Raw genomic sequence first — 71,012 nt, forward strand, 5'->3', positions numbered from 1 at the left:
ATTGCGAAGAGGTGGGTATCAAGCTGAACTTTGCATCGGTTGCACATCCTCAAACCAATGGGCAAGTCGAGAAAGCCAATGGCATCATCTCGCAATGGCATCAAGAAGCGCTTGTTAGGACCACTAGAAAAAGCTCGACATACCCGGCCCGAAGAACTACCAAGTGTGTTATGGAGCATCCGAACAACTCCAAATACAGCGACACAGAAACTCCATTTTTCTGGTACATGGAGCAGAAGCAGTATTGCCAATCGAGATAGAGCACAACTCTCCGCGTGTCGCGGAGTATGACGAAGAAACGTCGAGAAAAGCGCTAGAAGATGATGTGGACGCACTTGATGAAGCTCGAGATGAAGTATTGTCTCGAGTAACCAAATATCAACAGGACTTGAAGAATTACCATAGTCGACGATTGCGGCCAAGATCTTTTCGGGTGGGCGACCTAGTTCTTCGGCTCACGCAAAAAGTCATGAAAAACTCGAGTCACCATGGCTCGGCCCTTATATCGTCACGGAAGTAATCGGAGGAGGAGCATACAGGATAAAGGACAAAAAGACAGGGGTGGAGGAGCCAAACCCCCGGAACGTGGCACAACTCAGGGCGGTTCTACGCCTAGAGTCGAAATATAGTCCTTGTAAAACTTCAATGTATCGAAACGCCCGCGAGTTTTCGACGCACTCTTTTCCTTTTTCGGGGCACCGAGTGGGGCCGGAGAAGGTTTTTAATGAGGCGGGCTCGCGGTGCTGCAATATAATAAAGATAGTGGCTATATCACCTTTTTCTTTATCAACGTGACCAAAGTCATCGTTCCGACGAAATTCAATATAGTTCATCGATAAAAGAAGGGAAAAACCTTGCCTTGGTATTCAAATACCTCGTGAGTCAATAAAAATACAAAATAGTACTCAGTAAAAGCTCGGGGGCTCATATTTGCCTTCAATATATAAATGCCTTGGTCCACAACCTCGCAAATATACAAATATAGTAAAAGTCACCGAAACACTCGGGGGCTAGGCAAACATAGAAATATAATGGTTGCTTTACAATATAGTCATGGACTACAAAGAAGAAATTTCTACAAGAAGCAAATAACTAGTCTTGATTCAGTATGTCATCAAGAGTAACGCGGTTCTCTTCAGGAGCAGCACCAAGAAAGTCGGCATAATGGCCATCGGCAAAAAAGTCGGCATCCATCCGAAGAAGGTCCTCAATCATTTCTTCGGCTATAGGTGTAACCTTCGTGTTAATCCTATCAACACCAACTCTCCGACGTTTTACCTTTTGATGAACCCTCTCGACAACTTGGGCAAGGTCAAGCTTCGAGTGGCGGATCCGGAGCATGATAAGAGCAAATCCGGCACCCGCCTACTAGTTGTGCTTTGACAAAATCGTGGATACTTGCGAGCATCCTTGAACCTTTCCATCAATTCAGGAAGAGTTCTTGGTTGGACATTCCGAGGAAACATGGAGTTGTAAACCATGGATAAGGTTTTGGTACGTAAGTGAAGGAAATCACGGGTTTGAGAGGTACGATCCTGAAATGCGGTAATTTGGCGGGTCCTCTCCGGAGTGGCCCAAAACAAAGAACCATGGTCCAAGGAAAGATTGACAAGGAGGTTTGTCCTAGTGTTTACCCTCTCTTCCTCGGCAGCAGCATCAATAAAGGCACCTATCAACACAACGAAGGGACAACCTTTAGGAGACAATAGCATGAAGATGAAAGATATCACAAGACGAGACAAACATACCCGACATATCTGCACTGGCCTCATTCATTAACTCGAGCATGAAATTTTCTCGAGTGACCGCTTTTTCAGCTTCAGAAACAGCAATATCCTTAGCAACCACGGCTTCGCGGGCTTGCTGAAGGGCAACTTTTTCGGCTTCGAGATGATTTACGAGACCGCTCCATCATCACAAGTGTTTGCTTTTCGCATACTCGAAGTTGTTGTCGAAGATCATTCAATTCTTGCGACAAGGTATCATCGACAGTGCAGTATCCGTAACGGTTCTCTCCGCGGGGAAGAAGGCGAAGCATTGGAAGGAGTAGGAATTGGTGTATAGTTATCAAATATCAACTCGAAATTTAAAACAGAAGAACATCAAAAAACAGGCAAAGATAGAGTTCTTCATTAATCTCTTGGGAATAATTACAAGGGCACTACAGTGGAGCTAAGGAAATACGTGTCGCCAAAAGACTACTTTGGCGACAAGAGCAAAAGAAGCAAAAGAAAAACAGAGGCATGCAACTAGACCTCCGGCCTTGACGAACTAGGAGTCGACGTTGGCTTGATCCCGAGATACGCCAAGATTTTCTTCGTATTGGGCTTGGCCGCCTTCATCAGTGACTTCCACCTCGATCGCTCTATCTGATCGGTGTCGCCAACCTTCGTCCAGTCGAGAGTCTGCTGACTGTCAGCAACCAGAGCAACAGTATTTTCAACAGCCACCTTCATATTCTCATGGCGTATCTTCAGCCCAAGATCTTCTGATGTATTGAAAAGCTTGGCAAGGTCCAGGAAAGTCGAGGGTTCCTCTTTCTTCGGGAAGAAGTAGGGGAACAACGCCGACAAAGCTCCACTGGCATTGGCCACGCCTTCACGAATTTCGCGTCCATGGGACTCTAGAAGAGAAAGTGCGTCAAGAAGAGGGTCATTGACGAGGCTTCTCCGAGTCAAAATCTTGGTTGGTTTGGGCTGCCACATAAGAAAGAACACTAGTCAAAAACCAAGAAACAAGAAGTACAAACAAAATAGAAGGGACAAGTGATATTACTCACTGTACGTCGACTTTGCGAATTCAAACGCTTGATGATCCCTTGTTCTCGTGCAACCTCGTGCAGATTTTTGCTCGTGCAAGGCAGATTCAGCATCTTTGAGCCTTTGCTGCAATTCTTCGACACTAGCAGCCTTTGCTTTGGCTTCATCAGCTTCAGCTCGGCTTCGCTAGCGAGTAAGCTCAGCTTTCTTGCGAGCCGTTTCACTTTTCTCAAGATTCCGAGAAAGTGTCTCAAGCACGTTGGTTAGCCTCCGCAAGTTTTTCCGTTGAGATGTGGAAAAGAAAGATCAAAAACAGCCGACGAGCAGCATGAGTAAAAAGCGAGGAAAAAAGGGGCGAGTATCAAAGTCGTTACCTTCGGCTCTGCTGGCATACTCGCGGTACCCAATAAATTGGGACCCGATGCGGATAAGATCCTTGATCATAGGCTGTCAAAGAAGTAGAAAAGAAGGGGAAAAACTTCGGCATTACAAAAAGTAAGGCTCCATAAAAGCAAAAAAGAGTAAAGATGGATCTCGATAAACTTACATCATCCAAGAGCTGCGACGAAGAGCTGCCCAATTGAGGAGGAGGCTCAACGATTATTTCAACCCTTGCCCTTTTTGGCGAAGGGACAAGGGGGCTTGACGGTGGAGTAGTGGTGACGACGTTTTGTTGAGGAGTCGATGTTTCATCTCCTTCAACTAGCGTGTCTGAAACAAGTACATTACGTGACGTGCTTGTCCGAGGAGCCACGTCAGTAACTGGTACTTCTTCTTCCTCATCGCTAGTGAACAAAAAAGTCGACAGCATAAAAAGCAAGACAATATAAATATTTCGAGTACAAAAAAAGGGGGAGAGATAAAGTCGACTTACGAGCTGATGAGGGATTCAACATAAGGATCGTAAGCTGACCTCGGATGAGAAGGAACAACTTCTTCAGCTTTAGAAATGCCAGAATCCTCGGCATCAGTCCTTTTCCTTTTGTTCTTGGGAGAAACAGCAGGAGGAAGGGACTCAGTTGATTCACTGGCTTCAGATTCAATTTCTTGCCCATGGGAAGCCGCAGATTTGTGAGAACCCGCGACTTCACTTTCAGGAATAGAAGAGCCCTGAGTATCGTCGGCAACGATGGTCATTTCTTCGACCTCTCCACCCTCAGGAAGAGGAGGAAGGGAAGTTATACTAGGATGGTCCTGAAAAAATAGAAACCAAAGAAAACGTAAAGAGATGACAATACAATGAGATGCAGAAAAAAGGCGCAACAAGATAAAAATGCGGAAAGACAAAATACCTTGGGGAGTGGATTGGTGGAGCTGTATGGTTCTATGCGACAAGAAGAAGGAACTGGATCTTTGCCCAGGCGAGAAAGTCTTCGAACCAACTTCTCCAAGTCCTTGATGGAAAGGTCACCGGAGATTCTGTTGGCGTCATTTTCACCAGAGTACGTCCAAAGGGGATTTTTTCGAGCTCTGAAGAGGCTGCACTCTAATCCTAAGGAAGTAGGCAGTGATTTGAACACCAGATAGCTCCTTGCCTCGAGTATTTTGAAGCTGGCGAATGCGAGACATGAGCGCCTCTGTCGCCTTTTTCTCTTCCTCAGAAGCTTCGGCATCCCAAGAGCGACGGCGCTGAATTTTGGCATTCCCGTCGAAGGGAATTATGTTGTGCTCAACGGAGTTGGCGCTTTCTTCGTGAATGTAAAGCCACCTCTTGCGCCATCCTTGGACGGAATCAGGAAACTTGACGTCGAAATAATCGACATCACGTACGAACACAGATAACAACGCCACCTATGTTATAAGTGACGTTGTGGGAGCCATTGCGGCGGATGCGAAGATGCGTTTCCAAAGAGCCCAATTAGGAGCGACTCCAAGAAAGCATTCGCAAAGGGTGATAAAAATAGAAATGTGAAGGATGGAATTGGGGGTCGGATGATGCAATTGAATCCCATAAACGAAAAGAAGGCCGCGGAGGAAATCATGAATTGGAGGCGAAAGGCCGCGGATCAGATGGTCAACAAAACTAACCCGGTACTCCATCGGAGGATTGGGATAGCTTTCTTCGCTAGGAAAGCGGATGGCGTCCTCCTTCTTCATAAGGCCGAGCCTCTTCGGCATGTTGGTATCCTGGTTGGAGATTTTCGATCTCTCCCACTCAAGATCCTCAGCGGCCATCTTGGATTCCGGAGTGCTGTGGCGAGTTAGGCGCACGCGCGGTGGCATCAACGGCAATGGGTGGAGCGATGTATGCGAGTGCGGGAAAATCAGAGAAACTTGGGCGCAGAGGAAGTTTTGCGAAGAGGAACAGGTGAGCGGCGCAAGCAAGGGGATGAACGGAGGTTGAAGATAGGTTTATATAAGAATTAGGGGTCGCAGTGTACCGTTGGATGAGGAAATCGTGTGGTGAGAATGGATCTTCTAGGCGTTACCGTACGTGCGCCAGAAAAAGCGGAGGACGTGTGTCCCCCACTTGCACGATGTGCCAACGTGGTGGAAACGATGGACCCACAAAGCAGAAAAATCTCGACCATTGATACAGTTGAAGAAAATTTGACAAGGGAAAATACGTCGACAAGAAAAATAAAAGAAGAATGGCGACAGAGTTACGTTATTTGAATATTTCGGGAGCCTTTGGACGGAAACAAGTTTTTGCCCAAATGCTCGGGGGCTACTTTGGAAAAAAAGGAAAATTTCGAGTATGACAATATAGAAAATGTTGAGCCTACAGTCAAGCACAAGTTCTTGGCTGTAGCCTCGGGGGCTACTCCCATCAGGAGCGCTGTTCGCGCACCCGACAAATAAAAAAAAAATAGAGAAAAAAGAAAGAGAGAAGAAGAAGGAGGAAAGAATATCAGGAGATAATGGCAATATAGCGACAAGGTGGACTAAAATGTTGAGCCTACAACCAAGCACAAGTTCTTGGCTGTAGCCTCGGGGGCTACTCCCATCGGGAACGCCGTTCGCGTGCCCGATGAAATTAACAAAGGAAAAATAGAACAAGCAAGAGAGTATATTTCGAGTTATCGTTAAACTCTCCATATACTCCCATCGGGAAAGCAATATAAGTCATATTTGACTCGATAAAATGTGCCATTCCAACAGCCGGAAAAGCACTCGACAATATATTCTCAGAACGCCGAAGTTGCGATCAATTTCTGAATGCCGCAAAATTGCGAAGGTAAGACCCCGGACCTATTCTCGCCGGGCGTGGCATCGCCGAAGACCGCGCTCTGCTACTTTTATCCGTATCAACAGATACGAAGAAAAATCCTAACGGACGCGTTAGGTACTCGATAAATTTAACTGGGACTCGACAGAATGGTAAGACCTTAAGCGGCGCCTGTCGAAGTTTGCACCAGTATCCCGAAATCATGTCCAGGGACGTGATTTTGAAGTAGGTTTTTGCGGATTGCCACTAGAGCAGTTAACTAGTACCTGATCCGTCAGATGAACTAGCCCCAACTACCAATATCCCTATACAATATAGAATTTTATGAGAAAAAGTATGAAAGTTAGAGCTTTCGAGTAAAAATAAACGATGAGAGATTTTCCCCGACTCTATGATTCAAGCAAAATCTCGGGGGCTACCGACATAGGCATCCCAAATGGGCCTGCCTAATATAGTACCCGGGGTTTATTGAAGGCCCACTACCCGAAGAATAAGAAGACTCGAGAGCCCAAGATGTATTTAAGGAAAAGATAGAGTTGTAATAGGAAGTGTTATTTGTAATCCGGCGGGATGAGTTAGAAACCATCCCGGACTCGTAATCCTTGTATAGCACGAATCCCTCGGCTCCACCTATATAAAGGGGGGTCGAGGGACGAGAAGATCATCGAATCATTGTCTGCAAACCCTAGTTTTTATATTCGTCGAGTACTTTTCGGCTGAAACCTTCGAGATCTACTTGCCCTCTACTTCTAACTAAACCCTAGCCTACAATCCATAGGCATTGACAAGTTAATCCCTTGTCAAATACACCCGGCCTCTGCATAACAGGATGCACACAGCCGCTAAAAAATCCAGTTGAAGAAACGAAGCAAAGAAAGAGAACACACGAGTACTATGTCTGATAAAAGCAAAAACTAGACTGTAGGAGGTAAAATCCTTCTACTATGCTGCCACCCATGTTGGGTAATAAAATCTTTCGCCGTTTCCTCCAAGCGTGAAGACACCTCCGTAAATAGGTCGCGGTCCTCCAAACGCTGAAGAGACGACCATGAACGGAGCAACGCCGTACATCGGTAAATGACCTGCATAAGAGAAGAATTTTTATTATCAAAAACCTTGCCATTTCTACATAGCCATAGCGACCATAAAACTGCTATCGCTCCCACTCTGATAAGAACTTTGAACCTAGCATCTACTCCGTTTAGCCAATTGCCAAATATATTTGCAACGCTTTTTGGAGGATATAAGGTGGAACCTATCCGAATGATTGACCATATAGATCTAGCGAACCGGCATTGGAAGAACAAGTGTTTTATTGTTTCCTCCTCGTGACAGAAAACGCACTTAGTACACCCATGCCAGTTACGCTTTGCAAGATTATCTTTAGTAAGAATTACACCTCGACGAAGGTACCAAGAAAAGACCTTAGTTTTTAGTGGTATCTTCATCTTCCAAATGGATTTATTATTAAAAACCGGTTGAATAGGTTCAATTAAAGCTGAGTACATAGAACTAACAGAGAAAACCCCATTTTTTGTAAGATTCCAACGAAACTCATCTGATCCTTGTTGCAGTTGGACGGAAGCTAATCTCAGTATTAGCTCATTCCAAGAGTTCAACCGAGGGCCAACGAGATCACGTCTGAATGTTACTGACGGTGGTGATGTTGCCATCACCTTCTGTATAGTATCATGCTTATGTCTCACAATATTGAACAAGGCTGGATATTGTTCACGGAGGGTGGTTGTTCCCAACCATATATCCTCCCAGAACCTTATCTCAGACCCATCTCTAATGCAGAAAGAGCCACGTGGGAAGAAGTATTTCTTAGTAGCCATTATGCCTGCCCAAAAATGCGAATCTCCTGGTTTCCAACTAACCTGAGATATAGCCTTTGAGCCAACATACTTCCTCCGCATGACAAATTCTGCCATACACCATCCTCGGTTAACAACCTAGCTAGCCATTTACCTAGCAAAGCTCTGTTCTTAACCTCTAGATCATGGATGCCGAGTCCACCTTGATCCTTAGGACGGCAAACAACACTCCATTTTGTCAGCCGGTATTTTTTCTTCTCACTATCTCCTTACCAAAAGAACCTAGATCGGAAATAGTCCAATCTATGAAGGACTCCCTTAGGCAATTGGAAGAAGGAAATCATATACAGTACCAGATTTGTGAGTACTGAGTTAATGAGAACCAATCTTCCACCGAGAGATAGTAATTTACCTTTCCAACTACTAAGTCGTTTCTGAAGTCTTTCCTCAACGAGTTTCCATTCAGCAAGTGTGAGTCTCCGATGGTGAACCGGAGACAGTGGTTCTATGAATTTGCTTTGATCTTCATACTGTAAAGCTTATGTCACGGAAATATTTTCTGTCTCAATGCCACTAGCATAGGCAGTTTATCTGGTTCTCTAATATATATCTGCAGCATAAAAAGTAGTATGCAGCTTCTTTGTTTTATTGTTTTCTCATCAGTGATCTGAGGATGATCCATCCCGAGCACTTTTGCCTTTTGGTGCTAAAACTGTTGTTCTTGGAGGTGATTTTAGGCAAGTTCTTCCAGTTACCAAAGGAGATAGTTAGTTAGCAAACATTATACACAGAGAAATTACAAGTGATGTCAGTTCCTGGACCTCAAGTTTCAATTCCCGGTGGATGACATGGTCCCGGCACAGCATTTGCAAACCAGCTCCTGCGAGCCGCAAGGAGCAAGCTCATTTTCTTTCACATCACATCGTGTATTACCACAAGGTTGCGATTATGCAATTTAAATTTCACAGCAATTGAGAATAGCTGATGGATCAATCAATTTACCAATTTGGCTCATGAAATTTCGGGCTACGCGTTGCAACCCTGGGTCTGAGACAAAATAAACACCAATCCAATTGGTAGGAGTACTAACTAAGAGCATGTCTAACAGGCCCCGTATTTTTTCCCCCCTTAAAACGCGAGTAGAGGGCCCTGTATTCACTTTTCACCGGCCGAAAACTCGGACGAGCTAGCAGACCCCGTATGACTAAACCGTAAAAGGGAATATTCCGAAAATATGCCAAATTAAAAAAATCCCCTTCCTCCGCTCCTTCTTCCTCCTCTAGCCAGCCCCTGCCTAGCCCCTGCCCCGGCCGCCCCCCGCCGCCGCCGACGGCCCACGGCCGCCCGCCCCCGCCGGCCAAGGCCGCCCGCCCGCCCGCCCCCGCCGGCCACGGCCGCGCGTGAGCTTCGGCCGCCGCCCGCCACGGCCGCGCCAGCCTTGGCCGCGCCCTCTCCGGCCGGCTTCGGCCGCCGCCCGCCACGGCCGCGCCAGCCTTGGCCGCTGCTGCACCTCGTCCGCCTCCCCAACCCCACCTGCAGGTCGTCCTCAAGCCGACCAACCCGCCGCTGGCACCCACGGCGCGAGTTCACCGGCGAACCGAGCCGCCGCCACGCCGGAGGCACCGACGAGCGCCAACAGCCGTCGCGCGGAAGCAGTTGAGATTTCTGAAAATTCAGCGCGCCACGAGTGAGGGTTTCGCCCTGTATTCGGCCTCCCGCCCCGTACAAGTAAGGGGCCAAAAGCCACCCCGTAGCCAAAACTGTAAAAAATCGACACGGGGGCCTATTTTACGGGGTCTGCTAGACGGCCGGGTAGAGACCTACCCCGTATATCGGCGGTTATTTTACAGGCTTGGGCCTTTTAAGGGGTCTGTTAGACATGCTCTAAGGAATAAGAAGGGAGTACCTGGATCGTAGGGAGGAGGAGGATCCGCCGGGAACGGTGGGCGTCTACGAGCTGCGCGAGCCCCTGGGCGGGCGGTCCCCATCCACGCCAGTGTGGCATGCGGTTCTGCTGTTCACCGGCGATCCCGCGGCAGTGAAGCAGGTACGGCTCGCCGGCCTCCCAGGCCGCCTCCGTGACAGCCTCGACTGCGAGCTCCGCTTCCTCGCCGCCGGCAGCCACCCCAACATCGACTCATATGCGGCTGCTGGGGAGTGGGGACGAAGAGACTGAGGTTGTCGGCGCCTCGGCGGCGCCGCTCCTCCTTTCTCTCGCTCGGATCTGGCTGTTGTTGTGCCATTCTGAGAACTCCAGGCGGTTGATGAAGGAGAAAGGGCCCTTACTGTTCCACCTGCGCTGCTGGCGCGGGAAAGAGACAAAGAGTGGAGGGGAGGTCGCCACGACCAAGAGAGAAGAGGATGGTGAAGGAAAGCTCGGCCGCCGGTTCAGCTGAGGAGGGGTTCGGGCTGCCGGGCATCACGGCTGCGGCCGGACTCAGTGAGCCGACGGCATGCGTGCGAGCTAGGCGGCGGTGGTCAGCGGCAAGACATGCGTGCATGCGGAGGTATGCAGCAAAATTGCAGCAAGCTATCTCGACTGTAGGCACACATGAAACCAATCACCCACCTAGCAAGAACTTGGATGGAGTTATTGCCAGGCTAGGGGAGGGGAGGATGAGCAACGGTGCTGAATTTAGGAGAGGAGCGGCAGTCAAGTCTGAGAAGAGAGAGACAGAGTGTGTGACTTGTGAGAGCTCTTGGAGAGACATCTACTCACACCAGCTGAGCCGAACGGAGTTTAATTTTTTTTCGTGCTATTTTGATAACGAATAGTTTGACTTATTTAGCTAACCCAATTTTATATATGTTTTGTTTCATTTGTTTTCCAAACATATCAACAGCCCTATTATACTCGGTAATGGTTTTTTTAATTTCATCCAGACATTTAAGAAAAAACGACGGTGATTTCTTCCCAGCTTTGGCAGTAATTTCTCGTGTTAACTATTTAGCGCAACTTTTCGTGACGCGGTATCTGTCTATATTTTTCCTAAGACAATTTCTCGGTAGAAATTTTGAACGTCAACAATAATTCATCGGTAGAAGAAATGCTAGATCGTATGTTGTCCTTTTATTCGGTAAAAAAATTATTGTCTACTTCGATAAAAATACTACTGCCTACTTTAAATAAATTCTCAACTTGTGACACTTTTATTGATAAAACATATCAAATTGTTGGATCATTCGTCGCCTCTTATATCCAATAAAAGTACAACTTCTACTTTTAGAAAAGAACTTAAGATTTTTTTGGATTGTTTGTTTCCTCTTTTATCAGATAAAAATGCTAGGTCGTATGCCGCCCTTCTATCCGAAAAAATATTACTGACTACTTCGACAAAAATACTACTGCCTACTTTAAACAAATGTTCACTGATTTACCAACTCTTTTATTCAGTAAACATATCAAATTGTTGGATCGTTCTTCACCTCTTTTATCAGATAAAAGTAATATTTCATAATTTTAAAAAAGAATTTTAGATTTTTTTGATTGTTTCTTACCTCATTTATTAGATAAAATATTACTAGCTACTTTGACAAAAAAAATTGCATGATACATCGCATCTTTATAGGGAAACATACTATTGTCTTTTCCTCTGAAAATAAATTGTTGAATACTTCATCGTCGCTTTTACTGTCAAAAATATTACTGCCTACTTAAAATCCTCCTTTATCACGAAAAAAATACCCTCTACAAAAAAAACTACCGCGTCATTTGTTGGCTCTTTTATACGAAAAACATACTATTACCTTCTTCTACACTAACTTCAAAAACAAATTCTTCAGCACTTATTAACCCCTCTTTTATTTATGAGAATATTACTATCTTCTTCATTGATCTACTTAAATTACCCTACGGGCGCGGCGTGACGCCGCGCTCCAACTTCCTAGTGTTACTTAAAAGCGCGTGCCTGCTCCTCGAGTTCATCCACAAGCTGCATCAACCTGGTTCCGCGATGTGGAAAACCTGGTTCAGGCGCTACCAAGCCGGCGACATCGGCGACATGAGCTCCAACGACCCATCCTTCCTGGGCCGGATCATGGGTGACGGCATTGGTTTCTACCGTGCCATTACCTGGGTCCTCGTAGGTGTAGACGAAAGAGCTTCCACGTCGTTCTGGTTTGACCGGTGGCACAACTCTGGTCCGCTCGCGTTTTGGTTCCCTGCCCTGCTGTCAACGTCTCAGTGGCCAACACCGTGCGCCTAGGTTTCTTGACGTGCTGAAGGGGGCTCGACGTGGCACTCTAGAATCTATCTGTCGTCCTCGTGCACGCCCTGACAAGTGCTCCAAGGTCTGGGGGAAGTGGGCCATGTTCTCGGCCCGGGCTGCATACCGTGCGACATTGTCGCATTGGATCAGTTTTGGAGACATGATTTTGTCTTCCAAGCTTCCGGCCAAGATCAAGATCTTCATGGTGCTTATTGCTGCTGATCGGCTTAGCACCCGCAGCAACCTCAACAACTGCGAGCGGTGCTCTGCGGTGGAAACTGGCCGGGACAATCTTTTCTTCGGATGTGCGCAGAGTTCAACATCTGAGGACATGTACATATAGATTTTGATGCTTGTATTGCACCACACGTTTACAGAATTATATTAGTTGACAAGCACATTGTGCGTGCATAATTACTATATACTTTAAGGAGGTCGAATTCGGTGTGGTTTGACCTGATGATCGTCGATAATTACACAAATACTGGTCCTGCAACTGTCCATATGCCAATACTGTTCTTCATGTAACCTCGCTTAGCGCTGTACCCGGCATTCCTAATGGATTTATAGAGAACAAGCCATACTGACATCATTATATCAAACAACCGACTAAAGGCTGCACTGAACTAGATTCTGAGGAGCTTCCTGTCAGGCGCATCCATGGTGGCGTGTAGGCCTTGATGGCATGATCTGAGCTGCCTTGTGCCTCCCGATCGGTTTTATCAAGTTCGTCACTCTCCTTGCAACACTTTGATAAGGCATCCAAAATAATAAAAAGAAAAAAGTGCATGATTAATACAATTATTTCCACTTTATGCTCTTTACAAGAATGTGGTACCATCTAATATAGATACCAAAGAAATGGAAACAACCATAAGCTTACCTGGACAGGGCGGCACTGGAAAGTTGGAAGAAACCGAACCTTGCAGTACTCATTGAACATGATGGTAAGCACAAGCAAGGGAATTGTGGCGAATGAAGCTCCTGGCTTCGACTTCAGCCCAAACAGCCCTATCATTGTAGTTTGCATGAGAGTGACCGAGAGGAATATGTAGTGGTGAATAGTAGGCCAATATTGTCCGCAGGTGTCATATGTGATCTCATATACATCTTCCATCTGTACACCATAGAACTTAATCAACAACCACAACATAATACAGAAAGGTCAAGGTAAGTGTTTTCCTTTTCTGAGGTAGTCAAGGTGATTGTTGGGTGAAGGTAAAAAATGGCCACGGCATCTCTATGCTATACATATGAATACCGATACCATGTTATAAAAGAACACTGATATCACCAAACATATGTAACTACGAATTGTTCTTTTACAAAATATAAAGCGGCATGGTAAATACTTCGTAGCAGCCTAAATAAACTTCCCTGCTAAAGAAAATAAAGGAAATATGTACCACAACTAGCCTTATTAACTGACGAAGAAGCTACCTGGTTGATGAACACTGCATAACCGAGCAAAAAGTAGATCACAAGAATGGGAAGCAGAAGAGGTGCAACGACAGCATACACCATTCCAATCAATACTGCAAGGGAAACAATGGGCACAACTCTGTAGTAAGGGAAGCCATAAAGATATGGCTCATCAGCATGTCCAACTGAATGCGCCTTAAAGAAGTGCCATGTAAGCAAACCAAACTGGAGAACCTCGCAAGAAAACCCTGACATTCCGTTGGTCAAGATGTATGTGATGAAGAAATCTGACTGCAGTGTAAACAAGTTATAAGATAAATGCTTCATGTACTGAACATTGAACAAATTTATGGAAACATGTCTAGGAACAATAGCATACAACACTTGTTAGAACAACATGAATACAATTCAATATATTGTTTGCTCTACCTGTGCAGAAACAGCTCTTGCAAGGCGGCTAGGGATGTCTTTAGGGTGATTAAAGGACTCCCCTATCTGATCGAGTAGAGACCCCGAAAGAATACTCAGGAAGAAAACATTTCCTACCAAGAAGTAGAACACCATGTTGCAAGCCTTGATTTCGTTCTGACTTTTGGAAATGCAACCTTCAAATGATGCCATACCGAGCATTGCAAATGGAATCAAGTAGATAAATCCATTTAAAATCAAGCTTGGAAGATATCCAGTTACAACAGAATTCAGGCCTGGTCTGCAAGATAGCAAAGCATCAACCTGTATTAGTGTATACCCAGGTAAATGCAAGTTGCAAACTTCCCAATGTTATTTTAAAAAATTGCCACTAACATAAGTTGCACAGCCCTAGCCAGTGGGAACCATTTTTTAATCTTCTCAAATTGCACAATCCCTTGCACAGCTGTGACAGGGATGGTGAAGAACACCGTCAGTAAAAATGCAGCAATGAAGACTCCAAGCTTGTATACAGCAAGACGGTAGAAAGGAATAGCCAGATTTGACCATATTGCTTCAGTTGGTTCAGGAGCATAACGTGTAACCAATGCCAGCGGATTGACATGCTGTTGCATTTCAGCCGCTTGGGCAGCCTCCAACCGGGACTTGAATGAGACAAAAGCTACGGGTAACTCCTGGAGTTGAAAATGATATTAATGTGTGATCCAGATACAAATACTCTGTTGTTTCTTTTGGTCTACGTAGAATATTGAAGCTGCCATTAACACAAGCAGGTGGAGTCAAAGGTACAAAACGGGTAAGGCAGTACCTTCTGTTTAAGCATATTTTTACACTGCTGGAGGCGGATAGACTCTTGAACTTCCTTCAATTTTTGTTCCTGGCTGTGAGCATCTATTGCTCCCAGTGTGAACTTAAACCAGATCCGCTGCAAAAAGTTGCATCCTCTGCTATCCCTTTTCCTCCTTATCTGTCTTTCAAGGGAAGATGCCAGTTTCTGTAATGATGATTACTTGGTTAGCCAATACCAGAAAACATGATCTGCTGACATTTCTCCTTCAAACAAGAAAGAGTAAATTGCTGGTATTTATGATCCTTATAATCCTTGAGCGCAGAACACCAATAGGAAACGGCAAGTTGTTTTTCATGTAGAATGCACCTTATATTTTCTCAGATGACATACCCACCTCTTATATCGTGGGCCTTTTTTGTTTTTGAAACTGGCTCTTTAAGACCTGAAATAGGACCCTCTACTTTTGCTATTACACCAGTGAGGCTGGGACAAACTCAACTCTATGTTTTCTTAAATGTATGACAAGTTGGAGAAACAGAACTGGTATTCGGAATTGAACTCATACTGAAAATACTGTTGCAGTTCATGATGTCATAATCTATAAATAAAGACACAGATTACATCATTGCTACGCTGTACTCACCTGTAATGACTCAATGTTTCCTACATCGTGCAGTATTTGATACGATTGGTACGTCAGATAATGTTTTGAGAAGAAGTGATCAGCATGACACCCATAAGTTCCATGATCTGCGCACAGTGGAATTCCTTGAACTAAAATGGTAAACTGATCAGGTCTCTTCCTGTGATACTTCAATTGTTCAATTCTTTTCTGGGACATGTCTTTGTACTCCTGTAAGTAAATGGACAGGCAATCAATAAATATTTCAGCTTAATATCGAAGCTGAATAGTCGCAATGTTACATCTTTCAGGCAGTTGATCTAAGTGTTTAAATGAAATCAGGATCCCATGATTAGTAAAACGTACCTAGAATTTACTAAAACTCTCAAATTCTATATAAAATAACGACACTAAAATTCCAATGCCAACGATCAAATGTTCGGAACTGGATAACTAAAACTACAACTACAGTTAATTCTTATCAAAGAGGTGATACTTAATCTAAAAACATAAGTTGATTAACTGACAGGTTTCACAAACACGAACCTTATGAAGCAAATACACCACATAAAAGGATATGAAGCAAAGGCATGAAAAATGCACCCAAAGCCTGTCAGCAAAGGAGAATTGTATCAGTTACAATATTAGAGTTTCCAGGAAATAGCAGAATGACCGTCAGATGAAGTCTTTCAAGGTCCTAGAACTACATTTCAAATGTACACATGTACTAGCTTAAATGCTAAATCATCAAACACCGGCATCAATTACAAAACACATAGAACTGGAACACTTTAAGGCATCTCGAACTGCACATAGAACTGGAACATTTTAACACAGTTTGTTTAAACCATAACGCCGTCTGCAACATAACACTGTTCATACACTTTCGGCCACAAATCACAATTTCTACAGAATTTTCCTGCAAAGGTGACAGTGGAGATTCCATTGAGAGCAAACCTGTCAGAGCCCCTTGGCACGTTGGACACCGTGAAAAGCTCCATGGAGTTTGACCACCCGATGTCGGGCGGACCTTTGCTGGTATAATTTACCGGCACAAGGATCGATACTCCCACAATTGAGCAGACACTGAAACACTTGAACCTGCATTGCAATCGAATGTACGTGTGATGATGTATGCGCTCCACTTCAGATCAACATTCAGAAACACTCAGGAAGAAACATCAGTGAGACGCACCCGAACTTGAAGAGGCGGATGACGGCGAGGGCGTCGAGGCCGTGGCGCCGCAGCACGTCGTCCTCGGAGAGCCGGAACGCCGCGCCGATCCACCGGAACGACGGGGTCAGCCGCCCCGTGCCGAGCGGCAACACGCCGCCGCCGCCCTCCGCCATCCGCAGCGGCCGGTAGACGGGCGCGTTCCCCGGCTGCTTCTTGAGCATGGAGAAGAGCGACAACGCCACCAGCGCCAGCCCCAGGTTGATCGTCGCCGACGCCAGCAGCCCCTCTGCGTCCATGGCGCGCGCCGGCCAACCCAACCCAAACGACGACCGCTTCCTCTACTGCTGCGCGCGCATGGGTTGCTGCTATTTTGTTTCGAGCTCGAGCCAGAGGCCCCGCGCGTGCGGTGGCCGGAGGCGGGCGGCGACGTGGCGGCCGCAGCAGCGAGGAGCGGCCAGAGCTCGACACGTTCATCTCGCGCCGCAAATGGCGAAACGCCGAACGATAGGGTCGTCGGACGTCGGCCCATGGTATTTACCAGTCTGGGCCTTCCCAGCCCAGCCCATTGTCGCGCTCCGGCTAAGATTTTTGTTTCTGTGGGAGGGAACCACCACCACTGAGAAAAGGAGAGGACGCCGGCGAACGGAGGGGGATGGCAGCGGCTGCGGCGGAGGGGGCGGTGGCGCCGGTCGCGGCGGCGATGCGGGGGGTGCTCGCGCGGGCGGGGAGGGCGGCGGAGCGGTCGGGGCGGGCCGCGGAGGCGGTGCGGGTGGTGGCCATCGGGAAGACCAAGCCGGTGTCGCTGCTGCGGCAGCTCTACGACGCCGGCCACCGCTGCTTCGGCGAGAACTACGTCCAGGAGTTCATCACCAAGGCCCCGCAGGTGAGCCGTGGTTCCGGTCTGCTCGAGCTCGATCTGCTTCTAGTGTAGAAAGGGTTGGTTGGCTGATTGCTTTTCTGTTCTGCCGTCCTTCTGCAGCTTCCGGACGATATTCGGTGGCATTTCGTCGGGCACTTGCAGAGCAACAAGGTGAAATCGCTAGTAGGTATGATGACTCAGTTCTTCCTTGGCTCTAGTCCACGGCGTGCTGGGTTGGTTTGTATGGCAAAATGTGACAAATGATTGTGAAAGAATTGTTGTTCTTTGCTAGATAGTCTGTCCTATCCTGCTGCAAAAGCAGGGGAGCATACAAAATTATTGAATTATAGTAAAGATACAATGATATACCTTGTAACCAGTATCCCGTGTAATCGATCCTCACTGGCGTGCTCACCGAATGCCAACGTGGTAATCACCATGATGTTCAGATCTTCAGGACATAAGAAATTGTTTGCTGAATATCCACACATTCAATGATAATGTTTTACCAGCTGTTTGTTCTTTGGTTCGTACATTTATTTATTTACTAAATGCCACCTAAAGATTTATAGTCTGCAAACGCATACTTCGCAGTGTTGGACCCAAATTACATGATTCAAACCACGATTATGTCTCTACTACAGTTAGTCACATGATAGTCAGGCTCTTCACTCTTAGGTGTTCAACCGTTCAAGTACACAGATTGTCCTACTTATTAGGCTGAAATTATTTCCCAAAAATAGATGTATCTACACAGTAAAACATGTCTAGATACATCTATTTTTGGACAATTATTTTGAACCGGAGTGAGTATTTTAAATGGAACCTCCATTTACCACTGTAAGTCCACATGTGTCCTTAGGGTTTGTTGTACTAAGCAACTAACCATTACAGACATATATTGCTCCCTGCTGATACCTATTTCTGTGGTTTTGTAGCTGCTGTTCCAAATCTTGACATGGTTGAGGGTGTAGGTAATGAAAAGGTAAGCGACGAGCAACAAACATTCATTATGCTTAAGGGTTGAATTCATCTCAACCATAAAATGCTAGTATGTATTTCTATGTCTATAGAAAAGGAGGAGAATACTGGTTACAGAATGTTTGTCATATGAGTTTCTTCCTTATATTTCCCCCATGAGTTTTACATATTGTGAACATGCTTTCAGATTGCTAATCATTTGGATCGTGCTGTCGTTAGCTTGGGGAGGGAGCCTTTAAAAGTTATGGTGCAAGTGAACACTAGTGGAGAAGAATGTGAGTACAAAGAAGATATAAAATTGATCTAATAAATGAAGTATAGTTTTAGGATATGTCTTCCACATTCTTCAGTAGTCATCAGTTTACTGTGTTTACTACCGCTACATTGCTATAATTCTTTCATTACTTCAGAATGCTGTAAAGTTATTTTTTAGAGTGAACTGTAAACTACATTCAAACTTTTGTCCTGATAAGCCACTGTCATGCTGTTTGTTTATATTGTTTTTTCTTTCACTATGATCATATTATAGAAGCTTTTCTTAGCAATGATGAATTCTCTGATGAAACACTGCTGTTTTGCTTCAGCAAAATCTGGCATCGATCCTTCAAGATGCGTGGAGCTTGCAAAGCATGTGAAGCTCGCGTGCCCAAACTTAATATTTTCGGGCCTCATGACAATAGGGATGAAAGATTACTCCTCAACACCAGTAAATTTCAAGGTGGTTATCTAGTATAACATAATCGCAAATGCTCTTTCTGTGTTGACTCTCACAAGTTGCGTGTGATCTGAATACAGACGCTGGTGAACTGTAAGCTTGAAGTTTGCAAGGCCCTTGGGATACCCACAGAGCAGTTCGAACTCTCAATGGGAATGTCTGGCGACTTTGAGCAAGCGGTAAGAAATATTTTTCAATAATATTTTGCGGGATTACCAAACAATCAAATCGGAACCAAAAGGTTAGGTGCAAACATGAGAGAATTTTAGCAGTTGTAATATTTACTGAATTGCTTCTTTGTGCAGATAGAGCTGGGCAGCACAAATGTAAGGGTTGGTTCGACCATTTTTGGACCAAGGGAGTATCCAACCCAAAAGCAGAATCAGTAAGACTCAATGGGGAAAAATCTCACCTCAGTATGCAATACATTCAGATACAGGGTTGTTGTATTTGTTCCTCATACGGTTTTGACTGCCTGTACAAGTGTATATTGTGTGTATAATGATATGTAATGATGTAAATGTACATGTGAATATCTGATGTGTAAAAATGTATAGCAGGATATAAGATATCGGAAGAAAAATCTGGGATATAGTGACATGATGAAGGCCATTTTTACTTAATAAACCGATTTGGCATATAACCTAAAATATAAGAGTATCTCCAGTCGCGTCCCTCAAAAAACGTCCGGCATAAATGATTTGGGGGACGTTTAGAACCGCGCCGGATAAAAAGAGACGAAAAATCTGTACAAAAAAGAGGCCCTAGCGCCCCATTTTATGTCCGGCGTCCCCGGTAGAGACTCTATGCATGCAGCGTCTGGACGCAGCATGCAGCCTCTACTCCCCACATGTCATTCTCTTTTCCCACACTTTCTCTCATCTACTTTTCCCACATGGAGTGGTCCCCTCTATTAAAAATCATGCATCCGGACGCTGTTTGAGGGACGCGGCTGGAACACGATTTTCCCTATTTCTTGTCCGCCGTCCCCCAAACGTTATTTGGGGGACGCGACTGGAGATGCTCTAAGCTTGGCTTGCATTGTTGTTTGTTGCTGGATGAGAAACATGTGATGATTGCACTAGCTTCAAACGCTGGCAATAGAGTGCTGCAGCCATCTGGACTTGTTTCATTGAACCATTTTTGAGAAAGTTGAAGCAATTTGTTACAATGGAAAAAATATTACTAGATGCAAGGAAAAAAAAACTTACTGTGTTTGGAATAAACGTTAAATTGGACAGAAAATTTCTGTTAGATCAAAAATTCTCGAGCTGACTGAAACAAATTCTTGATTTGTTGGATATAAAGTAACTTGTTTGTAATAATTCAAATACATTTTGAAGCAAATTCTCTAGTCAATGAGAACACCGCCGCCAAAAACCGTGCCTCCAACATCGCTGCCTCCACGCCACCACCGATCGTAAACCTAGTATATCTAGCTATGTACATACCATTATCCAGGGATTCCCCACCCTCCCGCTGCCGAAGCATCCACCAGAGGAGTAGGGATCTCTCGGATCCCCGGCGTGCGAGCGGATTGACCACGAATCGTCTAGAAATCGCCTCCTCCTTACTGTAGCGTGGGAGGGGGACGGTCAAGGTTCCGTCTTTAGTCTGAAACACAATTTAGTTATATTTGAAAAAGAATTCCATTAAATGGTAAAGTATCGACCGCTCAAACAACGTCGCGATTCGTACGTATGTGCGCGCACCATTAAGTTACAGAATTTGAAACTTTTTTGTGTATAATCCGTGTATTCTGTAGCGCAAATCATGAGAAGGGGAGTGAAAACTTGACCGGGATGTGACGGAGCCGCAAGAAAAATGGCTTTACCGTGTCGACCCAGCATCCAGTGTTTGTTGAATATCCCAATCTGAATTGCACAAATCTGTGTATTGACCAATTCGTTTTGTTCCAAAAAACTGGGATATCACCGCCGCGTTCCCACCCTAGCGCTAGCAGTCTCCCCAGCCTGAAACCCCCGACGCCGCCTGCCCTCTGACTGCCCCTACCTCTACGCGGCGCGGCCCTCTCCGGGGAGCTCCGCCGCCGCCTTTCACCCTTATCTCCGACGCCGGAAAGCGCCTCCAACCCCACCATCACCACCAGCCGCCGCCTTTCCCTGCCCGTGGACCTCAGACGCCGCCCAGCCCTCTTCCACCCCGACCTCGCCACCCCCGTTGAGCTGGTAGGATTTCATCCCCTTCCTCTTTTTCCTGCTTGCATCTTCCGCTCCACGAGTTCTGGAATCATTCCAGCCCTAGGTTTTCGGTATGGATGGAGACAGAGGAAAAGTATTGATGCGATTTTTTTTTTTTTTTGAAAGGATTGATGTGGACTTCCGAGAGATTGTTGAGAGTTGCAGTACTGAATGTGAATAACCCCCTTTTGTGTTCATCAGCTAGCATATAATTTCGTTACTCTCAGATCAATCAAATGATTGGTAAAAGGATATGGATCCACCTCTGTGATATGAGTAAGAAGGGGATTAAAAAGAGAAGCGGTCCATGTAGCAGCAGCTACCTCGAGCTAGGTGGCTAGCTAGTCATTGGATCCATATGTGGTCCTATATCCAGCCGCACGAGGAGCGCCAAGCGTTGGATACTGGGTGCAACCGACTGGCAACGGTTGCACGGGATTTCTACAGCCAGTGCGGCTGGTGTGCTGATCGACGATTGACATGTTGATGCAAAGGCGCGGCATGTTACTCTTTTTTAGATGGTTAATTTTTGTTGAGACACTTTGTGATCCATGAACTGTAATAAGGAAACCTGATACTGCTTGTTTTTTGCTGGTCAAAGTTCTAATAAAAGAGGCCGTATGCATCATTTGATGCAGAGGCTGGGGATGCCCCATTTCGAAAAAAGAAAAGGTGGCTAGCTAGTAGAGCCGTTTGGGGTTGATTAAAATAAAAAAAAGGGTCACAGGTCATTCCAAATGGAGTATTTGGTGTTAGTGATGAAACCTTTTAATGATAGAGATGGGGAAAATAATACTTGGCATACGATAAGAAAGGGTTTATGATATTGTGTGATATGAGGGCAATGAACTAGAGGGAAAGTAAGTTGCTACTTGTCAACTGACCATTCTCCTTGTTGCTCCATGTTTCAACTGCAGATGGGTTTCACAATGGCCGGCTCCGAGGACGTGAAGGGTTTGGCAGCGTCGCTGGGAGACCTACAAGTAGAGGCATCACCATCGAGGGAGAAAGAAATAGATTGGCTTGGTGCGTCCTAGCCTTGTTCTGGTGTAGAATTACGTAATATACCTTTTCCCCAAAACCTCTCATACCAGACCAACCCACTGAAATGCAAATATGGATCAGAAATGTGGTCAATACCACCAAGAACACTAGATTTTGCAACATTATATATGTCTATTGCTGCCATCACTTTCTGTTTAGTTAAACAACACAGGTTCTGTTTGAACATGCATTCCATCTCACAACCAGTTGTTTTCCTCCAATTTTGATTCAGGCAATGGTGATGATGCTGCTACCGATGATGACGTTTGGGATGATGCTGCCATCTTAGACAGGGATTGGGCCCACAGGAAGAACCAGTTCGTGAAGGTATATATCGATTTTGACTTCCATGGTTATTGGTTATAATCATGAATCATGAGTTTGCGTTGATATAAAAGTACGGCTTTTCGATTTCTCCGTAGATGGGCTATAGGGATGGCATAACTGAAGGGCAGAAGGATGCTGCTCAAGAGGGCTTCAATATTGGGTTTGGGCAATCAGTGCATGTTGGATACAAGTGGGGTCTCGTTCGGGGGATCACTAGGTAATGTGGAACACTGGTTGTGCTAATAACAATTATCTTATATGTATACTTGCTCTTGTAACATCCTCATTTATTGTATCTCCCTTTTCTGGTTTCCTTCAAGCAGTGCACTAGATAGTCTTCCCGACAGTCTAAAAGAAAAGTTGTTGCTCGATGGCCAGCGTAAAGGAAAACTTGAAGATTTGCACAATTCTGTGCAAGGAATTTCATCCGACGGTGCACTGAGGCTGTTTCATGAGAGTATTCTGCAGGATAATCCTCCACCGGAGGAAAACAGGCTTCAAACTGTTCCAAACGACCTTCTTCTATTGTTGAACGAATGCCCAGATGTTCAGGTTCCTGAAGAGTTGACACGAGTTCCATAAGCAAGGTTTTAAATGTAATGGCAAGCACCAATGACTTGGAAGTCTGGCAGAATCACTTGGACTGAGTTCTTCTGAATGCTGTAACTGTACAGCATGTGATACTAAGCTCTTTTTAGTCACACCAACCTTTTTTGCTATAAAAATCATGTAAATTCGCAGTATGAATTTTTATAATTTTAGTTCTCTTCCTGAGTTTTGCGTCTCGCTGTTCTTCCTTCACCATGCTCTGGTTTGTTTGAGCCTTTGGCATCTGCTAATGGACTGTTGGTATCCTCCATTGAGTTGATCCATATTTTGGGAAAGTCTGGATAATTGTTAGCCTTGGTGCAGGATTGATTACACATTATACTCTTGCTAGTTATAAGCTTCAAAAACACAATGCCATTTTGTCATGCTGATAACAGGTAAGCCTGTATAGTTAAAAGCATACATATAGTAGTGTTTGATAAACGTCCTGTCTACCTTTTTTTTTTCATTTCTGAGCATTTTACCATGTGTTCCTTTTCATGTTTTGTGTTGACAGAAAAGTGCTAAGGTGTTGGCTCTGAATCAGCTGGCTTCAGCAAATGCACTCGAAATTGCTCAACTGAAGACCTGATCCAGTTTTCAATGTTGCTACGCCCTACTGCTGTTAAGGTGATGGTAACTGCATGCTGATAGCCAGATCGCACACCATGGCAGTGAATAATCTGCTTCTACTTCAGTTAGAGGGGGGTGGTGTGATTGGAACATCAAGCTGAGAATCCATCCTTCAGGTTGGTTGGAGTATCAAACCTTGTATCCGTTGTGATGTGGGAATTTGGTTTCCAGTATAAATGGCACTTATTCATGGCATTGCATGTTTGATACATCAGCCTTCTAGTATCCGTTCATAGTGTTTCTTGTTTCTATTCAGTGCCATTTACTTGGTACCATAGAATGAATGAATACCTGGAATGCACATGTTTTTTTGTTTGTTTGTGGTATCCAGTGTGCATCTTTTATTCATGAGCAATTGAGCTTCTTTCAGTATACCAAGAACACAATAGGGAGCAGGCTTAATAATAATTCATAAACTTCGAGCTGCCTTAGCTCCCTTTAATAAAATGTAGGTAGGGGTTTTTCCCCTTCCGAATTCCTCAAAAAAAAAAAAAAATTCATAAAAGCTTGTCAGGCCTAGCAATTCAAGAAACCTCTATACCTAATGTTATCAAGATTTTGAAAACCCTTCTCTCTATGTTCGTTGTCATGGTATTATGCATCATCCATTCTGCTTTTTCCAGCAGATTTGGCCCATCTGTTGTATGTCAGCACAGTCTGCTCTGCTGCCTGTTGGGACCTGAACTTCGGTTGCCAAGTTCAGGCATATCCTATCTCAGATTGACACCAAGGTAGACCATCGAAGAGTCTCAGCAATCGCCGGTTATCTTCATTGGCCAGTCCCAACTTACTATAGACACTTTACCTTGTTATTCAGAAAGCAACACTTGAGGTCAATTTCTACAGCGAAAGACTGAAGGCAAATGTTACATATTACTACTGAACATGTTGATTGCCACAGAATTGACATATGCTATCAATAAGAGTTTTATTGAATTTTTTTTGTCCATGCCAGGAATACATCTGAATACTCTTGGACATTTGCAAGTCTCATTTTCTCATAACTAAAATATCAGCATGAGCACAGGAGGCCTATGTAAACATGCACTATGCCACTACAGTAATCAGCTGACTCGGTTTGATCTCTAGCTGCTTTCTGAGTACAAATGCACTATGAGAGCAGGATTCCAGGTGCTAGTAGGTAGATTTCTATCCTAGCCGAGCAGGTCTCTCGCACTAATATTGCAGCGACCACCGAGTTAGAACCCAATTACTCTGAACACCTATTTTCAAACTCTGGCAGAATCACTTAGACTGAGTTCTTCTGAAGGATGTAGCTGCAGATCTTGTGATGCTAAGAGTTTCTTCATCGTGTCACCCTTTCTTTGCTATAAACTCCTGTAATTTCAGTCTGAATGTTAATATTAGTATCTTCGCGATATTAGTATATTTTCTTTGTCGAAAAAATGTACTTCTCAGAGGTGACTAGGACTTAAAGAAATTCAGTCATCATCGCAACTTGCCTCGTTTCAAAAAGAAATGAAACATATTTTTCAGATAGTTCGCGCGCTGTACCGAACTTTTATGAATTCATCGTTCTAGTCACGCCCTTCGAGAGAGGCCGAAGACGTACGTGGCACTACCGACACGACCTTGTGGCATTCACGGCTTTGTTTATTTGCAGGATAACCACTCCTGATAATGAGAGATCCATACGTGCATGCACACGTACTCTCCCTTCTCTTGCCAGCTAGTGTCATTGTGCATCTCGAACTCGAAGACGCCATTATTCTGGAACGGAGCTCATCGCTATAAATAATCGCTTCACCTACACTTTCTCTGCATCGCAAGTCGCAACAGTTCAATACAAAACCACACCTCAGCTGTAGATCGATCAGTACAAGAAACCAATCGAGGAGAATGGAGTACCAGGGGCAGCACGGGCAGGCGACCAACAAGGTGGAGGAGTACGGCCAGCCGGTGGCCGGGCACGGCGGCGTCACCGGCGGACCCACGGGGACACACGGCGTCACCGCTGCCGCCGGTACCGGCGGCGGGCAGCTCCAGCCGATGAAGGACGACCACAAGACCGATGGCATCCTGCGCCGGTCCGGAAGCTCCAGCAGCTCTAGCTCGGTACGTTCCGTCTCGCTCGCCTCCGTTCATCATCGTAGTTAACTTGTTGTGCTTGTGTATGCTATGTTATGATGATGAAGCTTATGATGTACTCCGTACGTATTTATGTATGTATAGTCCGAGGATGACGGCGCTGGCGGGAGGAGGAAGAAGGGAATGAAGGAGAAGATCAAGGAGAAGCTCCCCGGTGGCCACAAGGACACCGCCGAGCAGCAGCAGCAGACGGCGGCGACCACCGGTGCACATGGCACAGGCACTGCTGCGGAGGCCACCGGCGAGAAGAAGGGCGTGATGGAGAAGATCAAGGAGAAGCTTCCCGGCGGGCAGCACTGAGATATCTCTGTTCCAGCCTCGTATAGAATAAGTCGTCCCGCCTACGACGACAGCGCGTGGACGTACGTGTGTGCTTAATACCGACATGGTCGGTGTGAGCGTTGTGATACGCTTTTTGTGAGCCCGATTGTATATTTGTGTATGTGTCCTCTCCTCCATCGTAATAATCATGTTTTATTTATATTATTTTGGTATCCGGGTATGAGGCAAACTTCAATTTTTTTGGGTGGTTTTGTTTTTCGGTTGTTCACTTCAAGCGTAAACAATATCAGAGGCCTGAGAAAATTGAGGCCCGCGGTACAAAACAAAATAAAATGGGTCCGCAACTTAACCATTGTGAATTAGAAAAACCTAACCGCAAAAAAAATTTTTTTTAGAAAAACCTGATTTTATATTATATTTATTATTAGGATGGATTATATCTTATCACTAGTGGAAAACGGGGCTATAGGCCCGGTCCATTTGGGCCTTCAGTCCCGGTTTTCAAACCGGGACCAATAAGGCGGGACTAAAGGGTGATTATATCTTATCACTAGTGGAAAACGGGGCTATAGGCCCGGTCCATTTGGGCCTTCAGTCCTGGTTTTCAAACCGGGACCAATAAGGCGGGCCCTTTAGTCCCGGTTCAAAGTTGCACCGGGCCTAAAGGCGGCGGCACGTGGTGTGGCCAGGAAGCTCACGGTGGATGGCCTTTGGTCCCGGTTCGTGGTACGAACCGGGCCTGTGGTTCTCTGCCGCGGCAGAGAATTGCTATTTCTCTGCCGCGGCACAGGTTTCGGCTGTAGCAGCGTTTCTCTGCCGCGGCAGAGAAACAGGGCGTTTCTCTGCCGCGGCAGAGTTTCAGCAATGCATATATATCATTCAAGAAACCACAAAATATCGTCGTGAATATATATAGACATCGTCAACAGTACACGTAATGCATGCATATTTACAATATAAAGCTAGTCGGATCTCTTTACTAAATCTATTAGCCTCTACGGAGTTCCTCCATATCTATGACCTTCGCATAGTGCTCTCCACCTTGGGTAATGACCTCGGTAAGAAAGAATCCCGCGATTTCCTCTTGAATTGCTCGTATTTGGGCCTCCGTTATGAGAGTGTCCCGCAGGCGTTTCATCTATATTTAAAAAAGGAGATCAATATATGAATGGAACTCAATACATTAGATGGTACTAATTAACATAATTGTGAGAATTTGTTATCGTACACGAGTGTGGTGTATACGGGCATCCCCACCCTTGGGACAGGCCATGTCACGAATGAAGGTGCAGACGTAGTATCCACATAAGTTATTCCCGGGTTCCTGCCTCATACACTTTACGAAAAAATAGTTCGATCAAACTAATAATCAAGCATCGTATTGAAAGTAAATATCATATATATAGAGTTTCACGGACATAGATATATAGTACTACTTACAGGGTAATCTTGAAATGTAAGCTCCGGTTTCCATGTACCCGGAACAGTAGTGATGAACCGGTTTCCATGCGCTGAGCTACCTCCTCCGGCGGGGCTGGCTCCCTCTGAAACGACCGTGGCCCATAAGACCTCCACCAATGAATATCCGGGTCGACGACGGGACCCGGATTCCGCACCAAGGTGCGCGACTCGGAAGCTAAGACCTCCCAGTGCCACCCCGGCGGAGCCCAGTCCCGGACCTCCTCCAGCTGCTGCATCTCCTCTAGAAGAGTCAGACCACGGCGCGGCGGCTGTCGCGGCATCGTAGCTACGAAAACAAATCATATATATATGTACCAACGTTAACATAAATTAAAAAAAAACTTCACTACTTTTATGTTAGTCGGCGCCGGCACTACTCTATTTGGTCAGCGCCGGCACTACCGTTTGAGGGGCGCCGGCACTACATACTCATATATAACTTGAGTAACTAATTTTCACTAAACTAACTAACTAATTTTTGTACAACTAATTAATCTAATGAACTACACTATAATCCTCTATTTGGGGCGCCGGCACTACCGTTTGGGGGGCGCCGGCAGTACATAACATCCTCTATTTGGGAGGCGCCGGCAAGAGCACCGGCACTACCGCGTAAGGGGGCGCCGGCACAACATCCTCTATTTAGCGGGCGCCGGCAAGAGCACCGGCACTACCGCGTAAGGGGGCGCGCCGACACAACATTTAATTAACAACTATACTATAACAACTCACTAGTGGGCGCGCCGGCACTAACAACTTATAGTACTATATACTAACAATACTAACAACTATACTAATTAACAAGGGGGCGCGCCGGCACTACCGTTTCGAATTAACTATACTAACAACTATATACTAACAATATATACTAACAACTATACTAATTAACAACTATACTAACAAATTTTATAATTAACTATACTGACAATTAATAATATACTAACAATACTAATTAAAATATATACACTAATTAACAAATAGAAATAAGAAAGAAAAAAATATGAGAAAAGGGGCCGGGCAGCTCACCTTGTTGCCGGCGGAGAGGAGGACGGCGGCCGACGCGGCCGGCAGCGTCGTGCGGCGGTGGTCGAGGAGGAAGGCGCGCGGTGTCGGGCGGCGGCGGAGGGCGCCGACAGCGGCACCGGGCGTCGGCAGGCGACGCGGACGAGGGGCGCGCGCGGCACGGCGGCAGGAGGGGAGGTGGCGTCGGCGGCGGCGGAGGACGGCGTCGGCGGCGGCGACTACGGCGCGGGCGCGGGAGTTGGGCGGCGGCGGCGTGGGCGCGCGGCGGAGCAGCAGCCTGGCGGCGCGTGTCTGTGCGTGTGCGGCTTCGTCTCCGCGGGATTGATCTCCGCGGAGACGAAGCGGTTGCACTTATACCCCCCTTTGGTCCCGGTTCGTATTACAAACCGGGACCAAAGGCCCCCCTTTGGTCCCGGTTTGTAATACAAACCGGGCCTAAAGGCCTATTTTTGGTGCGATTTTCGCTGCGCGCGCAAAATAGGCCTTTAGGCCCGGTTTGTATTACAAACCGGGACCAAAGGCCAATTTTTTTTAAAAATTTCATTCCTGCCTTATTTCAAATAAAAAAAACACGTACTGCCCACCGCCATGCCACACGTGTCCACCGCCGCCGCCGCCATGTACTGGCCACCGCCACCGCCGTGTACTGGCCACCGCCGCCACCGCCGTGTACTGGCCGCCGCCACCGCCGTGTACTGGCCACCGCCACCGCCGTGTACTGGCCACCGCCACCACCGTAACCGCAGTGTACTGGCCACCACCGTCACCGCCATGTACTGGCCACCGCCGCCGTGCCACACGTGTCCCTTCCCCGTGCCACGTGTCCCTCCGCCGTGCCACACGTGTCGCTTACCCGTCGACGCCGTCGTGCGGCGTGTAGCCACCGCTTCCACGTGCCTCGCCCCGCCGACGCCGGCGTGCGACGTGTGTAGCCGTGGCTTACACGTGCCATGCCCCGCGTGCGCTATATAGAGCGACGAGTGCGGGCGCAACCACACGTCGCCACCGCCTCCGCTCATTCATCTCCGGGATGCCTCCACGTCGTCGAGGGGCGTCCGGTTTCCGTGGCGTTCGAGTGCGTCCGAGCGGTAGGTTCACCGCCGAGATACGCGCCGGTGGCTTCTGCCTCACCCTCGGCACGTACAACACGCCGGAGCTGGCGGCGCGCGCTTACGATGCGGCGGCGTGGCGTTTTCGGCGGCCAGGGCGAGACATGAACTTCCCGGATGTTGAATCGCTAGAGGAGGTGGAGTTCCTCGCGCCACCGCCGTGCCTCGTCGACGACGAGGACCGTCACCGGCACCGCCAGGTGCAGCGCAGGATCGCCATCGCCGAGCGCGACGAGCAGTTGATGCGCCAGTGGAGGGCGCAGTTCCCCAACGATGTCGACAACACCGACGCGTTCTTTGCTAACCTTAGGGCACAACGCAGGTCCAACAGGCGCCACCGTCGGGCCATCGCCGCCTTCGAGCTCGAGAACCCGAATACAACTTGGACCGAAAATGACCCTCGGTGGGAGGACATTTGGACGGAGACAACCTCCGACGACGAGTAGAGACTAGACTAGTAATTTATCTATTTTATTGTAATTTCAATAAAGTTGTTGTCGGTTCTATTAGTTTAAATTTAGTTTATAAAGTCGTTGTCGGTTGTTTTTGTTCAATAAAGTGGTTGACACGGAATTTATTACGATTGAACTGAAATTAAAGTACAGAGCTCCTCGGAGAAAAGTTTCCCGCCACATACATGGAATTAAAGTACGAGCTGAACTGAAAATTAATTAAGATACATCGCCGGATTCGACCGTTCGAGTCATTCGGTCATACTCGTGCCTAGCCCTATAGTACTCGCCACTCGTAGTCGTCGTAGTCGCCGTCATCATCGTCGCGCTGGCATCGGGGTCGCGGTAGTCGAACCTCGACGGGAGAGCACGCGTGGGCTGGGACTGAGGGTAGCGCAGGCGGGGGCCACGGTAGGCCATGACGCCCTGGAGAGTCCGGCCGCGCCACCACAGCCGACGGCCGGCCTCGTTGAAGTCCGAAGGAGGCGGGCCGCCCTCCTCGTGCACGGCAAGCGCCCTCTCACGCCGATTGATGAAGAAGCTTTCCCAAGTCGGGAAGTAGTCGGGATGCCACCGGGGATTCCTCCGCTGCTCGGCGTGAGCTCGAAGTAGTAGTGGTTCGTGATGGCCATCTCGCGCGCCACACCTAGAGGGACAGGAGGGACCGATACACCTCCGACGCTCAGCAACCAGCCGGTCGGGACGCGGTAGCCCGGCGGGCAGGGGTAGTTCGACGCGCAAAGCGCCTCCACCTCCCGGAGGGTGATGACCCACAAGTATAGGGGGTGTATCGTAGTATCTTCGATAAGTAAGAATGTCGATCCCAACGAGGAGCAGAAGGTGTTGACAAGCAGTTTTGATGAAGGATTCACTGTAAATGCTCACGGACAAGTATTCAGGGGGTTTTGATGTAACAGATGAATAAAGTACGAGTAAGTAAAGTGCGAGAGTAACAATTGCAGCGAGTGGCCCAATCCTTTTTAGCACAAAGGACAAGCCGGTTTGTGTACTTATAATGACCAAACGTTCTTGAGGACACACGGGATTTTAGTCTAGTGCTTTCGCTACATACGGCTAATTAATCTTCATTGTTTTGATAAGTGTTGTGTGGGTGAACCTATGCTAATGTACCGCCCTTCCTAGGACTAATACATACTTGTGATTATACCCCTTGCAAGCATCCGCAACTACAAGAAAGTAATTAAGATAAATCTAACCACGGCCTTAAACTGCGAGATCCTGCGATCCCTCCTGCATCGATATACCAACGGGGGCTCAGGTTTCTGTCACTCCGGCAACCCCGCAATTGGCAAACGAGTACAAGATGCATTCCCCTAGGCCCATAAAGGTGAAGTGTCGTGTAGTCAACGTTCACACGACACCACTAGAAGAATAACACAACAACTTAAATATCATAACATTGAATATTACTCAACCATACTTCACTACTAACATTTAGACTTCACCCATGTCCTCAAGAACTAAACAAACTACTCACGAGACATCATATGGAACATGATCAGAGGTGATATGATAATGAATAACAATCTGAACATAAACCTTGGTTCAACGGTTTCACTCAATAGCATCAATAACAAGTACAAATCAACACCGGGAGAGTTTCCCCTATCAAACAATCAAGATCAAACCCAAATTGCTACAGCGGTGACGAGGCGCAGCGGTGGAGACGGCGGTGATGATGATGAAGATGATGGTGATGGTGATGGAGATGATGTCCAGCTCGATGGCGGTGACGATGGCGTCGATTTCCCCCTCCGGGAGGGAATTTCCCCGGCGGATTCCTGCCCGCCGGAGAGCTCTTTTCTCTCTGGTGTTCTTCGCCCCGCAGAGGCGGCTGTGGCTCTGTTCGACGTACCCCTCTGGCTTAGGTTTTCGGGACGAAGACGTACGCGAAGAAAAGGAGGCGAGAGAGGGCTGTGGGCCCCCTCCTCACAGGGCGGCGCGGCCGGGGCGGGGCCCGCGCCGGCCTGTGAGGGGGCCCATGGCGGCCCTCCTCGGCTCCCCCTTACGGCTCCCTTCGTCATCTGGAAAAATAGGAGTTTTCGTGTAATTCCCGTCAATTGTTGATCTTCCGAAATATTGCGTTCTGACGATGCTTTTTCCTGCAGAATCCTGGCTCCGGTGCACGATCCTCCAATAATCATGAAACATGCAAAATAGATGAATTAACATAAGTATTATCTCCAAATATGAAATATATCAATGAATAACAGCAAATTATGATATAAAATAGTGATGCAAATTGGACGTATCAACTCCCCCAAGCTTAGACCTCGCTTGTCCCCAAGCGAAACTGAACTCGGTAAACAAGACCACATGTTTATGGAGTGAAGAGTCGATAAATAAAATACGGACAAGAAGCATCATGTTCATTCACACAAGACATTCTAGTAAACAACTTCCTCATATGACTCAACTTGAAACAAGTATAAGGTAATCACAAATAAAGGTGCATAAGAAATCATAATTGGTGATGGCAAACTTTGTTCTTGGTCAGAGAACAGTTAACAGATTATACTTATCTATTGAGCAGCGCTCTCATATTAAAGCTTATGTGGCTCATCTTGCATACTCAATCATAATGATCATTGATAACTTTCAAAGCTATATTCATTCGAGATAAAACTTGTACTAAACAAGGAAGAATAAAAGACATGATGAAGCAAATCACAATATAAAAGTTTGATCACAACAACTCAAATGCTTGCTTGAGATGGAGGGAAATAGGTGTACTGACTCAACATAAAGTAAAAGACAGGCCCTTCGCAGAGAGGAAGCAGGGATTAAATCATGTGCTAGAGCTTTTCAAGTTTTGAAATCATATAGAGAGCATAAAAGTAAAGTTTTGAGGGGTGTTTGTTGTTGTCAACGATTGGTAGCGGGTACTCTAACCCCCTTGCCAGACAAACTCTCAAAGAGCGGCTCCCATAAAGTTTTATTTTTGGTTGACACTCCTTCCAACCTTTGCTTTCACAAACCATGGCTAACCGAATCCTCGGGTGCCTGCCAACAATCTCATACCATGAAGGAGTGTCTTTTTATTTTAGTTTTATTTTAAATGACACTCCTCCCCACCTTTGCTTTCTCAAGCCATGGCTAACCGAATCCTTCGGGTGCCGTCCAACAATCACATACCATGGAGGAGTGTCAATTTTGGTTAATTAGTTTGGGACTGGGAATCCCATTGCCAGCTCTTTTTGCAAAGTTATTGGATAAGTGGATGAAGCCACTAGTCCATTGGTGAAAGTTGCCCAACAAGATTGAAAGATAAACACCACATACTTCCTCATGAGCTATAGAACATTGACACAAATAAGGAGTAATAAAGTTTTGAATTGTTTAAAGGTAGCACATGAAGTATTTACTTGGAGTGGCAGGAAATACCACATAATAGGTAGTCATAGTGGACACACATGGCATGGGTTTTGGTTTAAAGGTTTGGATGCACGAGAAGCATTCCCTCTCAGTACATGTCTTTGGCTAGCAAGGTTAATTAGCAAGCATAAGAGTTGAGGGAAACAAACGAATATACATGTGATAGACATAATCATGCATCTTTCTTGCAAGCACAAACAATTTTAACTTCAGAATAATAAGCTATGAGCTAACAAGAAAGGAAGACAATGAAACAACTATATGTATTTCTCTTTTCTACTTAAACCTCAAGGTGTTGTTGCTATTGACCAATGCTAAGTTTGCCAAAACCAAATAGATTTACTCAATGCTCCCAAAGTGGTACCAATACTAAAATCAAGATCAATCATATAATAGAAATTGCAAACTAAAATAAGGTGTGCAATATGTAAATGATAAGACTTCTCATTAATATTTCATAACGATAACTCACCCCAAGGGATACATAGACAAACTAAAGGAGAGATACTTCCACACTGCAACCCATCTTATATGATAACTTCCCTACTCATGATATGACACTACTTGATAATAAAAAGTAAGAAGGTGGTGATGATGTGATACCGCGGCACTCCCCCAAGCTTGGAACAAACCAAGGGGATGCCAATACCGATGATGAATTAATCCTTCGGTGGTGATGGTGAATTCTTGACAAGCTTCTCAACAAGCTCCTGAAGCTCATCAATCTTGTACATGAGGTTGCGGATCATCTCCGAGTTATGCTCGACGCGGTTAAGAAGTATGTCCGACGGCGAGTCCCAACTCTTGGAGTTGTTTCCCCACTCTTCAGTTTCAGGCTTCATCCTTCCTGCAGTGTTAGAACGATCTATATCCCAATTGCTAGGCAATGCTGCCTTGGGAGTCCCTTCAATTTGATTATTGAAAATTAGATTGCGGAAGGGGTGATGAGTGCCTGGAGAAGATGTCTTTGGAGCTAGGTAGTGACGTGGAAGTCTTCCTCCGGTGCGAATTCTTGCGCTCTTCTTTGCATTAAAAGGGTTCTCCACCACCTCGATGCTTGCAATGGTAGCACGCGGGTACGCGCACGAGTCTTCCTCCACTTCTTCTTCATCTTCTTCCTTGACGCTCTCGTCCACCTCTTTCCACTCGGGATCTTGAATATTTTCCTCCATAGGCACCTTGTCTTTGTTGTTGGAGACCATGGCGCTTCTAGATCAAAAATAGATCCTGGCAGAAACAGCTCGAAACAAAACACGTCGAGAAAACGATATACGGACCTCCAGGGGTCCGGGGGATTATATAGCAGTAATTTTTACGACAGAAGGAAAGTACCAGGTCGAACAAGAGTCGGAGAGGGACAACGAGGCGGTGTCCTCATAGGGCGGTGCGGCCAGGATGGGGCCCGCGCCGGCCTATGGGGGCACGCCCTCGTGCGCCTCCTCCACTCCGTTTCGATCTCGTAATTTTTCATATTTTCCAAAAACAGCAAAAACAATGTTCGGAAAGTAAATCGCGAACTTTTTATTACCTGTACTGTTACCTATTCAAAGTCGAGTTCTGGCGGACTGCTAATTTGACCTTTGATGAAAGCCTCCGGTGTTTCCACTCGAATAACATCAACATCTACATTATAAGAATCACCTGAGATATAATGCTTGAGTCTTTGTCCATTCACCACTTGCGTGGCATTGCCTTGGAGAGAACTAATTTTAATTGCTCCGACCGATAAACCTCATCAATGACATATGGTCCTTCCCATTTCGAGAGTAATTTCCACGCAAAGAATCCGAGACGAGACCGATACAATAGGACTTTATCCCCAATATTAAACTCTCTTTTGATAATCCTTCTATCATGCCATTTCTTAACTTTCTCTTTAAAGAGTTTAGCATTTTCATATGCTTCACTTCTCCATTCATCTAGAGAACTTAATTGCAACAACCTCTTATCACCGGCTAGTTTAGGATCTTTGTTTAGTTCTCTAACATCCCAATAAGCTTTGTGCTCTAGTTCTAAAGGTAAATGACAAGCTTTTCCATAAACCATTTTATAAGGTGACATTCCCATGGGGTTTTTATAAGCAGTTCTATAAGCCCATAGTGCATCCTTCAATTTAATAGCCCAGTTCTTTCTAGTTTTATTGACAGTCTTTTGCAAGATAGATTTAATCTCTCTATTTGATAATTCTACTTGCCCACTAGTTTGAGGATGATAAGCAGAAGCAATTCTATGATTAATACCATATTTAGCAAGAGTTTTTCTAAAACCACCATGAATAAAATGAGAACCTCCATCTGTCATAATATATCTAGGAACTCCAAATCTAGGAAAAATAATATCTAAAAGCATTCTTAAAGAGGTCTCACCATCAGCACTTTTTGTAGGTATGGCTTCCACCCATTTAGTAACATAATCAACAGCAACAAGTATATGAGTGTTACCTTCTGAAGGGGGAAAAGGTCCCATGAAGTCAAATCCCCAACAATCAAACGGTTCAATAACAAGAGTATAATTCTGTTATCACCAGATTTTGGCCAAATCAGAAGGTGGGCCGTAAGGGAGATGGGCTTGGAAGATTACACGTGGAAGATCTCTGAAGCGGCCTTGCACGGAGAGTTTGGGCTAGATTGCCCGTGTATCTTTAATTATAGTAGATTGCATCATAGATTAGAAGTTAGAGTTTGTCTCGTACACGGTGGGGATTATTCCCACGTTAGAAAGTCCCCCGGACTATAAATATGTATCTAGGGTTTATGGAATAAACAACAACCAACGTTCAACCAACAAATCAATCTCGGCGCATCGCCAACTCCTTCGTCTCGAGGGTTTCTACCGGTAAGCAACATGCTGCCTAGATCGCATCTTGCGATCTAGGCAGCACAAGCTCCACGTTGTTCATGCGTTGCTCGTACTGAAGCCTTTTGATGGCGAGCAACGTAGTTATCATAGATATGTTAGGGTTAGCATTGTTCTTCGTATCATATGCTATCGTAGTGCAACCCTTGCATATCTAGCTGCCCTTACACCTATCTTAGGTGTAGGGGCGGCACCCCGCTTGATCATTATTTAGTAGATCTGATCCGTTACGGTTGCTCCTTGTTCATCAAGGATTAGTTTAATATCTGCAATAGTTAGGCCTTACAAAGGGGGGGAGGATCCAGCGGCACGTAGGGTGTCGTTCGCTAGTCCTAAACAGGATGTTCCGGGGATCAACTTCGTGTTGGTTTTTAGGCCTTGTATAGGATCGGCTTACGATCACCGTGCGTGGCCGCGATGCCCAACCTGGAGTAGGATGATCCGATTATGCGGTGAAAACCCTAAATCGTCGTAGATCTCATTAGCTTTATCTTGATCAAGCAGGACCACCATATATTCGTGCACCCCGTACGAATCATGGGTGGATCGGCTCCTTGAGCCGATTCACAGGATAACCTGAGAGCCGATCGAGGCTCGTATTTAATGTTTACGTGTATGCCATGCAGGAAACTAAGCGAGGCATCTCCATCACCTTCCTGACCAGGTATAGGTCAGGTGGCACGCCCTTGCAATCAGCATCGGATGTGTGACCAGAAGGCTTTGCGGGCCGTCGCTCGGAGGGACCTCAGCCAGCCGCAGCTCTAGGTTGTTCCCGGCTCTACGGTGTTGCCCGTCGTTGCCCGCCGGTGGGTTTCGGACGTCAACACATTCTGGCACGCCCGGTGGGACCATCGTCTACATCAACCACATCGCCATCTACACCTGAGATGGCGGACGGCACGCCAGTCACGTACGAGGATCTGACCGACGAACTCAAGAAGAAGTATGACGAGGTCAAGACCATCCTCGAAGCCGACCTCATCGGCTCTTTTCACAGAACCCGTTCACATGGCATCAGGTGGAAGGGGTTCTCGCCTGACGGTGCACTCGATGGGATAGACCTCTCTACCCCGTCAGAAGAACGCACCAGGTCCCTGTGGCAGGAGTTTAACTACTTGGTGGCTCACTCGCTACACCGCCACTCTGAGAACCTGGTGAACACGTTGGAGCGTGTCGCTCTTCGCGTGATCCAGGAGATCATGAGTCACCAATACTCGCCGTCAGGACCAGCTCTCGGGACGCATCAAGGGGAGTTGCCACTCCAGTCCCGTCCACCGCTGCCATTTGCATTGGCGGTACCAGAGGTGCCGGCTTCCCCGGCATTCGTCGTCTACAAGATCAGTGGTGACCCTAGTGACTACCAGTTCTTGCCTGAGGCGCCTAAGGAGATCCCTCACGGATACACGTGCACGTATGTGCCAGATTGCGGTAACTGGGCACTCACAAACCAGGCCACAACATCAGGGATTTCCGGGAAGACAGGAGGGACGTCAGCGACAGAGCTTGAGAAGCAGACGTGGCTAACTAAGTACGCCACCCCGACGAACCTCCAGAGCTCAGCTCCTGCAGTTGGCTCAGAGCTGGAAAAGCAAACATGGCTGGGTAAGTACGCCACCCCGGCGAATATTCAGAGTTCAACTCCTGCAGCCAGCACAGCGGATCAGATCAGTACCATTCTGAGAGACCAGTTCGGCATGGTGCCGAAAAGGAGGGCAATCGGCTATTCCAAGCCGTACCCCGACGACTACGAGATGATCCCGCTACCACCTAAATATCGGCTCCCTGATTTCTCCAAATTCAGTGGATCAGATGGTTCCAGCTCCATCGAGCAGGTGGGCCGATATTTGGCACAGCTAGGACCGGCCTCAGTGTCAGATCAACTACGCGTGAGGCTCTTCTCACAGTCCCTCACGGGATCGGCTTTCGGATGGTACACCTCGTTGCCACCAGACTCCATCCGGACTTGGAGGCAGTTGGAAGAGCAGTTCCATATGCAGTACCATTCAGAGGCTTCTGAGTCCGGCATTGCCGATCTAGCCCAATTACGTCGAAGCGTGGAGAACCGTGACGAGAATACATCCGGCGCTTCAGGAATCTTAGGAACCGATGTTATTCGGTTCGTATAAGCGAAAAGGAAGCGATCGAGTTGGCAGTAGCAGGCCTTGCAACACCGCTCAAGGACATGGCCTCCCAAGCAGACTATCCCTCACTGGCGCACATGGTTCAGAAACTATCGGCATATGAACAGCGCCACCCGGACCTGTACCAGGACAAGTTCAAGCGTGCAGTAGTCCTGGTCGATGCAGAGGAAGACGAAGTCTCTGCGGGAGATCAAGAGGTAGCAGTGGCTGAATGGACTCGGGGAGGAACTCCCGTGTCCTGCAAATGGGTAAAGCCACCAGGCCCACCCAGGGGATTTGATTTTGACGTGACCAAGACTGAACAAATCTTCGACCTCCTACTCAAGGAAAAGCAGTTGAAGATACCTGAAGGTCTCAAGTTCCCCACGGTGCAAGAGCTGAACGGAAAGCCATACTGCAAATGGCATAACTCGCTCTCCCATGCCACCAATGACTGCAGGGTGTGGCGTCAGCACATCCAAGCGGCGATAGAGAAAGGGCGTCTAATTTTCAACCAGTACGCCATGAAGGTCGACACCCAGCCCTTCCCCGCCGTTAACATGGTAGAATGCACTTACCCTAAAGGTTGCCAGTCAGGATCCTCGTTCAGCATCAACATGGTAGGACCTGGGCACCACTCTGGCAAAGATGTAGACGAGGGCAGCTGCTCTCGCAGCAAGGACACAGAGGAGGCCGCTCCACGCGATCGGCTCCATCATGATGGCAAGCGCTACGTCACGGAGGGAGAAGTGAAGAACATCGGATATCGGCGACCCTCTCTCGATCACCTCCTCAACAAGTATGTAAGTCAATACGACCAACGCCGACGGTCCAGCTATGATGATGAAGGAGATCGTCTGGCTAGAGAAGCCAGAAGACATCGTCGGCATGATCGCGATGAGGAGGAGCACGAGCGCCGCGCCAAAGAAGAATCAAGGGAGCAAGACGACAACGACAGGCACTGGGACTGCCCCTTCTTCAGACACTGCTGGGATTCAGGAATGAGCCGATTGCCCACAATCGGCAATTGCCCAGAATGCAACCAGAAGAAGAAGGAGGCAGCCAACGTGTCTGTGTTCAAGCGCCTAGGGCCTCTCCCGTTACAAAGCAAACGCGCTGAGTCACCTCGTTGGGCAGATCTCGAGGATTCAGAAGACGAGGGACAAGAAGAAGAAGACAGGTACCACCGGCCAAGGTGGTGCCCTGATGGACTCAGCCGTTCACAAAAGCGCAGGGTTCAGCGATTGCGCGGCCTGGAGGAAGCCGAAAGGTTATACCTGCATACTTTAAGGAAGGCACGACCTGATCTGGCCGCGAAAGTTCAGCGAACCCTGGACGAAGAGGGTCGACCACGGAAAATGGAGTGGCGCCCAAAGCAAAGGAAAGCCGATGATGAAAACATCGGCTGGCACAAACATGGTGCTCGTCCTGCCGACGGAGCTTAGTGCTTCACGATTCTACGATGCACTCAAGGTGGACGACAGCAGGCGCATCAAGTTAGAGGTTGGGCTGGTTTTATCCACCAGCCTGACCGAGTAGCAAGGACAAACCGACGAGCAAATGTGGCGAGGCTGATCCTTATGATCGGCCCCAAAAATTATGAAGGGACATTACAGAACCTTCAGTCAGCGCTTCAATGGATATGGAGGCCGATTCCAGCAATCGGCCAAAATTATCTTCACCACATGTTCTGCCTGTGTTCAGCATCGATCTACTGGGCAGCGGCCACGTCGGCAGATGAAAGTTAGCACGAATCCTCGCGGAGCCGACGTGCAAGTACAGTGCATTGGCTAAACCACAAAGCCAATATCTGCAGTCACCTGGCAGATTCGGCTCGGGGGGCATATAGTCAGATGAACATGTGACATTAGGGGCCGATTAGAAAAAATCGGCCAGTAAAAAAAAAATTTTTACAGACAGCCGACGCAAGTGCATCGACTTTAGAATTGAAGCAGCCGATGCGCAGCCATCGACTCTAGTACAAATACACAAGACCACATTGTCGTCAAGATGGCTTTCGGCTTGGTGTTTCATTTACGACATCGGCGTTCAGCGGGAGAGAGCTGATCAATGACCTGTGCATCCTCGCCGGTATTCTCGCCTTGATTAAGGCTCGGGGGGCAGTTAACTTGGTAGATGCTCTGTTTTGGGAGCCGATTGGAGTCGCATCGACTGACCCTGCGTCGTGATCCTCTCTGAAAGCAGTTCAGGTGTTGCAAAAAAAAAACTGCTAAAACTACGGAGAGGAATCGGAAAAGGAGGCCATCGGCTTTACGGGTTTTGGACCGCCCTGTTGCTGCGAGGAAGGGAAAGGGTCTGTATTCTCAAAATAGCCGAGGAGTAGTCATCGGCTAAAGGACTGTGAAAAAATTATGGTCAGATATCAAATCGCAGTCTGAATTTGAGAGGTGCTTAACTGACGGTCTAATCGACAATTGAGTCCGGCTTCACGGGCGTCCAAAGGAGAAGGAATCCGATACGTTGCTATCGGTCTTGGTATGACAAGCAGGAGGGGTGAAATTGGATTAATTGAAAGATGAATTGAAAGAACAATTTTCATTAATTCAAAGGAGCGGCTTTACAAGAAAGAGCCGATGGCTCTCAAAAGAGGGATCTGGTGCCTAGTGCACTGCTACTACTAGTCCTACTCTACTAGTCGTCGCTGTCCTCATCATCGCCGTCGTCGAGGTCGTCGGCGCTGCTCCCAGGGAGCTCCTCGTCGCTGCTACCCCAGCCCTGGGCCGGAGCTTCGTCTTCCTCGTCATCATCATCATCCTCGCTGTCCGCCCAGGAGCGGAAGCGCTTGGTCGGCGGATACCCGATGGAGGAGGAGGATTCATCCTCCTCCTCTTCCTCCTCGTCATCATCATCGTCTTTGCTGTCCGCCCAAGCGCGGAATCGCTTGGCCGGCAGAAGCTTAGCGGGGGGAGAGGGGCCGCTCTCCTCTTCTTCTTCTTCCTCTACTTCTTCCCCCTTCCCGTCGGGGGAGGTGGGTTTCGCCCAAGGATGGAGGTCGTCTTCACTTTCGCTCATCAGCTCCCCATCGATGAGGAACTTGAGGTCCTCTTCCCCATCGGTCAGAGGCAGGTCGCCCTCTGGCGCGTGATCGGAGTTCCACTCCGGCTCGCTTGAAGAGAAGGATTGGAGAGAGACGGAAGAGGAGGAAGAAGAAGACATGGCTGAGGGAGAAGAGGGTTTTTTGGTGCCGATGGCTGGAACGAGAGGAAGGGGTGAAGAGAGCTAATCAATCGGCACGGTTAAATAATGAGAAGCCTGGTGGAAATTTAATGCCATTGCAGTTTCCGAGGAAGTGATGCCAAAGCTATCGAATTTTGCAGAGAAGCTGGAAAGACAGGTCATCATGATGAAGAATACTGCACCAGGCCTGCTCTGCAACGACATGACCCTTCGGAGGAAAAACAGAGTGGTTTTGAAATTATCATTGCCAAAACCAGGGGGGCATGTGTTATCACCAGATTTTGGCCAAATCAGAAGGTGGGCTGTAAGGGAGATGGGCTTGGAAGATTACACGTGGAAGATCTCTGAAGCGGCCTTGCACGGAGAGTTTGGGCTAGATTGCCCGTGTATCTTTAATTATAGTAGATTGCATCATAGATTAGAAGTTAGAGTTTGTCTCGTACACGGTGGGGATTATTCCCACGTTAGAAAGTCCCCCGGACTATAAATATGTATCTAGGGTTTATGGAATAAACAACAACCAACGTTCAACCAACAAATCAATCTCGGCGCATCGCCAACTCCTTCGTCTCGAGGGTTTCTACCGGTAAGCAACATGCTGCCTAGATCGCATCTTGCGATCTAGGCAGCACAAGCTCCATGTTGTTCATGCGTTGCTCGTACTGAAGCCTTTTGATGGCGAGCAACGTAGTTATCATAGATATGTTAGGGTTAGCATTGTTCTTCGTATCATATGCTATCGTAGTGCAACCCTTGCATATCTAGCCGCCCTTACACCTATCTTAGGTGTAGGGGCGGCACCCCGCTTGATCATTATTTAGTAGATCTGATCCATTACGGTTGCTCCTTGTTCATCAAGGATTAGTTTAATATCTGCAATAGTTAGGCCTTACAAAGGGGGAGGATCCGGCGGCACGTAGGGTGTCGTTCGCTAGTCCTAAACAGGATGTTCCGGGGATCAACTTCGTGTTGGTTTTTAGGCCTTGTTTAGGATCGGCTTACGATCACCGTGCGTGGCCGCGAGGCCCAACCTGGAGTAGGATGATCCGATTATGCGGTGAAAACCCTAAATCGTCGTAGATCTCATTAGCTTTATCTTGATCAAGCAGGACCACCATATATTCGTGCACCCCGTACGAATCATGGGTGGATCGGCTCCTTGAGCCGATTCACAGGATAACCTGAGAGCCGATCGAGGCTCGTATTTAATGTTTACGTGTATGCCATGCAGGAAACTAAGCGAGGCATCTCCATCACCTTCCTGACCAGGTATAGGTCAGGTGGCACGCCCTTGCAATCAGCATCGGACGTGTGACCAGAAGGCTTTGCGGGCCGTCGCTCGGAGGGACCTCAGCCAGCCGCAGCTCTAGGTTGTTCCCGGCTCTACGGTGTTGCCCGTCGTTGCCCGCCGGTGGGTTTCGGACATCAACAAATTCATAGGCATTTCATTGCGTCTGGAGATATTACCAACCCTTTGACATTCATCACAAGATAAAATAAACTTCCTTGCATCTTTGAAGAGAGTTGGCCAATAAAAACCTGATTGCAGAACCTTTTGCGCGGTTCTATCTCCGGCGTGATGTCCTCCATAAGCACTACCATGACATTTACTCAATATTTCTTGTTGTTCATATTCGGGAACACACCTTCGCAGAATACCATCCACTCCTTCTTTATATAAGTGTGGGTCATCCCAAAAATAATGCCTCAAGTCATAAAAGAATTTCCTCCTCTGCTGAGCTGAAAAGGTTGGAGGCAAGTACTTGGAAACAATAAAGTTAGCATAATCAGCATACCAAGGGCTATCTCGCGAATTCACCTTTATTACAGCCAATTGTTCATTTGGAAAACTATCATTAACAGGAACAGGATCATAAGCAATATTTTCCAATCTAGACAAATTATCAGCAATAGGATTATCAGCACCTTTCCTATCTACAATATGTAAATCAAATTCTTGCAAAAGAAGTACCCATCTAATAAGCCTTGGCTTAGCATCTTTCTTTGTCATAAGGTATCTAATTGCAGCATGATCAGTATGAATCGTAACTTTTGAATCAATAATATATGATCTAAATTTATCACAAGCAAAGACTACAACTAACAATTCTTTTTCAGTAGTAGCATAATTTCTTTGAGCAACATCAAGAGTTTTACTAGCATAATGAATAACATTCAGTTTTTTATCTACTCGCTGTCCAAGAACAGCGCCTACAGCAAAATCACTAGCATCACACATAATTTCAAAAGGCAAATTCCAATCAGGAGGTTCAACTATAGGGGCAGTTGTTAAGGCTTTCTTTAGAGTTTCAAAAGCTTCCTTACAATCATCATCAAAAACAAAAGGTACGTCTTTTTGAAGAAGATTAGTAAGAGGCTTTGAAATCTTAGAGAAGTCTTTAATAAACCTCCTATAAAACCCAAGCATGGCCAAGAACACTACGAATACCTTTAACATCCCTAGGATAGGGCATCTTCTCAATTGCTTCAACTTTAGCTCTATCAACTTCAATACCTCTCTCAGAAATTTTATGTCCCAATACAATTCCTTCATTAACCATAAAATGACATTTCTCCCAATTAAGAACAAGGTTAGTTTCTTCACATCTCTGCAAAACTTTATCAAGGTTTCGCAAGCAACTATCAAAAGAATTCCCATAGACAGAAAAATCATCCATGAATACCTCTACAATACTCTCACAAAAGCCATGAAAAATAGCAGACATGCATCTTTGAAAAGTAGCAGGAGCATTACATAAACCAAAAGGCATACGCCTATAAGCATAAGTTCCATAGGGACAAGTGAAAGTGGTTTTCTCTTGATCTTTAGTTTTAACGAGCAATTTGTGAAAACCCGGAATAACCATCAAGAAAGCAAAAATGAGTATTTTTAGATAGCCTTTCTAACATTTGATCAATAAATGGTAAAGGGTAATGATCTTTCTTAGTAACCTTATTAACTTTTCGATAATCAATGCACATTCTATAACCTACAACTACTCTTTGAGGTATGAGCTCATCATTATCATTAGGCACAACGAGTCATTCCTCCTTTCTTAGGAACACAATGCACGGGACTAACCCATCTACTATCAGCAATAGGATATATAATACCAGCCTCAAGGAGTCTTAATACCTCATTTCTTACCACATCCTTCATCTTAGGAATTAGACGATGCCGAGGTTCAACAACAGGCTTTGCATCATCTTCCATATTAATGGCGTGTTGGCAAATAGAGGAGAAATCCCCTTCAAGTCATCAAGAGTGTAGCCAATAGCACCTCGGTGTTTCTTCGATATTTCCAATAACCTTTCTTCTTCAAACTCGAAAGCTTAGAACTAATAATAACAGGATATATTTTCTTATCATCAATATGAGCATATTTAAGATTATCAGGCAATGGTTTTAAATCAAAGACAGGATCTTCCTTTGGTGGTGGTGTTGTACCCAAGTCTTCCATCGGTAAATCATGCTTAAGAATAGGTTGACGAAGGAAAATTTCATCAAGCTCATTTCTTTCTTCCCTAAAAACTTCACTCTCACTATTCTCCAAATGTTGCTGCAAAGGATTATTAGGAGCAAGAGCAATAGATGCACATTGTTCAACTTTAAAATCACTATTAGGCGAATCAATTTTATAAGGAGTTTTGGTAAATTTAGAGAAGTTAAACTCATAAGATTCACCAGCAAATTTAGTCAAAATTTTCTCTTTCTTGCAATCTATAATAGCTCCACATGTATTCAGAAAAGGTCTACCAAAAATGATAGGACAATATTTACTAGCAGCAGAACCAAGTACCAAAAAGTCAGCAGGATATTTAATCTTACCACATAGAACTTCCACATCTCGAATAATACCAATTGGAGAGATAGTTTCTCTATTAGCCAGCCGAATAACCACATCAATATCTTCAAGTTCACAAGAGCCAATTTCGTGCATAATCTCCGTGTAAAGCTCATAAGGAATAGCACTAATACTTGCACCAATATCACATAATCCATAATAACAATGATCACCAATTCTAACAGATAGCATAGGAACACTAGCTTTCCTAGACTTATTAGGATGCGAAACAATATTAGAAGCATCTTCACAGAAAATAATATGACCATCTTCTACATTTTCAGTCACAAGATCTTTAACAATTGCGACAGCAGGTTTAACTTTTATTTGTTCTTCAGGTTCTATAGGTTTCTTTTCACTTTTATGAACCGCACTATTTATAGCAGAGTACTCCTTCATTTTAGCAGGGAAAGGAGTTTTTTCAATATAAGCTTCAGGAATAACATGATCAACAGTTTCAACTACAACACATTTATTTATAGATGAATCAATTTTATCTTTATACGGTTCATGATACTTATCAAAGTTCTTCTTAGGCAATTCATAATGAGAAGCAAAAGCTTTATAAAGATTTGCAGCAACTTGAGAATCAAGACCATAAGTAGCACTCATATTACGAAATTTATCGAGTATCCATAAAAGCTTCAATGCATTTATAATCATAAATTATACCGATTCTCTATCCTTGTCGTTCTCCCAACCTTCGAGTATTTTCTTGGATCCGATTAAGAAGGTCCCTTTTAAACTCTTCCTTGTTGCGTGTAAATGATCCAGAACAAGAAGTATCCAGCAAGGTCTTGTCTTGAAAAGAAAGTCTTGCATAGAAATTGTCAATAATAATATTACCAGGAAGCTCATGAATGGGGCATTTGAGCATTAAAGACTTCAATCTCCCCCAAGTTTGGGCAATACTCTCTCCTTCATGAGGCCAAAAATTATATATGCGATTCTGATCTTTGTGAATCTCACTTGGAGGATAGAACTTAGAATAAAACCGGGGCACAATATCATTCCATTCAAGAGAATCCACATTATCCAGTAATTTATACCAATGCGCCGCTTTACCAGACAGTGATACAGAGAATATTTTCTTCCTCACTTCATCCATAGCAATACCTGCACACTTGAATAAACCGCATAATTCATGTAAGAACAGTAAATGATCTCCAGGGTGGACAGTTCCATCCCACTGTATAACGGTTACCCACTACACGTTCAATAATTTTCATAGGTATTTTGTATGGTATTTCTTCCTTACCTGGCGCCTCATCCACTACCTTTGCAGTAGTAGTAGATTTCCCAAATAAACACTCAAGAGAAGATCTCTCCATAATGAGTTATAGCGACAGGCAGAAATAAAATCAGCACAAACAGTAGAAATTTCCCTTACCAATTCCACTTACCAATAGCGCTTCACTCCCGGCAACGGCGCCGAGAAAATAGTCTTGATGACCCACAAGTATAGGGGGTGTATCGTAGTATCTTCGATAAGTAAGAATGTCGATCCCAACGAGGAGCAGAAGGTGTTGACAAGAAGTTTTGATGAAGGATTCACTGTAAATGCTCACAGACAAGTATTCCGGGGGTTTTGATGTAACAGATGAATAAAGTACGAGTAAGTAAAGTGCGAGAGTAACAATTGCAGCGAGTGGCCCAATCCTTTTTAGCACAAAGGACAAGCCGGTTTGTTTACTTATAATGACCAAACGTTCTTGAGGACACACGGGATTTTAGTCTAGTGCTTTCGCTACATACGGCTAATTAATCTTCATTGTTTTGATAAGTGTTGTGTGGGTGAACCTATGCTAATGTACCGCCCTTCCTAGGACTAATACATACTTGTGATTATACCCCTTGCAAGCATCCGCAACTACAAGAAAGTAATTAAGATAAATCTAACCACGAGTCTTAAACTACGAGATCCTGCGATCCCTCCTGCATCGATATACCAACGGGGGCTCAGGTTTCGTCACTCCGGCAACCCCGCAATTGGCAAACGAGTACAAGATGCATTCCCCTAGGCCCATAAAGGTGAAGTGTCGTGTAGTCGACGTTCACACGACACCACTAGAAGAATAACACCACAACTTAAATATCATAACATTGAATATTACTCAACCATACTTCACTACTAACATTTAGACTTCACCCATGTCCTCAAGAACTAAACGAACTACTCACGAGACATCATATGGAACATGATCAGAGGTGATATGATAATGAATAACAATCTGAACATAAACCTTGGTTCAACGGTTTCACTCAATAGCATCAATAACAAGTAGAAATCAACACCGGGAGAGTTTCCCCTATCAAACAATCAAGATCAAACCCAAATTGCTACAGCGGTGACGAGGCGCAGCGGTGGAGACGGCGGTGATGATGATGAAGATGATGGTGATGGTGATGGAGATGATGTCCAGCTCGATGGCGGTGACGATGGCGTCGATTTCCCTCTCCGGGAGGGAATTTCCCCGGCGGATTCCTGCCCGCCGGAGAGCTCTTTTCTCTCTGGTGTTCTCCGCCCCGCAGAGGCGGCTGTGGCTCTGTTCGACGTACCCCTCTGGCTTAGGTTTTCGGGACGAAGGCGTACGCGAAGAAAAGGAGGCGAGAGGGGGCTGTGGGCCCCCTCCTCACAGGGCGGCGCGGCCAGGGCAGGGCCCGCGCCGGCCTGTGAGGGGGGCCCATGGCGGCCCTCCTCAGCTCCCCCTTCTGGCTCCCTTCGTCATCCGGAAAAATAGGAGTTTTCTGTAATTCCCGTCAATTGTTGATCTTCCGAAATATTGCGTTCTGACGATGCTTTTTCCAGCAGAATCCTGGCTCCGGTGCGCGATCCTCCAATAATCATGAAACATGCAAAATAGATGAAATAACATAAGTATTATCTCCAAATATGAAATATATCAATGAATAACAGCAAATTATGATATAAAATAGTGATGCAAATTGGACGTATCAGAGGGTTAGAGATACGATGGAAGCCATGGGACAGAGTGATGAGGTTTGCAGATATGAGTCTAGGTGTGATATGTAAATGGAGGCCAAGCCTACATATATATATATATATATATATATATATATATATACATATATATATATATATATATATATACATATATATATATATACAGGGTTACACTATTATGAAACCAGTGCTCAAAATATTATTCTGAACATCTTTCACTTATATAGGTGCGGTTGGAGGAAAAAAAAGGCAACGAACCCGTTCGTCCCCAACCTCCCACGTTTCCCACCTCCACCACCTGATTTGCTACAGCCTCTGGGCGCTGCCCCCGCGCCGCTGCTGCCAGACGGCCCGCCGCGCTGCCGCCGCAGCTAGACGGCCCCGCGCCGCCGCAGACAGAGGGCGCCCGCGCCGCCACAGCCAGATGGCACCGCGCCGCCACAGCTAGAGGGCCCCGCGTGCGCCGCAGCCAGAGGCCCCCAGCGCCGCCTCCTTGCGGACCTCTGCGCCGCCGCCTTACGGACGTCCCGCCGCCGCCGGGCGGTCCCCCGTCGACCACGCCGGCGGTAAGCTCCTACGTTGCCCCGGCCGGTTTCCGCGCCGCCTGGACGCTGTGCCCTTTCACGTCTGCCGCCGCCAGGACGTCGAGTCCCTCCTGGCCCCTCGCGCCGGCTGCAACCTCCGGCGTCGTCGCGACTCACGGCGGCCGGCGCGGCTCTCTTTTTCTGGAGTGTCTGGCGCGCGGCCGTCAGCGCGACTCCCTGCCGTCTGCTGCCGCCCTGGCGGATGCCATGTTTTTCCTCTCTGGCGTCGGGCAGTACATGTTTTGTTTTTAGAAAGTAACAAGCAGTACAGATGCTTGTTAATTGGACGTAGATTCTTCCTGCATCTCTATGCCAGTGCTTGAGCTAGACGACGATCGGTGGTGATTTCTTTCTAAGTTTCGGTGGTGATCTTTATAGTTGCTGCTCTTGGAAAGTCATCTCTCTTCGTCAGTGTCGTTTTTGCTACACTTTTTCTCAGTTTCACAGTTTCGCTCCGCTCTTTTTTCTTCACATCAAGCTTCTGGTTCTGCTGTTTTGGTCGCGCTATGTTAAAAAGTAAATAAAATGAGAGAGATACAAAATAGGACGTACCATGCGTAGTAGAGAGATAGTTCACCTGTGTCGCCAACAGGCCATTAGATATCTCATTTTTGCACATGATTAAGCATTTTCGATCATTTGGGCAGTTCGAGACTTCGATTTTGGGCAGTTCTGATACTTTGATTCCTGGCAGCTCACAAAGATTATTGCTGGTGAAATTACGTCAATCTGCAACTGCCTTATGTGTGATTTTCGCTGCTGAAATCGTGCGATTTCTGGCAGCTCATAAAGATTTTGGGCAGTTCAACACTTGTATCCCTGGCCTAATACGTTTTTTTCTCTCCCTTCAAACTGCTGCTCTGGACACCAGTAGTCCTGATGTGTACGCTGCATTGCGCAGTTCCCTGTGTACGCTGCTTTGGAGGCAGCTCTGTAGCTGTTGTGCGTGAGCAGATTTTATTTTCTTCAGATTTTGTGTGAGATTTAGTTCGAATGATGTGTTGTAGACAAATTCAGCGTTGGGAGACGTCAAACTAGCAACTTGTTTGTGCAAGAAAGTTCATTCCGTCCATCAGTACATTTACTACTGAAAAACGGTAAGCAAGTTACTCTGAAAAAATTGCAAGCAAGTTCATTCTAGGATTGTTTTAAAAGATGATGTACATTGCTGCCTTAATTTCTGTCCTTTCGATATTGATGTCTTGAAAAGTTGTACAGCCTAGCTGCCATGTCCCCATATTGAAATGTCTATTAATTTGTTTCATTATCATTGATGTCTTGTATTCTCGCTGCTCAATTCTTCTTTCCATGTCACAGCGTCGCCCCGATGGCCTCCCCGAAAAGCCTGTCGTCGTCCTCGAAATTCCCTCCACGCATAGCCTTACCGCCGGCTCTTGTCGCCCTGTGCCTCCCGCCAATGTTGCAGCGCCTCCCGCCCTCCGGTGCACGGCCGCTGCATCTCCCGCGGCAGCCCTGCCGGTCCGTTGCCGCTGCACTTATTTGGCCACAACGCTTGTACTTATTTGGCTAGGTCGCTTGTACATTTGTGATTTCTTTTAACGTTTCTATATGAATGACGCTAGACTGTTATTGCTGCTTTGTTTCTATATGGATGATGCTAAGAATTGGCAATGTAATGGGATGGTCTGTACGCGCCACCGGGCCCCCAAACCACGCCGCCGTTCCTGGATCCCCATCCCCGTCGACTTGGGCTCCTCATCAGACTCCACACCCCCAGTTCGAGTTCCCCATCCCGACGCCGACCTGGTTCCCATTCCCGCCGACCATGTCGCACCCCGCCTCCATGCCGCAAAAGCTCGGGTCGGGTTATTGTTGGTAGTACAAGACCATAGTAGAATAAGTACAAGCGTATTTGTTCGCAGTATAGACCATGGTTGATTGCAGACTTTGCACTACATCATTCTAGAGCACACACCAACACGCGCGGGTTGCTGCATCAGTCGTGTTCCATGGCGTCACTCCGACGACTCCAACACGCGTGGGTTGTTGCATCAGTGTACTGCCAATGCAGGGATTTGCAGCCCAAACATTCTTGTACTGCCGATGCAGTTAAATTTTTCTTTTTTTATACAGGAAAAAGTGCAACCTGTTTATACAAAAGTACATTTGTTCTGCTCGTGGATAAATGTATCATTTGTTCCGCTTCCTGTGCAATTTTGGTAGAGAGCGAAAAAAAACAAGATTAGCTAGCAACATTTATGGGAGACATGGAGCAGGGACCATGTGCGGTGGCAGAGGACGGCCGTCAGTGCGAAGTTATTGGCCATCTACCACGGTCACATGGTTTTCTCTTTTTTTTTTTTGCAAAACTAAAGCAAAAAAGGAAAGAAAGTATGCGGAAAGTTCAATTGGCAAATACTGATAAGTACACACATATGGTTATTGGAAGTACAATGACGAATGTCCAAAAAAAAGATCCAAAAACAATTGTTGCTAATTTTTTGGTACACTTGGAACCAATTTGAGGAACACACCTTTAACGAGGAAGCGTGCATTCATTGAGATTGCACTATATTTGAATTGATTTTTTTCCTTCAGGAATAATAAGTTCACATTAGCCCCCGTAAAACTCATTTAAATAAAAAATCAAATTGACTACATGTTAGGAAGTACAATCACTTTTGATTAAAATTATCATTCCCTAAACAAACATTCCTATTGGCAGTATGAGCACATTATTCTTCACATGCCCCAATGCAACACATGACGGCATCGTCGGTTACCCGCCATCTAGTTGTGATAGCCATCGTGCTTGAAGTTATATATCTTGCTATCACCTAGTTGCTTATATTGCTTAGCATAAGTTGTTGGTGCACATAGGTGAACCATAGTATATATGCTTTGGGCTTGACAAAGTAAACGCTAGTTTTATTCCGCATTTGTTAAGCCCATCTCATAAAAGTTTTAAACCGCCTATTCACCCCCCTCTAGGCGGCATCCGTGTCCTTTCAGCAAGGAAGTACAAATAGTTGAGGCTGAGAAGTACAACCATTTGGTGCGAGCAGTGCACCCACTTAATATTGGAAGTACTAGAAAACCAATGGAGAAAAAACAAAATAATCTAGTCATCCGGAGTGAAGGTCAAATACTTGTGGTTGACAAGTACAACTATTGGGCGCGAGCAGTGCACCTACTTCATATTGGAAGTACTAGAAAACCAATGTAGAAAAAACAAAATAATCTTGTTATCCACGAGGAAGTTCAACTACTTGACGCTGAGAAGTACAAGTATTCGACACGAGCAGTACACCTGTTTAATATATGAAGTACAAGAAAACCGAGAAAGTCTAAATGTACAAAAAAATATAATCCGGTCATCCGCGAGGAAGTTCAAATGCTAGACACAGATAAGTACAACCATTTAACACGAGCAGTACAAGCAGTTATTATAAGAAGTAAAAGAAAACCAACAAAATCCAAATCTAGAAAAAACATAAAAAAAATCCCGTCATCCGTGAGGAAGTTCAAATTGTTGATGCGGAGAAGTGCAACCATTCAACACGAGCAGTACACCCGCTTAATATAGGAAGTACAAGAAAAACGACAAAATCCAAATGTACAAAAAATAAAAATAATCCCGTCACCCGCGAGGAAGTTCATATACTTGAAAACGAGAAGCACAACCATTCAGGACGAGCAGTACACCCACTTAATATAGAAAAGTACAATAAACCCGACAAAGTCCAAATGTAGAAAAAACAAAATAATCCCGTCATCTGCGAGGAAGTATGTGCAGTGATTCCGAGAAGTACAGGCGGAGACAACAGGAAGTACAAGCGGTAATTACATGAATTAAAAGTGTTGAAAGAAAAATACTCCCACCTAAGTTCACATAGGAAAAAACAATAATAATCCCATCACCCGTAAAGAAGTTCATATACTTGACAATGAGAAGTACAACCATTCAACACGAGAAATACACCCACTTAATATAGGAAGTATAAGAAACCCGACAAAGTCCAAATGTAGAAAAACAAAATAATCCCGTCATCCGCAAGGAAGTACGAGCGAGTGATTACGAGAAGTACGAGCGGAGACAACAGTAAGTACAAGCGGTAATTACATGAAGAAAATACCCCCACATAATTTCACATAGCAACATTGTGAAGTTCAAAATATTAAGATCCGGGAAGTGCAGAATCTCTTAAAATAATATATAGGGACAATCTAACATTATCATTTTGAAGCACAAATGCTAGTTTTTGTAAAACACACTAGTATCAAAACATTTCCAGGAAGTACAACCACGAAGGCCAAGCAGTACAAGGACATGTCGTGCAAAGTTCAGATGCGCGTGGTTGTGCTGAGCATTTTGTGTGGCCATGGACCTCAAACGAACACCGTATGAGAAACTTATAGTCATTTTACTGAACACTTTCGTGAAACAGCGCCGAGAAGTACAACCGCATTTCCCTAGAAGTGCAAGTTCGTGTCAAGGGAAGTTCAATGCTCTGTTTTTACGGGGCGGAAATCTATTGTTCAAATCTCATCGATTTGATCACCAACCACTTCAATAATTGTCACCAAAAGCTTTATATGGTAGAGTATATGTCTAATTTCATTACCTACAACATTTTACAACAAATAAATGGATCTAATCTATTAAATTCAAATTGTTATCCCACAAAATATACCGGAAACATGATTTCAAAACTTCTAAAATTACTTTTAAATCATTTGAAGTTGGTAAAAATGGTAGATACGAAAAAGATGCGCCATTTTGAGACCTTTCCAACCGTATATCATTTGCATTGTTTAAATATACCGCATGGAAATCGCGGGGAAAATCATTCGGTGCCCGTCACATAGAATAGGCGGACAGTAATTCATGTTATTCTATTAAACTGTAAGGAATTAGAGAAAACAATTGGAATAAGAAAGTAGCGCCTAGTCCATAGCTTTCCAACGCCATATCATTTGCATCATTCCGACATACGGTTGAAACAAATCATCCAAATTACTGTTCGCTCATTTTTTGAGTACGTCCGAATTTCGGTATTTACAAAATTGATCAAAAAATGTGAGGATTTTGAAAAAACATAAAACATGAAAAAGTTGCGAATTTCATTATCTTTCCAACGGTATATCATTTGCACAGTTTTGATAAGCGATTTAAAAACTGAACTAAAAGTTCGTTTTCCGGCCATATAGAAGCGTTTTCGTATTTTTAAAATTAAATTTAAACCGTGCAAAATCTGTGAAAAGTGTGAACATGAAAAAGTTGCGGTTTTTCATTATCTATCCAACGGTATATCATTTGCATAGTTCCGACAAATGGTTGGGAAACACGAAGTAGAATCAGTAGCTGTGAAGAAAATGGGAAGTTCAGGCAAGTTCGACAGAAAGTTGAACCCTGTTATCCGGGAAGTACAACCTTGTGTCCAGGGAAGTACAAGTCGGTGCTCAGAATATTATTCTGCAACCGGTTGCAGAATAGTGCTGGTATATATATATATATATATATATATATATATATATATAGGATAAATACTTCCTACCCCTGGGTGTAGTTACACCCATATCTAATATACTACCATACGGAAGTATGGACGATACTTTATCGGTTTGAGTATGTTCTTACACTATATTTAAGATATTCTAAATCAAGTTTGGTGAAAAAAATGCAAGTGAGCATGTAGTTTGCACAATATATCCAAAATACATGCATATGTATGCGTAAAAAACAAGTCTACGTAAAAAATGTACATACTGCCTACAAAGTATTATATATACTACTAAAATAGTCTAATATACTTCATAATACATGCACATACTCTTTGGTATGATAGATACTCCCTAGATTATGAGAAATACACGTGGGTGTAACTACACCCGGGTGTAGTATGAATATGTCATATATATATATATATATATATATATATATATATATATATATATATATATATATAGTGAAAAAATGGCGGGAGGACAGAGGCGGGAAGCAGTGGAAAGCGCGGGAAGAAAAATAGGCGGGAACGTAGTGGAAAGCGTGGGAAGAAAAATAGGCGGGAACGCAGTGGCGCCGAAAACATTAGTCCCGGCTGGTGGGTACAACCGGGACTAAAGATCATTTTTTTGTCATCTAACAAAACTGTCGGTGGGATAAAGACGTGTGGGTAACCTTTAGTCCCGGCTGGTGGGTACAACCGGAAAGATCCTTTTTTTGTCATCTAACAAAACTGTCGGTGGGATAAGGACGTGTGGGTAACCTTTAGTCCCGGCTGGTGGGTACAACCGGGACTAAAGATGTCGGCGGGATAAGAACGCATGGGTGGACGCACCGCTCGATGAGATAAAGCATGTAGCGCACGACGCCCTGTCGAGTAGAAGCGGTGCTGTGCCTATAAAAGGAGCATCGATACGGCTTGCCAAGCGGATCAACAAGCCAAGCGCAGATTCATTCCCATGGATTGGAAAATCTCCGTGGCGCAGCCTTCTCGAAGATGTTGTTGGTGCACACGCCCTACGGCATCTTCGGAAGCCGCGCCGGAATTTTTTCCCCGCAAGCCCGTGAACGACTACATCTCCTCTAACAGTGTTGGGGAATGGGTTGGGAAATCTCCCGTGGCGCAACTTCTCGAAGATGTCGTTGGTGCACACGCCCTACGGCATCTTCGGAAGTTGCTCCTCGGAATTTTTCCTGCAAGCCACTGAACGACTACATCTCCTCTAATAGTGTTGGGGAAAGGGTTGGGAAATCTCCCGTGGCGCAGTTTCTCGAAGATGTTGTTGGTGCACACGCCCTACGGCATCTTCGGAAACTGCGCCTCGGAATTTTTCCCCTGCAAACCCGTGAACGACTACATCTCCTCTATATATATGGTACAAAAAGCCAACCACATCTCCACTTTTCATATCTTACATACAGCTTAAATGATTACACAAAAATAAATGGGAAATTGATTGCCATGTTGAGATACTCATTTGTGCCATGGAGCATCTTCATCATTTAATCTTCTTCGGCCTTAACCATGGAGCATCTTCATCATTTAACTTGATGCTTGGATCAATGTTCACTCGAAGGGTGGAATTTCATCAAACTTATTATAATCTTCCGACATGTCCGTCTTGTCCTCCACTCCCACGATGTTTCTTTTTCCGTAAAGAACTATGTGGCGCTTTGGCTCATCGTTTGATGTATTTGTTTCCTTATGTTTCCTTTTTCTTGGTTTGCTAGACATATCCTTCACATAGAAAACCTGGGCCACATCCTTGGCTAGGACGAATGGTTCGTCTCTATACCCAAGATTGTTGAGATCCACTCGTTGTCATTCCATACAACTTGTCTACCCGAACCCCGCCTCCTGTTTTGTTGACCCATTTGCACCTAAACAAAGGGACCTTAAAAGAAGGTCCATAGTCAAGTTCCCATATATCCTCTATGTAACTATAATATGTGTCATTTGGGCCTTCATTCATTATTGCATCAAATCGGACACCACTGTTTTGGTTGGTGCTCTTTTTATTTTGGGCGATTGTGTAAAATGTATTCCCATTTATCTCGTACCCTTGGAAAGTAACTACAGTCGAAGATGGTGTCTGGGACAGCAAGTACAGCTGATCTTCAATATCTTTGTTATTCAGGAGATGTTTTTGCAACCAACCGCCGAAAGTCGACATGTGTTCACGTCTAATCCAATCGTTCGACTCGCCCGGGTTCTGGGAGCGTAGAAAGTCCTTGTGGTCACCGATATACGGAGCCACCATGGTGGAACTTTGTAGAACTGTGTAGTGTGCTTGAGTCAAAGAAATCCCGTCCCTACATATCATTGATTTCCTTCCTAGCGTGCCTTTTCCACTTAGTCTCCCTTCATGCCGCGATTCGGGAACACCAATCGGCTTAAGGTCAGGAATAAAGTCAACACAGAATTCAATGACCTCCTCTCGTTCCATAGCCCTTGGAGATGCTTCCTTCTGGCCTAGCACGGTTATGAACATATTTCTTCAAGACTCCCATGAACCTCTCGAAGGGGAACATATTGTGTAGAAACACAGGACCGAGAATGGAAATCTCATCGACCAGGTGAACAAGGAGATGTGTCATAATATTGAAGAAGGATGGTGGGAACACCAGCTCAAAACTAACGAGACATTGGACCACATCATTCTGCAACCTCGGTAGAATTTCTGGATTTATTACCTTCTGAGAAATTGCATTGAGGAATGCACATAGCTTCACAATGGGCAATCGAACATTTTCTCGGTAGAAGCCCCCTCAATGCAATCGGAAGCAACCGTGTCATTATCACGTGACGGTCATGAGACTTCGGGTTCTGGAATGTTTTCTTCTCCATATTTATTATTCCCTTTATATTGAAGGAGAAGCCGGACGGGACCTTGATACTCGCGCAGACATTCAAAAAATATTTCCTTCTCTCGCTTTTGTAAGAGCGTAGCTGGAGAAATGACGTCCTTTAACTCTCTCATGCAGCTTTTTGGGGTCTTTCCAACGTTGCTCGGTCCTCCCATGCTTCGGTGTATCTTTTGTCTTCCCGTACACGCCCGTAAAGCCTAGCAGAGTTCACGCAAAGATTCTTCGTCACGTGCATCACATCGATTGAAGAGCGGACCTCTAAGACTTTCCAATATTCTAGCTCCCAAAAAATAGATTTCTTCTTCCACATGGGCGCGTGTCCGGCATCGTCATTCGGAATAGACCGTCCGCCAGGACCCTTTCCAAATATTACATCTAGATCCTTGACCATACCAAATATATCAACACCATCACGATGGGGAGGCTTCCTCCGGTGATCAGCCTCACCGTTGTAATGCTTGCCTTTCTTTCTTACGGGATGGGTAGTCCTAAGAAATCGACGATGCCCCGTGTACACGACCTTCTAACCTTTTTCCAAATAATCACCTTCGAGCTCATGTAAACAAGTGCGTGCATGCATTGTATCCCTTGTTTGACTGTCCTGAAATGTTACCAAGAGCAGGCCAGTCATTGATGGTTACGAAAAGCATCGCTCTTAGGTCAAATTCCTCCCGCTTGTGCTCGTCCTACACACGTACACCGCTAGGGACCACAGCTGTAGAAGTTCTTCGACTAATGGCTTCAGGTACACATCAATGTCGTTCCCGGGTTGCTTCGGGCCTTGTATGAGCACCGGCATCATAATGAACTTCCGCTTCATGCACAACCAAGGAGGAAGGTTATATATACAAAGAGTCACAGGCCGAGTGCTATGGCTGCAGCTCGCTCTCCAAAAGGATTCATGCCATCCGTACTTAGACCAAACCTTAAGTTCCTTGCATCCCGTGCAAAGTTTGGGAACTCTCTATCGATTTTTCTCCATTGGGATCCATCAGCCAGGGTGCCTCAACATCACGTCTTTCTTACGGTCTTCTTTGTGCCATCGCAACAACCTAACGTGCTCTTTATTTCCGAACAAGCGTTTCAGCCGTGGTATTATAGGAGCATACCACATAACCTTGGCAGGAACCCTCTTCTTGGGGCGCTCGCCCTCAACATCACCAGGGTCATCTCGTCCGATCTTATACCGCAATGCAAGTGCACACCGGACATGCATCCAAATTCTCGTACTCACCGCGGTAGAGGATGCAGTCATTAATGCATGCATGTATCTTTTGCACATCTAATCCTAGAGGGCGGACAATCTTCTTCACTTCGTACGTATCGGCGGGCAATTCGTTACCCCTTGGAAGCTTCCTCTTAATTATTGTCGAGCAACTTTCCAAATCCCGAGTCGGTGACACCGTTCTCCGCCTTCCATTGCAACAATTCCGAGTGTGCTGCCTAGCTTTTTATGGCCATCTTCGCAAGTTGGGTATAACAATTTGTTGTGATCTTCTATCATCTTGTCGAAGGCCAACCTTTCCTTTTCAGTTTCACATTCTCTCCTTGCATCGAGCAATGGCCCGACAAAGATCATCATCAGCGAGGCTCATCCGGTGCCTCTTGATCTTCTACTTCATTGTCTTCATTGCCTTCTGCAGTATCATCGTATTCGGGGAAATTGGGATAACCGTCATCATCCTCTTCATCTTCTTCATTGTCTTCCATCATAACCCCTCTTTCTCCGTGCTTGGTCCAACAATAGTAACTGGGCATGAAACCGGATCGCAGAAGGTGGCTGTGAATGAGACTCGAGTGAGCGTAATTTACGGTATTCTTGCAGTTGACACATGGACAATACATGAAGCCACCATGTTTGTTTGCCTCCGCCACGGCCATAAAATTATCCAGGCCCGAAGTGAACTCGTCAAACCGTCGGTCAATGTACATCCATTGCCGATTCATCTGCATGATATAATTTAGCTGATCAAAACCATTACAGAACATCACGATGTATATATACACATGCATTTTATCAATTACGTACGAAAAGGATAAAGTTGTTAACCTCGATGAAGAAGAAAAAAACAAGTTAAGTGTGGCTTGATTTGTGTAAACTCAAGTGGCAAATCCTCTTAAGCATTTCATCAAACACCTCTTGTGCATGTGAAGAAGAGAGGAGAGCAATACACCCCTCTTGTGAAGAAAGTGAAAAAATGGCCAAGTGTGGCTCACACTTGGGCAGGGCAAGGTAATATAGCCGGATTGGGGACCTTGTCCCGGTTTGTAACACAAACCGGGTCCGAGAGGGGGCTTGGACCCGGTTTGTAATACAAACCGGGACTAAAGGTTTCCCACGCCCGACACGGCCTGCCGCGCCCTGCCGTGGACCCTTTAGTCCCGGTTTGTATTACAAACCGGGTCCAAAGGCCACTACCGAACAAGCTCTGAGCTAGTGGGGTCGCCCTGGGCAAAACGAACCGGGACCAATGCCCACATTAGTCCCGGTTTGGTTCTGCACTGGGACATTTGGTTGGCACCAAAGGCCTCTTCTCCACTAGTGTATAGGAAAGTTAGCAGAAACGTGACCTCTTACTAGCACTAGTAGAAAAAGAGCTTATAGTCTCGGTTGCTCACAAACCGTGACTAAAGGTCTCTAGGTGGGGCAAGTCGAGTGCTGGGACTGAAGTACCTTTAGTCCCACCAACCGGGACTAAAGGCATCCACGCGTCGAGTGTGATCGAACGCTGTTTTATTTTTTTTTCAGAATTTTTAGTATTTAAGTTATTTGACCAGTTTGGTGATCTCTGACCGAATTTAATCTCTAGTTAAAGTAGTTACTCATGGTCAAACTTTCCGATCCGTCACGCATCCTTCCCAAGCACGCTTAACTTTTAAGTTCCTTCCTAACAAGCTTTCAAGTACATGAGCACACCTTATTGAGTATCATATACCTCTTGGTTACCATGTCACACTTGTTTACTGTTTGAACTCCAAATAATTATTTAGATAAACAAAAAATGAAGTAACAATAATATTGAATAAATAAATAAATATAATAGTAATAATTGTTTTATTGGCAAAACCTAAAATTTGATATTTTTCATATTTCCCTTTAGCAGTTTGGAAATCTAAAAAAAGTTGCAACCAGCTAGAGGCGATCCACGGGGGTGGTGGTGTGTGCGGAGGCAAAAAAACCTAGAATTTTTTTACTCCCGGTTGGTGTCTCCAAGCGGAACTAAAGATAAACCTTTAATCCCGGTTGGTATCTTCAACCGGGACTAAACGAGCTCACACTGGCCACAATATTTTGCAGCTCCTTTAGTCCCGGTTGATATCTTCAACCGGGACCTTTGACTGGGAACTAAAGCTGGTCGAGCCTGTGCGACGTCCTAGCCGTTGGAACACGATCATGAATCCTCCACATCATCAATTATCCTAATTGGCGTTGCTAAGATATAACCGATGTACATGGGCAGAAAAAAAAGATTGAAGGCCCTCCAATTTGGGAGGCTCTATGTGGTCGAACATTCTGCACATGTGTCCGATATAGGCCTGTCACAATATGCACTTGTTCCCTTCAAGTAGGTACCTGTGGGCCAGGAAACAAGGCCATCGGGAGTCGGCGGCCATGGTAAGCTGTCCTTGCCGGTAACGTCGTTGGTCCGCTTCATCTTTGGTGACCTTAGGCTTTGGAGGCGTGGTGGACCATGGTCCTTTGCCAGGTAGCATTTTTTTGTTTAGCTTTCTATCATCTTTTTTATTTTTCAGTGTTTTTTTGGATGGTAAGGTGGTGTCTACCACATTAACATATTCTCACTTTAGTGGTACGTCTAGCGTTGGCAGAGGGTGCTTCGATGTATCCGGTCATTTTCATGCTCGTTCATGTGGTTTTCATGTTAGTCTCTTTCGATCTACGAAAGAATTCCTTATTTGGTACTGTCTAAAGTTTTCCTTCCTTTTTTGGCCCTGGAAAAAAAAAATTCCTTTCATGACCCACAAAGTTTGGTTGATTCCTTATTTGGCCCTCTAGTACAATTTAAACACTAAGATGACCATTTTGCCATGTTGCAATATGTGACGAAATTGCACTAAAAAGCTGTGATACACTACTTGGTTATTAAAAAAAAGACCCCCACTGTTGCTAGCACCAGCACACCAGCGCTCCATTTTTCCCCTGCTGCAATTTATTCCGGAAAATGTCAAATTTATTCCAGAAATTACTCCATTTTTTTTGTATTTCCACAACTCCAAAAAAAATTGATATTAAATAGGCACAAACATATAGACAATCCGCATGCACGCCAGAAATTTCAGCCCAAAATACATTGTATTTTGAAAGATACAAAAAAGACAAATTTCTAACAGACTATATGCCTATATAATGTCAGTTTTTTTTTCACAGCTCAAAATAAAACGAGTTTGTGCCCGAAACATTGCACGTACATCCCAAGCATATACATGTATTTCTGTAATAAATTTGAGATTTTTATGAAAGTCAAAAAATTTGCCAGCATATTGCAGCAGGGGGCAAAATGGTCATCTTAGTGGTTAAATTTGTACTAGAGGGCCAAATAAGGAACCAACCAAACTTTGTGGGTCATGAAAGGAAGAAAAAATTTGCCAGGACCAAAAAAGAAAAGCAAAGTTCAGCTAGAGTCAAATAAGGAATTCTCTCCTATCATTATTGGTTTGCTACTCGCGCTGGTCCTTTAGAGTTTTAACACAATGTTTGTGTGTCTACTACCACAAACCCTGCTACGACAAGATTTGCCAGGCTTCGGTATTGGAGTGGTGGGGATGGCGGCGCGTCTTGGACTCGCGCTAGTTGTGTGTAGTCGCCGCTAGGTGGTTTAAGTACCTATTTGTTATTTTAAATACTTATTAGGATAATTTTTATTACGTTTTAAGCTATTTATGCTGTTGAGACAGAAGAGAAGCCATGAACTTTTTCTAGTTCGACCAGATTGTCGTGCCATTGCCGAAATGGCGCCAGTGCCAGACTGCCAGTATGCGCCGGATGTTTTCATGTTGCACTTGCATCAGCCATCAGGTGGCCCTTTGTTGCATCAGCCATCAAGTGGCTTCAGCAAATGCACTCAAAATTTGTTCAACTGAAGGGTCTGATCCACTTCTCAAAGTTGCTATGCCCTACTGCTGTGAATAACTGCATGTTGATTCATCCTTGATGGTCCACGGTAGTTGGATAACACGAAAATGTCGCTTCTATTTCCGTTGCAGGAGGGCTGGTGAGAGTATCAAACCTTGTATCCGTTGTGACTTTGTGAGATTTGGTTTCGAATATAAATGGCACTTATATCATGGCATTGCATGCATATCGATCTGTCTTGTATCCGTTTGGAATGTTTCTTGTTGTTAGTATTCACTGCCATTTATTTAGTTCCATGTGCGCTCTTGCTTAATTTTTCATATGATTGAATGAATAAATGCAGGCTGTTTTATTTGCATTTATTATCCGAGGGTGCATCTGTTACAAATGATCCGAATGCAAGCTTACCTGGGATGCTGAGAAATAAACATAAATTAGCTTCTTTCAGTATACGAAGACCCCAATAAGGAGTAGCTGTAAGCAATACTCGTAATTCATAAACGCTTGTCAGCCCTAGGATTTTCAAGAACCTCTATACTAAATATGATCAAGCTTTTGAAAGCTCATCTATTCTTGTTACCTCTATACTGTATGTACATCAACAGTCAGCTGGGACCTGAATTCCTGATTCCAAGTTCAGGCATAGTTTGTCTCCGAGTTTTGAACTGACACCAAAGTAGACTATCCACGAGTCGCATCACCAACTTCAGACATATTGCCTCATTATTCAGAAGGAACACTTGAGGTGAACTTGTACAGTCAAAGATCGGAAGCAAAATTTCCATATTGCTACAGAAAATGTTAGTACAAATAACACATGCGGTCAATAAGAGTTTTATTGATTGATATTTTTCCAAGGAAGAAATACATCCGGATACTCGTGGATAGTACACTGAGATATCAGCATGGGCACACTATGTACAAAACTAGAAATGCATTACGCCACTACGCTAACCAGCTGACACAGTGAGATCACAAGCTGCTCTCTGAATCAGCACTATGAGATAAGTACCTCAGGTGCTTGTAAGCAGCTCCCTATCCTATCTGAGCAAGTCTGGCACTAATATTGCACTGACCACCGAGTTAGAACTCAATTATCATGATCTGCTCCAGCTTGAGCCCAAATTGCATAGGAAAACGCACGATACAACATCATGAGTTTGTGCCGCATTAACTGAATTAATATGTACTATGCTCTATATTGGTAATTTGGTATTCTCTAAAGAGTTGATTTATTATGATTCTTGGGGTAGTCTGGATAATTGTTACCCTGAGTGCAGAAATAATGATATATTCTACTCTTTCAGTTATAAGCTTCCAAAATAGTTGCCATTTCGTAATACTGATAATGTAGTAGGCTTGTATGAGAACACAAATATACCTGTGTTTGAGTTTGATGAACCTCCTTTATACCTTTTTTTATTTCATTTTTGAGTACTTGCTGACCTTTCCTTTACCATGTTTTCTGCAGACGGGAAACGCTAGCTGATGTGCTCTGCATCATGTGGCTTCAGTAAAATCACTTAGAGCATCTCCAGTCGCGTCCCCCAAAGGGATTTGGGGCGCGCCGGACAAAAAAAGCGTTCCAGCCGCGTCCCCAAAGCCCATTTTTGTCCGGCGCGGCCCGATACGGTGTCCGGCGCCCCGAGCCCCTCCCCGTCCCACAGGGGACGCTCGGGGGACGCCGGACACAACGAAAAGCGAGGCGGGCTCCCACATGTCGGCGACTATTTGCATAAACCGTTGGTTCGTGCCTCTTTTCTCGTCGCTCCTTCCTTCCCGCGCCCCCACCCCACCGCCGCCGCTGGATTTCCCGGCCGTTTGGGCGTCTGATCTCTGCTGAGAGTCGGCACCGTTGTCGCGGCTCGGGCTCCCGCCGGTCGTGCCGCCGCCGCCGCGTCGCCAGCGCGTCCCAGAACGCGCCGTCAAATCCGCCCCACCTCCGCGCACAGAAGGTGCTCGACGACTTGCCAGGTAGGCGCGATTGGCCGCTGTTTGTTGCGTCGTCCGCCTCGGCGCAATTTTAACCATTGATTTTGCTTTAGCCATGGACAGCGACGATGAGATGGTTGCCCTGCTGCTGGAGGACGAGCAAGCGTTCGACGACGACCTGCGGGAGCATTTGCTGATCATCGCGTCCCTCCAGGACATGCTTGACGCTGAGGCGGAGAAGAGGAAGAGGCCGCGCCGCGGAGGATCAAGGCCGGGAAGAAGGAAGTCGAAGCTCCGGCAGAGGATGGAGGGGCATGCCATGCTGCACAACGACTACTTCGCCGACGGGGCAACACATGCCGACAATTTTTGGCGCCGGTACAGGATGAGCAAGGGCCTGTTCATGAATATCCTCCACGGCGTTCGAGAGTTCGACCCCTACTTCAAGCTCAAGCTCGACGCTGTAGGCGTTCTCGGGTTCTCGTCCATTCAGAAGTGCACCGCCGCCATGAGGATGCTTGCATACGGAGCACCTGCCGATACACAGGACGACTACCTTCGCATGAGTGAGTCTACTGCCATTGAGTGCATGTACAAGTTTTGCCGAGCTGTGGTGGGAAAGTTTGGCAAATACTACTTGAGAGGGCCAACTGAGGAAGAGACTGCAAGGATCATGGCACAAAATGCTGCCAGAGGATTTCCTGGAATGCTTGGAAGCATCGATTGCATGCACTCGGGCATGGAAGAACTGCCCGTTTGCTTGGCAAGGTATATACAAAGGGCGTCATGGATATTGCAAGTGTGGTGCTTGAAGCTGTGGCAGATTATGACCTGTGGATTTGGCATTCTTTCTTTGGCATGGCGGGATCACACAATGACATCAACGTGTTGCAGCGGTCTCCGGTGTTCAGCAGACTAGTGGAAGGGCATGCTCCACCATGCAACTATGAGATCAATGGCCACCAATATACCAAAGGCTATTATCTAGCCGATGGTATATATCCAAAATGGGCCACTTTTGTCAAAACAATCTCGAATCCATCAGGTCTGAAGAATTCTCACTTTGCTACACGACAGGAGGCTTGCAGGAAGGATGTCGAGCGGGCATTTGGTGTGCTTCAAGCACAATTTGCCATTGTCCGGTATCCTGCTCTAAGCTGGTCTCACGACCAAATGTGGGAGGTGATGCAGGCTTGTGTGATCATGCACAACATGATCATCGAGGATGACCGCAAGAATCATGTTAGGTCACATGTTGGTCCCTATGAGTGTCAAGGCCCTCTCGCGGAGGTTGATCATGAGTTGCCTGCAGATTTTGCTGATTTTCTCGCCATGCACGCAGAGATCCGTGACAGCAATGTGCATGAGCAACTTCAAGCTGATCTCGTTGAGCATTTGTGGAGGATCAAAGGAAATACCGTGGCACCTTGATGTAGCATCTAGCCCTATTTATTATATTTGATTACTTGTTTTATTGTTTGTTGTAATTTAATTTGAAAACAATCCTCGCAAACATTTTTATTCATATGCTACATTTGATATAAATGGTTTATGTGTTAAAAAAATTATTTTAAATGTTTGGAGGCGGCGTTTGGGGGACGCGGCTGGGGAGCGACGTCCCCCAAACGCGGCACGAACAAAACACGTCCCCCAAACGCTCAATCCGGCGCGGTTTGGGGGACGCTTTGGGGGACGCGGCTGGAGATGCTCTTAACTTTGCCCAACTGAAGTGCCTGATCCACTCCTCAAATTAGCTAGTAAGCCAGTTAATATGATGTTAACTGCATGCTGATATATCCTTTATGGTCCATAATAGTTGGACCACGCAACAATGCCAGTAAATTGTTTGCTTCTATTTCAGTTACTGTGGGTTGGTGTGACTGGAACATCAAGCTGAGAATCCATCCTTCAGGTTGGTGAGAGCATCAAACCTTTTATCCGTTGTGACTTGTGAGATTTGGTTTCCAGTATGAATGGCACTTTATCATGGCGTTGCATGCTTGATCCATCTGTCTTGTATCCGTTTTGAGTGTTTCTTACTGTTCTCATTGAAGTGCCATTTATTTTGTTTCATGTGCCCTCTTGCTTGATTTTACTACGATTAAATGAATATCTGGCATACAAATTGTTTAACTTGTTTGAATTATTCGAGGGTGTTATCTATGTTCATGAGCAGTTCAGGCCAAATTTAGCTTCATTCAGATTTCAGGGTATCAATGGCCTTATAAGGAGTAGATATAACATTGCATAAAAGCTTGTCAGCCCTAGGCAATACAGAAAACATTTCAACCAAATATGATCAAACTTTTGAAAACTCTTCTATTATTGTTAACTGTAAAGCTATTAGGCTTCCATTCTGTTCTCTCCAGTAAATTTGGCCTATCTATATGTTTATCAAAACAGCCTGCTAGAATTATTTCTGATGCCAGTTCAGTCAAGTTGACACCAAAGTAGACAACCGACGAGTCTCAGCAATCAACAGTTAGATTCATTGGTTACTCCAAAGTCCCAACTTACTCTAGACACATTACTTTGTGATTCAGAAAAGCAACACTTGAGGTCAACTTGTGCAGTCAAAGACAGAATGTAAATGTTATAGTAGTATATTACGCGTTAACTCAAGGTAAAAATAAAGTTCAGGCATAGCCTATCTTCGAGTCTAAGATTGACACCAAAGAAGACTATCTACCAGTCCCAGTCATCACCAGCTTCAGAGACATTACCTCAGTATTTAGAAAGAATCACTTGAGGGCAACTTGATCAGTCAAAGATCGAAAGCAAATGTTCCATATTACTACTGAACATGACAACTACAGAAGAAATGGCACATACTATCAATAAGAGTTTTATTGATTGATATTTGTCCAAGGAAGGAATACATCTGGATACTCATGCCAGTTTGCAAGCCTGAAATTCTTCTCAGCGCTACAATATCAGCATGAGCACAGGAGGCCAATTTACACATGCACTACGCCACTACGGTAATCAGCAGACTAAGTGATATCCCTGGTTGCTATCTGAATCTGTAACTATGAGCTAAAGACCTCAGGTGCAAGTAAGCAGCTTTCTATCCTAGCTGAGCATGTCTCTGGCACTAATATTGCAGCGACCACCAAGTTAGAACCCCAATTATATGATCTGCTCCAGCTTGAACCCCAAACTGCCTGCGAAAAAACAAGGTACCGCATGATGAGTCGAATCCACAGTATCTAAAATGTGTGCCACATGATTTCTACTACTACCTGAAATTATTTTACACACTTGCTCTTACCGCTAAACTCTGTCAGCTGAATGCCTGCCGTGCCCTAGCCTGTGCGAAGCCTTTCTTGTCACCGTCTTGTTGCACGGCGTTTTTCTCACCTGGAACTGGTGGTAGCACAGCTTCAAAGGCCTGGACGAGCATCTCCACCTTCCTCTTCTGAGCACGAGCTAGTTTGTTGACCGTCCTCCTAAGCGCATAATCAACCATCCACTCCTCTGCATTCTTGCGATCATCGGCCTCCTGATGCCTGAGATCAACCTTCTCAGCATCTGCATCAGGCTCTACCTGAAGAAAGTTTGGAGCCCTGGGATTGAATGGCCGGATTCGCTCCTCGTCTCTAGGTGCTGTTCCCCTCGTGGACATGGTCAACTTGTTCCTCTGGCCATCGGTAGGATCAGAACCTGCATCTTCGAAGCACATCCCGCCGAACGCACTGGATATGTCGTCCATTGAGGATTCCACTGAAGTGACACCGCTGCCATGATCTGCACAATTGTGATATTGCTGGTCATCTATCGACAGTTGTATATGGAAAGAATCAGTTTCAGAAAGAGAAATTCCACCTTTGGAGGACGTGTTGCCTTGGTATGTTGCACCCAGCTCCTCTGAGATATCGGACCTGCAGCAGCCGCCAGAGTCCTCTGCTTCTTGATCCTGACGACCCCAAGCGTCCCCGTCTCCATCAATCGCATCTTTGGGTCTGCGAGACCTCGCCGTCACCGTCGCCGCCGGCTCGGCGAAGCCATCCGAGATCACGTCGCTGGACCCGCAGGAGCCGTCGACAGAGCCATCCGGACCGCCCCACTTGCCCTGCGCCTCCCGGCGGCCGAAAGCGACCGCCGCCTCCATCTCCTCCGCGGAGAGGCCGCTGCAGCTCGAGCCCGAGCTGGCCGCCCTGGCGCTGGTGGCGGCGTTGGGATATACCTGGACGACGAAGAGACCGTGGCCGCCGAGGCCGGCAGCATTGTTGGTCTTGGTGTTGCGGAAGGCGGAGACGCCCCTGTGCTTCATGCGCTGCTCCGTCTTGATCAGCCGCCTCCGCGCCGCCACGAAGGTCCCGAGCGGCGGCGCGACGGGGGCGTGGGCGTGGCCCTTGAGCGAGCAGTAGGCGTACCGGCACGCGCGGCCCTCACCGCCGCCGCGGGCGAGGGCGCTCCTCAGGGCGGAGGAGCACGTCGCGCGGGCCGCGGTCGGCGTCCTCGGGCAGGGCGCCGCCGACTCGCGCTCCGGCGGGGGCGCGGCGGTGGCCGACTCGCGGCCAGCCCTGGCGCCGGAGCTGCTGGTCGGCCTCATGTACCCGGGGAGCGGCCCGCCGGGCGCGCGCTCCCGGTTCTTGCGAGCATCGGCGGCGCCTTTGGGCCTCCTGCGCGCCTGCTTGCAGTGCACCATGGCCGTTCCTTCCCCGGCGGCGTGGCGGCGGCGCGCAAAGAAGGAAAGAATCCAAGAAAACCGGCGCCGGGATGGACGGGATCACGAGCCCGCCCGCGGGAACAAAGAAGGAAGGTTGTGATTGCGGCGAGGTGGGGCGGCGACGGGGTGGTGGCTGGATTCGATTTCGTCGGGGGTGGTGGGGAGGCGGCTGGGGCGGATCGATGCGTTTGGAATCGTCGGAGGAGGCGAGGTGGCGAGATTTTGAATGCGCAGGCAGGAAGGAATCCGCTGTGGCCGTGGATCCCTGTGTGCCCCACGCCGCACCGTACGGCTGTTTCTTTCTGCTTGGGTTCAGGGGGTTTTGCGGCGGCCGGCCCTGCTTTGTTGAGGTTTTTATGGTAAGTGAGCTTTTTTTGTGGGGATTATGGTAACTGAGCTGCGATTGAAGATTGTCTTCCATCCTCGATGCAAAAATAGTAATACACTGTACATGGAAAATTCATTGCTGAAAATATTTGATACTCATTTTGTGGTAAAAAGTAGTGTATACTAGTTTCTTTTTAGGGTGTCTCTAACGGTCAATCGACTCGACTTGTCCTAAATTAGAGCATCTCCAGCCGCGTCCCCCAAAGCGTCCCCCAAAGGGATTTGGGGCGCCGGACAAAAAATGCGTTCCAGCCGCGTCCCCCAAAGCCCATTTTTGTCCGGCGCGCCCCGATACGGTGTCCGGCGCCCCGAGCCCGTCCCCGTCCCACAGGGGACGCACCGGGGACGCCGGACACACCGAAAAGCGAGGCGGGCTCCCACATGTCGGCGACTATTTGCATAAACCGTTGGTTCGCGCCTCTTTTCTCGTCGCTCCTTCGTTCCCACGCCTCCCACCCCACCGCCGCCGCTGGATTTCCCGGCCGGTTGGGCGTCTGATCTCTGCTGAGAGTCAGAACCGTTGTCGCGGCTAGGGCTCCCGCCGGTCGTGCCGCCGCCGCCGCGTCACCAGCGCGTCCCAGAACGCGCCGTCAAATCCGCCCCACCTCCGCGCACAGAAGGTGCTCAACGACTTGCCAGGTAGGCGCGATTGGCCGCTGTTTGTTGCGTCGTCTGCCTCGGCGCAATTTTAACCATTGATTTTGCTTCAGCCATGGACAGCGACGATGAGATGGTTGCCCTGCTGCTGGAGAACGAGCAAGCCTTCGACGACGACCTGCGGGAGCATTTGCTGATCATCGCGTCCCTCCAGGACATGCTCGACGCTGAGGCGGAGAAGAGGAAGAGGCCGCGCCGCAGAGGATCAAGGCCGGGAAGAAGGAAGTCGAAGCCCCGGCAGAGGATGGAGGGGCATGCCATGCCGCACAATGACTACTTCGCCGACGACGCAACACATGCCGACAATTTTCGGCGCCGGTACAGGATGAGCAAGGGGCTGTTCATGAATATCCTCCACGGCGTTCGAGAGTTCGACCCCTACTTCAAGCTCAAGCTCGACGCCGTAGGCGTTCTCGGGTTCTCGTCGATTCGAAGTGCACCGCCGCCATGAGGATGCTTGCATACGGAGCACTCGCCGATACACGGGACGACTACCTTCGCATGAGTGAGTCTACTGCCATTGAGTGCATGTACAAGTTTTGCCGAGCTGTGGTGGGAAAGTTTGCAAATACTATTTGAGAGGGCCAACTGAGGAAGAGACTGCAAGGATCATGGCACAAAATGCTGCCAGAGAATTTTCTGGAATGCTTGGAAGCATCGATTGCATGCACTGGGCATGGAAGAACTGCCCGTTTGCTTGGCAAGGTATATATAAAGGCCGTCATGGATATTGCAGTGTGGTGCTTGAAGCTGTGGCAGATTATGACCTGTGGATTTGGCATTCTTTCTTTGGCAT

At 46.2% G+C, this 71,012-nt stretch overlaps 5 protein-coding genes across 6 annotated transcripts; 3 read left to right on the top strand and 2 right to left on the bottom strand.

Moving 5' to 3' along the window:
• Nucleotides 1–12,337: 12,337 nt before the first annotated feature.
• LOC124665784 (CSC1-like protein At3g54510) lies at nt 12,338–16,689 on the bottom strand. Of its 2 annotated transcripts, XM_047203162.1 has the most exons (11): nt 16,412–16,689; nt 16,174–16,317; nt 15,763–15,826; nt 15,238–15,447; nt 14,613–14,798; nt 14,180–14,478; nt 13,999–14,084; nt 13,805–13,917; nt 13,394–13,666; nt 12,835–13,070; nt 12,338–12,699 (listed from the first exon to the last, which is right to left on the bottom strand). In XM_047203162.1, the coding sequence occupies exons 1-11, from the start codon at nt 16,687–16,689 to the stop codon at nt 12,546–12,548; spliced, it is 2,043 nt and encodes a 680-aa protein (XP_047059118.1). In that variant the 3' UTR covers nt 12,338–12,545. The 2 variants fall into 2 exon arrangements, with proteins under 2 accessions (XP_047059118.1, XP_047059117.1); XM_047203161.1 differs by having other exon boundaries at nt 13,805–14,084.
• Nucleotides 16,690–17,045: 356 nt separating this feature from the next.
• Nucleotides 17,046–19,546, top strand: LOC124661716 (pyridoxal phosphate homeostasis protein-like). The gene is made up of 7 exons (XM_047199598.1): nt 17,046–17,276; nt 17,373–17,439; nt 18,191–18,237; nt 18,421–18,508; nt 18,818–18,951; nt 19,029–19,127; nt 19,254–19,546. The coding sequence occupies exons 1-7, from the start codon at nt 17,046–17,048 to the stop codon at nt 19,335–19,337; spliced, it is 750 nt and encodes a 249-aa protein (XP_047055554.1). The 3' UTR covers nt 19,338–19,546.
• Nucleotides 19,547–21,037: 1,491 nt separating this feature from the next.
• On the top strand, nt 21,038–23,279 carry LOC124665185. Its single transcript, XM_047202588.1, has 5 exons — nt 21,038–21,137; nt 22,067–22,175; nt 22,426–22,520; nt 22,616–22,737; nt 22,844–23,279. Exons 2-5 carry the CDS (start codon nt 22,067–22,069, stop codon nt 23,100–23,102), a joined length of 585 nt encoding a protein of 194 aa, XP_047058544.1. The 5' UTR covers nt 21,038–21,137; the 3' UTR covers nt 23,103–23,279.
• Nucleotides 23,280–25,601: 2,322 nt separating this feature from the next.
• On the top strand, nt 25,602–26,150 carry LOC124667599 (dehydrin DHN1-like). The gene is made up of 2 exons (XM_047204859.1): nt 25,602–25,817; nt 25,935–26,150. The coding sequence occupies exons 1-2, from the start codon at nt 25,602–25,604 to the stop codon at nt 26,148–26,150; spliced, it is 432 nt and encodes a 143-aa protein (XP_047060815.1).
• Nucleotides 26,151–67,783: 41,633 nt separating this feature from the next.
• Nucleotides 67,784–69,151, bottom strand: LOC124662329 (calmodulin binding protein PICBP-like). The gene is made up of 2 exons (XM_047200180.1): nt 68,344–69,151; nt 67,784–68,247 (listed from the first exon to the last, which is right to left on the bottom strand). Exons 1-2 carry the CDS (start codon nt 69,149–69,151, stop codon nt 67,784–67,786), a joined length of 1,272 nt encoding a protein of 423 aa, XP_047056136.1.
• Nucleotides 69,152–71,012: the final 1,861 nt, after the last annotated feature.

This window comes from Lolium rigidum, chromosome 6 (genome assembly GCF_022539505.1).
Source record: "Lolium rigidum isolate FL_2022 chromosome 6, APGP_CSIRO_Lrig_0.1, whole genome shotgun sequence".
NCBI lineage: Eukaryota > Viridiplantae > Streptophyta > Magnoliopsida > Poales > Poaceae > Lolium > Lolium rigidum.

Coding starts and splice junctions, on each gene's coding strand:
- LOC124667599 (XM_047204859.1), top strand. CDS start 25,602: ATGGAGTACCAGGGGCAGCACGGGCAGGCGACCAACAAGGTGGAGGAG. Junction 25,818..25,934: donor GCTCCAGCAGCTCTAGCTCG/GTACGTTCCGTC, acceptor ATGTATGTATAG/TCCGAGGATGACGGCGCTGG.
- LOC124665185 (XM_047202588.1), top strand. CDS start 22,067: ATGGGTTTCACAATGGCCGGCTCCGAGGACGTGAAGGGTTTGGCAGCG. Junction 22,176..22,425: donor GAAAGAAATAGATTGGCTTG/GTGCGTCCTAGC, acceptor ATTTTGATTCAG/GCAATGGTGATGATGCTGCT. Junction 22,521..22,615: donor GGAAGAACCAGTTCGTGAAG/GTATATATCGAT, acceptor ATTTCTCCGTAG/ATGGGCTATAGGGATGGCAT.
- LOC124662329 (XM_047200180.1), bottom strand. CDS start 69,151: ATGGTGCACTGCAAGCAGGCGCGCAGGAGGCCCAAAGGCGCCGCCGAT. Junction 68,248..68,343: donor GCTGGGTGCAACATACCAAG/GCAACACGTCCT, acceptor ACAATTGTGCAG/ATCATGGCAGCGGTGTCACT.
- LOC124665784 (XM_047203161.1), bottom strand. CDS start 16,689: ATGGACGCAGAGGGGCTGCTGGCGTCGGCGACGATCAACCTGGGGCTG. Junction 14,799..15,237: donor GAAACATTGAGTCATTACAG/GTGAGTACAGCG, acceptor TCATCATTACAG/AAACTGGCATCTTCCCTTGA. Junction 14,085..14,179: donor GCTAGGGCTGTGCAACTTAT/GTTAGTGGCAAT, acceptor GCTATCTTGCAG/ACCAGGCCTGAATTCTGTTG.
- LOC124661716 (XM_047199598.1), top strand. CDS start 17,046: ATGGCAGCGGCTGCGGCGGAGGGGGCGGTGGCGCCGGTCGCGGCGGCG. Junction 17,277..17,372: donor TCATCACCAAGGCCCCGCAG/GTGAGCCGTGGT, acceptor GTCCTTCTGCAG/CTTCCGGACGATATTCGGTG. Junction 18,238..18,420: donor AGGGTGTAGGTAATGAAAAG/GTAAGCGACGAG, acceptor ACATGCTTTCAG/ATTGCTAATCATTTGGATCG.